Source organism: Alosa alosa, chromosome 6 (assembly GCF_017589495.1).
Source record: "Alosa alosa isolate M-15738 ecotype Scorff River chromosome 6, AALO_Geno_1.1, whole genome shotgun sequence".
Taxonomy (NCBI): Eukaryota; Metazoa; Chordata; class Actinopteri; order Clupeiformes; family Clupeidae; genus Alosa; species Alosa alosa.
In genome coordinates this window covers 31,440,496-31,512,584 of record NC_063194.1, presented here as the reverse complement: position 1 = coordinate 31,512,584, position 72,089 = coordinate 31,440,496, and the positions used below count along the sequence as shown (strand labels likewise).

General features: G+C 41.1%; 1 protein-coding gene and 1 pseudogene across 1 annotated transcript; one reads left to right on the top strand and one right to left on the bottom strand.

The window, feature by feature from the left end:
- Positions 1–21,152: 21,152 nt before the first annotated feature.
- LOC125296745 (GTPase IMAP family member 8-like) lies at positions 21,153–54,068 on the top strand. The gene is given in 8 exon segments (XM_048246820.1): positions 21,153–21,197; positions 21,523–21,582; positions 22,925–23,554; positions 23,646–23,687; positions 23,775–23,819; positions 49,952–50,269; positions 50,272–51,147; positions 51,249–54,068. Coding segments are annotated over 8 exon segments (3,582 nt in total). The 5' UTR covers positions 21,153–21,157; the 3' UTR covers positions 52,820–54,068.
- Positions 54,069–64,198: 10,130 nt separating this feature from the next.
- LOC125296701 lies at positions 64,199–70,457 on the bottom strand (annotated as a pseudogene).
- Positions 70,458–72,089: the final 1,632 nt, after the last annotated feature.

Below are 72,089 nucleotides of genomic sequence, written 5' to 3'. Positions count from 1 at the left end.
TAAGTCCTCTTTCTTGTCCTCTTCGAGATCATCAAAGACCCTCTTCCTTATTGGGATGCCGTCCAGCGGATTCCTGTGCCCCAGGACTTGTGTGCTCAGCTTGACAGACCTTCCATGGAGGATGCTGTTGCTGAACATGTGTCACGGTTCAGTCGAAAAGGGGTCTGAATCCAACGTACTGCCCTGAAGTAAATATTCATTGCATTTTGCAAAGAATAAATATAGAGGCCATGATGGTCATTCAGGTCAGCTCCTCAGGAACCTGGGTCATTCTTTTAATAACCTGTAAAAACAAACATAATTTCCCTGCTGTTATTTCGTAATTTTGAATGAGCAGGTAGCACAAAGTAGCAAATGGCAAATGTCTCCAGTTTTAGTGAGTTGTAAGATCACATATTAGGCTACATGGAAAGAAGGTAATACTGTAATCTCAATCATGACAGCAGGATAGTTACAAGATTACATTAGATCTACTGACTGTACCTACTGTATTTTAAACAGTGATGTTTATAGGATTTTTTATTATTGTACTCTACTCCATTGTACTATGTAAATAAAATTATAAATAAGTGTTTTTGAATTGACACAAATTGGCCTAGTAATATTTTCGTTGACCTCGTTTCACTTCAGCCATAGGCTACAAACTGCACAGAGCTCCTGCCCAGCTAACTGGACGTCCCGTTGTAAGATAATACATTACTACATGGAAAGAAGGTAAAAATCTTGATAATCAGATGACCTAATCAGCAAGATAGTAGTTACACGAGTACATTAGACCTACTGACACAAACATAATATTTTCATTGGCCTTTGAAAGCAGTAGGCTTCTCGTTTCACTTCAGCCATAAAGTTATAGCCTACTTAACTGCACAGAGCTCCTGCCCAGCTAACTGGACGTCCTGTTGTAAGATCATATATTACCACTACAATAATGTATGTGTGACAGTAGCCTACCTTGTATGTAAACAGTCACCAGGTTCTAATACCCTGTTACCCAGGAACCTACCGTTAAATTAACCTGAATTTCCTGTTTACCACTAGGGTCACACAAGTTGGTAGTCTGAATAATAGGCAGAGATTGAGATTACAATACAAAACTATTACAATTTATTTAAAACAGGACCAATGTACATGCACTTCAATACCAGAGCAACACCATGTAAGGCTAGATCGTCAGGATCAATGTTGAAACTAGATTGGGCTTACCGTAGAGGGCAGATGTCAAAAGCCTCTGAGGCTAAAATCTGTGATTCAAACCACACTGCAAATCAAAATGAAAAAGGTGACTTATCTAAACTAATTAACACAGCACACACAATAAGGGATGGACACCACCAGAGGAGAATACACCTCCAACATGCCCAATGTAGCCCCCAGCAGGAGAGACAAGCAACATACACAGGGAAAGCCCACTTGACAGTACATGCAGTAGAAAACAAACAAAACAAATGAGTACAAATAAGACAAAACAAAATACAGAGAAAAGCACAGAGCCTCAATAGAGCAGCAAGCAAACCAAACTCCGCAAGACATGCACACTGCGGCAACAAACACGACGTCCGCACTAAACAGGCCCAAGCAGATAGCCACCACAAGGTTAGCTAGCAATCATGCATCAAAGACGCAGCGATGGAAGGCCACAGAGAGAAGCGGAAGGCGCTCCACACAGCAAACCCCAAACAGGAACAAAACAGCAAGGCCGTCACCACATCAGGATACCATACAGATCCTATAAGGAGTACAGAGTCATTACTCCAACGTTATGCTTAATTTAGGTAAATCGAGGTAAATAAAGCTACAACCTACCATGCAACAGCTAACGCCAGATGTAGGGAGTCGACCACGCAACACCGCGATGTTGCTGTAATTAACAGATAACGTAAACGAGTGGCCTAGCTATGCGATAATGTTTGCACACAGGAAGGAGTACACCTACCTAAGCTGGAATTGATGAGCACACCGGGTACGAAAGCAGCCGCGGGAGAATATCCAGCCAGTATAGCAGCTTTCTGTTACTGGAATGTAAACAAGTTCTGAACTTTCCGCACATCAGTGCACAAGCGAATGTTCATCAGACAAAGACTCAAGCCTACCTGGAGCAAATGGTGGAACAAGCTACAGCCAAACGTCGGGGATAGGCGATAGGTCGGTCAGAGTCGATCCCTGGACAAAGCAGACGTCTGCCCTGGATAGTCAGCTTCTTTTTTTATGGAGCACAGCTGCCAATTACCCACTTACGAAGTAGGTGGGGCAGGAGTTTGAGACACAACAAAACCCATCACAATGCTCCAGGTAAGGACTCGTCCGGCTACATATGTAACTCCTAATCAGATGACCTATTCAGCAGAAGAATATACTTACTGACTAAAACGAAAGTACTTTTCCTTGCAAGCAGCACTCCTTTCACTACAGCATAGCCTGAACTGCCCACGACCACTGGCTAACGAACTTTTCAGCTCGCTTTAACTGGACATTTTGACAAAAATTGCACAAGAGTACAAGTTGTAAAACATTTGTTTGTGTGCAAATTAATAACTTCTGTTGCTTACAATGCTAAAAACGAACCTAATACAATGTTTAGCTTTAGTCTACGACACTAACGCAGAGTATTATTACAGCTAGCTAACTGGGCTACGTGGTGGCAAACTCAAGTAAATGACAAAACCTACCACTCTGAAGTAGTCATTTCCAATCTATGGGCGACTGGTTGCTCCTCTATTTCAGATTCTTCCTCTGATTCAGGCTCAAATATGCTGTTCAACACCTATGTCTCCATAGTATTTCCAAAGATTGTTAAGGCGGAGCCCACCTTGGCTATTTCAGTGAGTGCTGTCGGCCCTGTTTGCGTCTTTGCTCCGGAGCTTCGCTCGTTGTAAACAAACCAATCAGCACGCAGGTTATTTAAATATTCATGAGCATACCATAAAAGGAAGAAAAAAAAAGTATTTTAACCAGGCTTGCATTAGGGCGCATAGAACAGCACATATGCCATTTTCAGACCAAACAATGTTACACACCCTATTCAGAGACCTTAAGGACCAGCACAAAATACCCTATATCATCATTCTATCACCCCTTTAATTTTCATTTAGATGTCTTGAAAAAGTCTTTAAATTTGCACTTGGAAAATGTGCAAATACCGTTGGTTAGACCGTTGGTTAGCTAGCTCATTTAAAATATCCTAAACGTTTTTTGACCCTGCCTCTTAAAAAAATCGGAATCGAGAATCACCGAGGTGAAGTTAGTTTGATATTTGATATTAGGATATTCGACAGATATTCAAAAAAAAAGAATTGCGGCCGGTTTCACCCGTGTTTGCAGACAATGTACAAACAGATGACCTGTCTACTTGCTCCCAGCCAACCTTAGGGGACCGTCTAAAAAGTACTTTCTGAATTACCTTCATAGTCTTTTTTGTCAATAGCTTTGACATCAACGTGACCTAGTGACTCCAAACCAATTCAAAATAGTTATCCTATATGGGACTCATCAGAGACACCTCTTTTTTATAGTCACTATATGCACACAGTATTTTATATGAATATTTTAAAGAAAAATACCTTATTTCCCAAAAGGAATGGTCCCTCTTTTTCAATACCTCCCAAGTCATGTGACCTAGTGACTCCAAACCAATGCAGAATATTTATCCTATATGGGACTCATCAGACACACCTCTTTTTATGGTGACTGTGTGCATGCTGTATTTTATATGAATATTTTGTAAAAAAAAAAATACATTATATCCTATATGAATTGTCCTCTTTTTTCAATACCTCCCAAGTCATGTGACCTAGTGAATCCAAACCAATGCAGAATTGTTATCCTATATGGGACTCATCGGGCACACCTCTTTTTATGATCACTGTATGCACACTGTATTTTATATGAATATTTTAAAGAAAATACATCGTTTCCTATAAGGAATGGTCTCCTTTTTCTATCCCCCCCCCCCCCAAGGGAAGTGACGTAGGGACACCAAGCCAATGCAGAATATCCTTTATGGGACTAATTAGACACACCTCAAATTAATATAATTTTTGCACACACTATTTTATAGTACCCATTTGTTTTCTTATGGAAACTGTGTTTTCTCAATACCTTCCATATAATAGTAGATGCCAAATCATTTTTCATATTGAGGTGTGTCTGATAAGTACCCCATAGCAGAACAGTTCTGTATTGATCTGTTGTCTAGGACCCCTTATATGGCAGCTATTGAGCAAAAAGCTGTTTTCCATAGGAAATAAATGATTCTTTAAAAAAAAATTAAATATAATAGTTCATGCAAAATATTATTTCACATTGACATGTGTCTGATTAGTATCACATAGCAGAACAACAGTTCTATGTTGATCTGTGATGTCTAGCGAGAAAAAAGCTTGCAAGGTATTGAAAAAAGGAGACCATTCATGATGGCAAATAATGTATTATCTTCAAAATATTCATATAAAATACAGTGTGCATACAGTGACTATAAGAAGAGGTGTGTCTTATTAGTCCCACATAGGAGACTATTCTGCATTGGGTTGGAGTCCCTAGGTCATATGGCTTGGGAGGTATTGAAATAAAAGGAATCTGTTTCTTATATGAAATAATGTATTTTCTTTAAAAAAAATTCATATAAAATACAGCGTGCACACAGTGGCCATAAAAAGAGGTGTGCCCGATGAGTCCCATATAGGATAACTATTCTGCATTGGTTTGGAGTCACTAGGTCGCATGGCTTGGGAGATATTGAAAAAAAGGAGACCATTCCTTATGGGAAATAAGGTATTTTCTTTCAAATATTAATATAAAATACAGTGTGCATAGTGACTATAAAAAGAGGTGTGTCTGATGAGTCCCATATAGGATAACCATTTTGAATTGGTTTGGAGTCACTAGGTCACATGATGTCAAAGCTATTGACAAAAAAGACGATGAAGGTAATTCAGAAGGTACTTTTTAGACGGTCCCTAAGGTCGGCTGGGAGCAAGTAGACAGGTCATCTGTTTGTACATTGTCTGCAAACACAGGGTGAAACCGGCCGCATAATTCTTTTTTTTTGAATATCTGTCGAATATCCGAATATCAAATATCAAACTAACTTCACCTCGGTTCGAGAATCGTTAGGAACCAGAATCGAAATAAGTAATCGGAATTGGAATCGTTCAAATTCAAACAATCCCCAACCCTACTCGTTACCCATAACTCTTAGTGTTGCTGCTTGTACCTCCCGCTTTGTCGTTCAGTCCTGATGCCAGCATATAATCCTCGAATTCTTCCCTGAACACAGTTAGAAGCCACAGCTCCAGAAAGTTTCATCTTAGCAGGAGGCGGAATCGTGTTCACGTTAGCAGCCATGTTCTTGCTCCACAATAGACTTCAGCGACAGCTAAACAAACTTAAACTAACTAAACTGTACGACTAGCTAACCTATGTTGTTAAAGGAGAATTCCGGTGTGATATTGACCTAAAGTGTATTGAAACATACCGAGTGTGAACGTATGTCTCATAGCCCATCTCGGCTTGTCCCCTGCACTCCAAAAATCTGGCGCTTAGTTAGCCGATGCTACCAACAGCTTTTTCAATAGTGGTGCTTTCGCATCGGGCTAGCCATGCAAATAAATCACTGTTTTACACCCATTTACGAGGCTCAATGCATCTCCACACTTCATTGGTAGACTTCCAAGGGCCCTGACATTTAAAAACGCAGACATTGAGAACTTTGAAAAGCACTGGTAGTTTACTTACAAGACGATTTATACAGACAGCATCTTCAACGAAGTTTAGCATTTGCAGCCATCTTGAATTTAGAACGCGATAAGTCGAAAGCAATGAGTAAGAATGAACAGGTATGATAAGGGATCAGATTTCCAAAAATTATTCAGTGGAAATGCATGGATTCCAGTTGCTGCTACTGGAAGAAGCTGGAATCCATGCATTTCCACTGAATTATTTTTTGGAATCTGATCCCTTATCATACCTGTTCATTTTTACTCGTTGCTCGACTAATAATCAAATACACTTTAGGTCAATATCACACCGGAATTCTCCTTTAACAGCTCAGGCTCTCCAAGCTTCTGACACCATGTTTATGTTGCGACCGAACAAGGCCGGTTTGATTTTGGGGGTTCTCAGTCTGAACACAACCCAATTTTCTGTTCCCCTAACAGGGACTTCTTAGGACCTCCTGACCACAAGAAACATGGACACACAAGTGCAGATTATCAATATTTATTACAGATAACTTCCCCAGTCTCTTCCCACCACACGTTCTGCAGCAGTACACAATTACAACACCAGGAACAATACACAGCGTCCAAGTGAGCTACGAAGTATAACAGTTGCATAAATCACACCACAAGGTTAGGCTAAACTACAGTACAAGACAAGCCACTCAAGATAGAGAACACCACAAATCTAGCTACATCAGCACAGCAAATCCCCATACGGCTTACTGCAGCCCTCAGACCACCTCCTGCGGAGAGGCTAAATCTCACATAAAAAAAAAAATACAGACAGAACAGAAAATTAAATCTTCACATGTGAATCCATTGGCCCTGCCACAGCCAACCCATGGAATCCCCCAAAATGAAATAACAGTAAATACCAAACACAACCAACAACCCACCACCACAATTATACAGTCATGGCCATATTAAATGTCCATTGCACATCCCTGCACTTAGCTGGCGGCCAGTAGTCCCCCCTATGCGCCGAGTGAACCGCTCACTGGCAGACTCAGTCCGAACGTTACCACGTCCTCTTCTGCTCGCTGATAGGCCGGGGCGCACTCTCGCACGCACCAGGAGGCTCCTCCCACTCGCTGCAGCCTAGAGTAAGAGGAATACACAGGCTCGGCACCGGAGGCCAACAACAAAGATTGTTAAGGCGGAGCAAGATACTTCGTCGTAGTTCATGTCTATGGGCGCGAAATGGGGATCGAATCCTGTCTGCATAAAGAGGCGTGTCGATGACGTATTGACGAGCGTACGTTGCAACCGGCCAACAGCAGCTGCATAAATAACCGGCGCACACCTGATATAAGGTTGATTTTCTCCAGACTGGAATGCTCAAAAATGCTAAAAATGTACCTGAAATGTTCAGAAGGGTTTGAGGATCATGAAAACGTGCCCGAAATTCACATTCCTAACTCTATAGAACCAAGACCTTAGCATATGTGGTGAAATTCTGAGCTATGCCCATAGACTTCAATGGAGCAGTCGCTGCCTCTGCTCTGCATAAAGGGGGATTTTGACCCCCCCTCGTGCGATCCGGGTTCCCGGAAGTGGCTTCTGATGAAACATCTTGCTCCGCCTTAACAATCTTTGCCAACAATGCTGCTAAACCCACTCATACGGTCACTGCTAGGCATATTTACGTTCCTTTGGAATCAGATTGAGTACGTCGTATCCATTTTAAAGTGTGATCTCCTCCGACGCCGCTGATCTCCCTCAACGATCCACCGCCTGAGGGGGATGTAAACAGATCGCAAGGCCAATCGCCAGCTCAGTTGCCGGCCTCAGTCACTCACTCAAAACTCTTACGTCCCTCCACTATGGATCGTCTTGGCACATCAGCTCCTCAGCTCCAGCACAGTCCAGTCCCGTCGGCACCGGCAGCATAAAACAAAGAGGGACAGGGGAAACACAGGACCAAACACCACAGCAATGGGCTACGACTATACGCTAATAGTCCATAAACAAAACTTCTCCCGCAGTGGCGCGTCCCGCAGCCCTGCCCGACCCCCGCACTAGAGTCATACCTGGGATTTTATACCACAGTCAGCCAATGCACACATCCCTCGCCGATCAGCTGGTCGTTCAGTCCTGATTACTTGCGTCTGGCCGCCAGTTAACTCATCGGCAGTATTACGAAGCACAAAACATACACTGTTAGACATTTCAGTGCCATTTTACAGTAACTAACTGGCAGCACTTTTGCCAGTAAGTTACTGTAATTCAGATTTACAGTACCACTACTGTATCTCATTGTACAGTAACAGTACTGTAAACCTCCAGATAAACAGAACTGCATTGGAGTTACTGTAATTCAGGTTTACAGTACCACTACTGTATCTCAATTGTACAGTAACAGTACTGTAGACACTATTACTGCTTATTATGGTTATGGGATTTGGCATATTATAACATTTTATTTATTTACCTGTTTAACTGTATTATACAGAAGTAGCCTGCTGCTAATAAAATGTACACATCCAAACATTGAAAAATATAGACAAGTTTATTTAACTCAAAGTATACATTTCAATTCACATTTCATTTTGCCATTTGCACTCAAACAAGGAACCAGGCAAACAAAGGGGAAATTTGTTTTTGTATGTATTTTGTTGTGAGTACACATGGGCACAAAAGGATATGGGGACACGTTTGTGTGTCTGGATGTGTTTTTCTGTGTGGTTTGTGTGGTTTTTTGTGTGGTCTCACATGGAGGATGGAGGATGTTTTGGTGGTCTGCAAGTATTTTTGGTAAAATCTGATTTATCTTACATAACTATCTGACAGTCAAGTATTTAACAAAAATAACAACAGCAACAAAAAATCTAAAAAAGACAAAAAGTGCCACTTTTTAAATATTGGTGTATATAGTTCTGCAAGATGTTGCATTCAAATGGCATTGGTGAGTTGTCTTGGTCGTTCTTTTGGCTGTTTGCTTGAATAGCAGGAACCCCTTGAGCCCTGTGGCCATGGCGATAAGTGTGGGGTCAGCTACGTTCGGCCAATGGCCATGGCATTCAGCCGAGAGATTTAACCAGCCATAGACTCCACTAACCTCCACTGACCCGCTTCTTCATTTGGGCAGGACTAGCCTGAGTGCACTAACAACAAAAAAAAATCAGCTCCAAAACCTTGGGCCAAACCCTCCAGAAACTATAAAACAGTCTACCAGAAAAATATGTGTTACCCTAATGTGACATTCACACCTAGTTTGAGTGCTGCCACTCAAATTAGGTCACCCTAGACACAAATGACGCCACTCTGTTGTTGATTGGTAAGGCCTTTCTCTTCACCAACTGTCCTGTTTTTCGCTCACTCCTGTTTTGTTGTACACTTAGTTCCATCCCGGGATTAATTCTCACAAAGTATCTGGACAAGATGAGAGTAGATAAAAAACAAAAAAACATTAGATAATGTAATCAATATGATGAAGGTGAAGCTTTCACATCCCCTTTGGGACATGCTACAATATAATTTCAATTTTTCAATTTAATTTCACTTATAGAGCCAAAACATTACACATGTCTCATGGTGCTTTACAGAGTCTTTATGTCACCAAACAGGCAAAATTATGATAACTGGATCACAAATAAGCAGTTATAGTTAAGTTAAAAAACATGATACCTTTTGGGAAAAACGGATATTTGCAGTCTACCCCAGAGTTAGATATGAGGATACCATTTTCCACTCTAAGCTGGCAATGCCCTGTTTAACACTGTTAGCCCAGCTAAGCATAATCACTGGAAGTCTGTGGGACCGTTAGCATATAGCTCCCTCTGGTAGTCCTGGGAGCTTAATTCTAACAGTCCCATACACTTATAACTAAGCATCACACGCAAAAAGAACAGAATGGTATGCATTTCCTTAAATAACACTGGAGCACACTGCAAACAAGCTAATTTCCCCCTAAAAAGTGGCATGTTCTGTTAAAACGTAACTCTTGCCAAAATGCAACCTAGGGTCTTTTTGTGAATCAAACTAGTGGGGGCACTACTGTTTTGATCTTGGTCATACTATGATGCTATTTTGTAGTGTACTAAGATGGCCCGACACAACATGAAACTTTGCTCGAAGTATCACCAGAGTCTCAACACATGAACTTGAGCATTGAGAACATTGTGTTCAGAGTTTACTTAAAAGAAAGGTTTTGAACAACTCACTTCTTGACTGGCAAGATGGCGGCAGAAAAACCAACTGCTAAAGTGAGTTGTTCAAAACCTTTCTTTTTACAATCACTTCTTATAACACCTGTACTAATGATCTGTAGGTACACACAAATACATTATGTATGGACAACATAAGTACGCATTGATATTATGATATTACATATTGTTACACTGCATTTAGTGTGTAGATACACTAGATAGAACAAGGGCAGCAGCGTAAAATAAAGTGTCACCATATTTACTTACCGCTGTATCAATTCCAGGGTTGCACAGGCAGGTTCCTGGTACTCTATGTTAAAAACATAGAAGCTGGAAAAAGAATACTGACAGGGCATCAGTGAAACTTAAGTGCTCATCCAAGACAAAGGCCACCTTCCCCTCCATGCTCACCATCCATTTTGTGGAAGTCAGTAATGTGTTCCCTGAAAGATGAAAAATACACACTTTAAAGAAATATTCTTCAGTCCTTGTACAGTAAAAACTTCTCTCTAAGTTCTGAACCATCTCTTACCAAGCATGATCAGTCGAGGTGTGATAGGAAGGTCCATGTCATTCTCAATTGAAGTTGCCGTTGCAAATGTCTTAAAAAATAAAGCACAGGGTTACACTAAGAGTGACTTCTTTCATTTGCCAATAATTGGTCTACATTTTTAAAAGTTGATCTTCATTTAGCCATAATATATATTATATTAGGCTGCGAGCTAGAGGGCCTTACAATGAAAATCAAGTGGACAGCATATACATTTTGGCCTCTTTTATTAATAGAAAGCTAATTAAACCCTCAAACCATACATTTTCTAAAAAGTTTATGTTCTCTAGATGTGATGGCGTTTTTGCCATTTCTTATATGCAATCTCAAATGGCTACAAGGACTTAAAGTTGTTCGACACATAATCGCATCCCCGAACATTGCATCTGATAGTGTCACGGTGTTGAAGCGCTACGTTTTGTGGGGATTCGTTAGGAATGTGATTTCTATGTGTAGCACTGTTAGATTCAGTGCCACTAAGGCACCGCGCATGCGCGATTACTTCTCTCTTGCTTTTGCAGTCCGAGCACGGAACGTCACCTTCTTGAACTAAAGAAAATATTCGATATAACTACACATTTATAACTTCTAGAAATATCTATCGTGATATATTTTCTACTTCTTAACTTTATGTCTCTTATATTGCGCACCAAGAAGATATTTTATTTTGTTTCAACATGAGAAGAGCTTCGGTGAGTTTATCTTATCACGGTTGTGAATGATATGTGAATAGTCAATCTAATGGTGAATTGGAGACCATGAAAGCTCACAAAAACAGTCGAAGCATTTACACATGCACAGACACTTTTATTTGCTGAATTTGAGTGGTAGGAGATCCACATTTTCTTTGGTTGTTTTGATTTAAAGTTGAATGTAACTAGACGCGAATCTGGACAGCTAATCTGTTCATTGAACCCACATGGTGATATTAGCTTGCTAATATATTAGAAATGAATGTTAGGTTGACAGTTAGTCAACACTTTTGGGTGAAAAATGTAATTGTTGTACATTTTCCTTGATAATTACGGGTGTATAACCGAACCCTTCCATGTACAATACTGTCTGCTCAAGGTTGGTTAGCCATGCTGGCTTACCAGTAAATTGTGCTAGCGATCTGCTTGTTGCAGCTGAGATGTAGCGTCCGTTTATGGCAGTATTACGGCGATATGCGATTTTTTGATGCTATAGCAAAAGTTTAAATGAGATCTCATAGAACAGAAATGTTTGATGGTAACTGTTACACTGTTTCGTGTAGATTGGTTTTTTATACGGATAGAAGATTTCAGTGGATTCCAGACGAGCTAAGATGGCGAGCCTGTCCAAGATATTCAACGTGTCGACCGCCCAGCCTGCTGCAGTCTGATCAACTGCAGCAAGGTTTCTTCACCATCTGCGTGGAACTTCGGTGACACGGATTACAGATAAGCCGTTCCTTTCCACAAGGAAAAGGAAACCACTTTGAATTTTCTGTTTATACCATAAGGGACGCTTGCATTTATTTATAGTTCAACATTTTCTTTAATACCCAAAAGGACTTTTTTTTACTTTAACAAACTCACTGAACTGCACTAATTGAATTGCACTTGCTCTTGAAGGGTGATTGATTGATACTGGGAAAGTGTGTATTTGTCATTGTTACAATTATACTGCCTTACATACACCACATCCATACATCATACATTGCCACACTTTACTAATAACTACACACATTTATTTTCTTTCATTTACTAAACTAAGGGAAACTGTACAAAATAAAGTGCTTATAGTTGCCATATCTCAGGTTCAGCTTTTACTTATTACACGGCTCAAGAATCTAGTAATCTCAGATGTGTAGCTTTTAACTGGTCCACAACACAAGTGCTACATATGCATGTGCGATCTCAAGGCAGAACATGTTCTGAAATTACCAGGGCACTGTTCTATGCCACACCAAAATCTGAAGTTGGCCAAATTTCGATGGGTTTTTGCGTGGAAACAAAACGTTTTCAAGTTCACCGTTTGATGAGGACAAATCTTGCAATAATACATTTTGTAACCACACTACATTTGCAAATGACACGAAAGCTGATTAAAACTATTCGAATAACTTACAAGGTTAGCCCATGCACGCAAAACCATGCACGTCTAACGAGACTAATCTTCTGCACCGCGTAATATTCTGTGTTGGCGCTGGTCTACTTTCCGGCACAAGCCTAATGCCACACCCACTTCTCCAAACTCAGAAAGATGGATACATTTTGTGGGAAAATTCAGCTATACAGACATGTCCAACAATTTCCCGCCCGCCTAAAACCATGCAGCTAGCTAGCTACTCTGACCTAACACCTTTGCCCTATCAACTACATGGCACGTGTACGTGGGGTTGTCTGAACTAGTCACCGTAGAATCTATCATACATTGGCTATAACGGTAGATAGCTAAGCTGTATGAATGTTAGCAGGTGTGTTCGCTGAAAGTTTATGGTAGTGCTATATTATATCGGTTGCTATTTCAACAAAAACTAAAATGAAAAGACCTGGTGGAGAAGGTTTTCATGTGGCTGTTTTGTTAAGGTACATACCTTTTGTCCAGTGCTCAACCAGTCAAGTGTCCATGGTGCAGCGCTCTCAATCAAGTGGCTAAATAGCATCCTTTGAGATGAAGGGCACTTGCTTGGGGTCGAGGTGACGAGGGTTACCAAAAGATTTTTTTTTAAATGGTAACTTACAGTAATTTTAAAAAACCTGGTGACTTACCACACTTATTACGCTAAAATTCCCCCATACATACAGTAAGTTACTGAAATCATTTAAAGTATTTTACTGTGTGATATGAAGTAAAGTACTGTAGAAATTGCTGAAATGTCTAACAGTGTACAATCACAAACACAGGTGAGACAGATCAAAACAAACCCGTGTAACATTAACCCGTAGGGACGTGACATTTATATGTAGGTTATGAGACTTTGTGTCAGGTTCAGCCAAGTATGCTTTTATTAAGCAACAGGCGTGTAACAAAGTGAGTCACGAACTGGGGATCCTTCCAGGTCATACCTGCCAACACTCTCGTTTTTCCGGGGTTTCTCCCGTTTTTAGCCCTATCTCCGGACCTCCCCGGGTTTGTTATTTCTCCCGAAACTCCGCGAATTTGCATGGCCCAAACTCCTTTTTTATGAATCGGACCTATATGTTTGTCTAATGTTGACCAGTTGCCAGATATTGTATCAAATGCATTATATTCACACAACCCACACACACCATAAACAATGTCAACCCGCTTGTCACCTTAACCTGGCAACCTATAACCCAGTTGGCGCAGAAGGCGTTTAAGCTTGCCGCATAGACATGGCAGGTGAAGCGGTCTTGGTGTCCCCAATAAGAAACCGAAATACACTTGTAAATTTCAGCAATGTTAGACGCAACAATTTACGTGTATCTTACCCAGTCATATCGACAACCACCACGCTTTTTGTAAGGTGTGTCGTGTTGATTTTAATGTAGGCCACGGAGGGAAAATGACATAGTCAGCACGTTAAAACACAGCGGCACCATCGCACAGAAGAGGCCAGTAAGGGCACACAGGCGATCTCATCCTTCATCACGAAAGGACAGACAGAGGCAGAAAACGTGATGCAAGCCGAACTGAAGATGGCAATGTTGATAGCGCAGAAAAATGTTCCATTTGCTTTTTGTGATGACTTCACTGCGAGTGTGGCAGGCATGTTCACTGATTCTGCCATCGCTAGGAAATATTCCTCTGGAAGGACCAAAACAGCTCAACTCATCAAGGGTAAGTTTATCTGATTAGTTGGCGAATGCTAGATTTACAATGGGGTTGTGGTAACATAATGCTAGATTTACAATGTTGTAACATTAGCCTTCTGACAGGACAGATGTTGATATACAGGGCAACGTTTGGGCAATGTTGCTGTGCAACACTTTACCATTGAGATTGGGCAACATAATTTCTATCCATTATTACAAGTTATTATGTCCTAAACTGGACATTTGACCTCCTCACACAAAACGAGCATCTACTTTTATGTACTATTATTATTTAGGTGCCATTGCTCCAGAGCTTGATGATGAGGTCACAAACATCTGCCGGTCTCAGCCATTTGGACTACAGTGTGATGAGTCAAACAACATGAAAAAAGAAAAAGAACTTGTCATACTTGCAAGAGTGTATGATGAGAATAATCTTGAGGTTGTCACCAAATTTATTGACATGCCAGTCTGCAGCGTAATGAAAGGAAAGCACCATTCAGTCATCACAAAACTAAAAGCTAGTCAACCTTATGTCCAGGATGTGGGTTGCATATGCCACCTTGCCCAATTTGCCACAGGCTGTGGCATCAGGGCTATCAAGGCCCCAGTCGAGGATTTACTTGTTGGTGTATATGGCCACTTTGATAAAAGGTGAGTATAAAAGAGGAAAGGTTTGACTGTCCTGTCTTGGACATTTTAGTTAGAGTATGATGGATAAGTTTATCTTTTATTAGTGTTCTGAACAAATTGTACATTTCTCTTAATTCCTTTATCCCTATTTATTGTCATTGTTTGTGTTTCCTTGTACAGTGCAAAAAGATGTGAGTTGTATAAAGAGTTTGTTGAGTTTACAGACACAGACACACTGAAGCTCCTCAGATACTGCAGCACACGATGGCTCAGCCTCCACACCTGCATTGAAAGAGTGCTGAATCAATGGGCTGCTTTGCAGGCTTACTTCAACAGTCATGAGGACGAGAGGAGTGTTAAAATCAGGAGTCTGGCGTGCTACCTTGATGATCTGGAGATAAAATTCTATTTTCTCTTTCTGAGTGCCGCTCTTAAGCCATTGGTTGCATTCAACACTGCCTTCCAGGTAAGTAGGATGAAAGGTGAGGACATTACAAAAAATGTAAATGTCTATTTTTATGTATTTACATTTCATTTTTACCCATGTTTTAGGCAGAGGGAGTGATGATCCATAAGCTACACAGGGAGATGACAAGACTGGTCAAGAGATACTTGGGCTACATTGTTCCAGCTAGATTGATTGTGGATACTCCTATCACTGAGGTATCCTACAGACAAGAGCACCAGCTGACACATGAGGATCTCTTCATTGGAGTTGAGGCCAGAGCATTCCTCGAAAATGAAGAATTCATTTGACAAGGAATGTCAGTGACAAGGATATATCAGTAAGTTGTGGCTTGTGTAATAATCATAATAATCTCTGTAATAACCACTGTATACTGCCCACCTGTGGTGTAATTTTAGTGAGTCGAAAATGAAAAAACTTCATGTGGCTTATAATGATGCACTAAGAATTGTGCTTAAAATCCCTAGGTGGAGTAGTGCCAGTGAAATGGTTGTGTCTAACAATGTGCCCACTTTTAACGCTGTTTTAAGACATTTTATGTATAGATTCATGTGCAGACTGACAGGGTCTAAGAATATGATTATTGTGTCCATAGCTGATGTCTCTAAGAGTGACACCACATCTTGTTTTTGGAAACATTGGACCCGAAGCCTGTATATGTTTTGTAAATGATGCCTCATCTGCATCATTCTTAAATGTTTTGTATTGTTTTACATTTATATATCTGTACTGTGTTGTCTCTATGGACCTTTGTGTCTTGAATAAAGTTGAAAGAATCATACCTAGATGCTTCATTTGTCTACCTTCAAAGTTCCTGGTTAATATATTATGTGATTATGTGGCAATTGTGCTCATAGGACAGTGAGAGCTTTCTATGTGGAGGTCATTGGGAAGATGCTGAAGGCCTTTCCCTTACAATCTCAACTGCTTAAAGACCTGGAGGTACTGGACCCAGCATCTCGCCTGGATATCTCTCCTGAAACAGGAAAAAAGTATTCTATTGTAGGAATACTCATTCAGTACTTTCATGTGATCTAACTGAATATTTGTTGGAAATTTGTTCATACTACACATGGTTGCAAGGCTAGGGTGCATGTTCCCCAACTGAAGTTTGAGGATCCAGATAAATTGAGAGGAAAGTTCACAGACTACCAGGTCACAGACAGCAACAAGTTGCCCCAGGAGCAGAGAATTGACAGATTCTGGGGCCTTCTAGGGAGGAATGAGATTCCCCATAGCAATGCATTCCCCATAGCAATGCCTCCTCAGAGAGGAGTTTTAGCATGGTGAAAAGATGGTTACAGAAAATCGCATGAGGCATGAATAACAGCTCTTTGCTCTCTCTATCCTGCAAAGTAAACCACACCAGTTCGGTTTAAAAATACACTCCATCCAAGAGGGCACTGAGAGCAGCTAAATCTGCCACATACAATTACAACACTTAAAAAAAAAAAGTGAGCACATATTCATGTTTACAAAACTGTAGCCTACAACTGTACTTATGTTTACAAAAGAGAGGCACAGTTATTGATGCTCAAGGAATGAACTGTAAATAAATGTGTAAAATGTGTTTGTACCACAGTGTTATATGTGTACAGTGTTATATGTGTTTTAATATGTTTCTGTTGTAATAAAATTACAAATAAAAAATATAAAGAAATATCAATAAATAAAGTTATGTCTTCATTTATGGGTATTGCAATATTGACAAGGAGCACCACCCCCCCGTCGTGCCGAAGAGTCCCCGCACAAATCTCCCGGATTTTGAAAACCAAATGTTGGCAGGTATGTTCCAGGTTGATCCATACTAATATAAGCCACCAACAGGTGGCGCAGTTAGTCCAATAACAGCATGCATCTAGGCTATTTGAGTTTCTTAAAACTGAGCAATGCTTAAATTGTTCAATACATGATTTCATAACAGGCCAAATATAAAATAAATGTTAAATATAGCCTAGATATCTGTAAATATTAAATGGACAACTCGTGTAGCAAAAACTAGCCCCAGTTTCCCACCTCTGATTTCCACATGAAGTGACGTGAATGATGACATTTTTACTGGGAAAAATATTTTTCCGATGCCCATGAATGTAAGAGGTGATATGCCGCATCAGTAGCAGGTTCAGCTGTCACTTAGGTTAGTCAAGGAATCTTACTATGTCGTTACATAGTCATAACTATGGACATGATGACTGCATTGCTCGATCGTTTCTTTTTGCAAACAAATCAAAACACAAAGGAAAAAGTTTTTGTTTCTGTGGCTGAGACCGCGTCTGCTCTGTAATGGGCTAAGGGCTTTCTGGATATGCCAACGGGGTAATCTGAGGTGAGTGACTCCCCGCAAAAACACAGAGTTTATAATGTTTTGCCACACTATTTGAGTTAAACAAGCACAGTGGTGTCTCGTAAGGAACCAGCTCATGTTCCATAGGTGTTTAGAGGTCCAAAACACACTTTTAAAAGCTTGCTCCCATAGGTTAGCTTTATAGCTAATTTTAAAGCGCTGCAGCCACAGCAGATCTCCGGTTTGATAGAATCAAATTTTGTTGGGTTTTTTGCTTACCCCAACACACCCTAAGGAACACAATTTTGGAGTTAAAAATGGCCGGATTTCCTCTTTAAGACGGCTGCAGGCGGCAACATCAAGTTGAATCCCCCTAAACCTCAATAACTTCAGCCTTACCATCGACGACACCACAGTCACAGCCTCCACCCATGTCAAAAGCCTACTGTAGGTGTCCTCCTTGACTCCACCCTCTCATTTGAATCTCACATCAACAAAACCCGGCAATCATCATTCTCCCATCTCAAAAACATAGCACGGATTCATCCACTCCTCTCCCGCTCTGACACTGAGCGTGTAATACATGCCCTCATCTCCTCCTGCCTAGACTACTGCAATGCCCTCTTCAGTGGACTCCACTCTCACTCTCAACAGGCTTCAACATGTCCAAAATTCAGCTGCGCAGTTGTTTACATCTACCCATTCCAGGCATCGCATCACCCCTGTGTTGCAAGACCTCTTTTTCTTCTTATTACAGTGCATGAAAATGCACTGTACTGTTCTTCCAAGGCAACAACAACAACAACTTATTATTATTATTCCGCTTACCACTTTTTCCGTACGCAATTTCTCTTGAACAGTTTAACTTAGAAACTTCGTTCAAACTTTGTAACATAGGTCTTCAAACGGACCAAGCTGCTATGTCTTTTCAACTTTGAAACTTTTATACTTTTTAAACTATTAAAGAAAAACTTTTAAAAATCCCCCATAGACTTAACATTGCCGACAGACATCATAATATGGCCATTAAGCAATTAGAATCCTATGGCAGGTGTTCAGGCCACCTGCAGCCTCAGGCTTTAAGCATACAATCTGGGTCAATTAAGACTACACATCCTATTCAACTGTTTCCTCTGCCCAAAACTGTTTCAAAATAAAAGTCCTCACTACAATAATCCACTGTTAAACAATGTAACCCATTAAACTACTGAACTTTTTACATTCAACTTTTAAACGGTGTACTTTTAAACTATCATTAAACTATCTATCTATTAAACTAGCTGTCTATCAACAACTTTTAAACTATCTACATTCAACTTTTAAACTATAAACAGTCTACTTTTAAACTATTATTAAACTATCTATTAACAACTGTTAATCTCCATTCAACTTTTAAACTGTCTACTTCTAAACTATCAACTTTTATTAAGCTATGCTATGTCTGTCCTAGCTTCATTTTCATGCACTCGTAATTCCCTGGAATTACATTCTCTAGTTATTATTATTATTATTATTATTATTATTATTATTGACAAATGAGTAGAGGCCATGCCACAAGACACAGGAAGTAACAAAGGCAACAGGAAGTAAACAAGAGAACACATGTCAAACTACAAACTAAGAATCCCAAACTAAAACACAAACCCCAAACTGTGACATCTTCAGCTTCCACAGTTCACAATCTGGAACACAGTCCGGTGGGCGTTTCCACACCAGAGCGCCAAGTTATGACCGTGCACTGGCATGCGCAGAGCTGATGTTTTTTTGTTTTTTTTGTCTGTGCCTTTGTTGCAGATGTTTTTTCAGGAACTTGTCTCTTCAAATTAGGGGAAAATCCACATCACCTGGTGGCTCCACAATCTGCACAACGGTCATAGCTCTCATACTGCTTTTTTTATATAGATAAAAGCCTATTTTCAATCTGGTATTTTTAGTGTTACAAAATCCTTTTTTTTGGATGACTGGGGATCTTTTCTTTCTCTCTCTTTTCCCCTTTCAGGTAAGCAGATTTTACGTTCACTTTCAACTTTCAGTCTTGATTTAAACCTTAAACTAAAACAACAGCAAGACTGCATCGAGAAACAACTGACACTTAAAACAGTAAAGTGTATTTTGCATAGGAATGAAATTTGCATCTCCTTCCAGCAGATCAGGTCAGATTCCGTGGCATAAAATACTTGTACACTAGGCTGATAAACGTGGATATGTGAGATGTCAAGATGTCTGGAATATCAGATTTCACGAAATGAGATGTACTGCTGTTCCACATAACTTCAAAAGGTGTTCTGAACCCCTTAATCCTTTAAAAATGTGCTGCCTATTTTCATCAGACAAACTCATAAGTTGCAGAAATCTTTCTTAGTTTTAAATAGTTATTTGTTGCTGTTCTCTAAAAACATCTGTTAATCATGTTTGTAGTAGCAGCAATAGTTGATAATAAGCAACAGTGGTAGACTAGTCATAAAGGTGAGGTTGGGGGGGGGGGGGGTAGCTACTTTAGCTCCAGCCAATCTGTTTCACCCCCAACAATGGCTATATCTGTCAAACACAATTGCTAAATTGACAAGTGCAATGTGTTTAGCAATGAACAGAAACGAGATTGATACTCTATTTAGAAACACACAGCTGATCTCCCGCAACAGAGTTAATGTGAATGTGTTTATGTTGTTGGGATTTTCGGAAGAAACAATACTTTAGAGAAAGTGCGTGTATGAATTTTATAATATACTGCAGGTAACAAGTATGGAATGTTTTTTGTGACAAAATTAAATAAATAAATAAAATATGAAATAAATAAATAAATTATAAAAGTTTAAATACATAAATGAAAAGTGAAATAAATAAATAAAATGTGAAATAAATACATAAAAGATTATATATATTGACATTCCATACGGTATTGTAATGCACCATGAAATAGATAAATACGTCAGTCAAGGCGGGACCTGGGCAGGACCTAGCTTCTGATTTGTTGCTGCCTAAAAAACACGATAGCTCTGGAAGTGATCCAGCACGGACTGGTTAGAACCTGTGAACCACACTGGACTAAGAACACAGCTCAGACTTGTATCAATAGTCATAACACACAAAAAACAACAAGGATTTCATTCTAAATTCATACTTTTGGGAAGATATCAGGCATGGAAATGTCATGTCATTTGATAGGCCTGTTGGCTGTGATATCCCTTGCAAGGGTTGATAGACATGCTACATGTGCACGTCTAGCGCTAACAGTTAGTACAAGTGTTAACACTAGTGAATTGTTTTTGGAGTGTGTGTATGTGCCAAATTGAAAAGACTAGCCAAGTACAGTACACCTTCATTTCTGCCATAATAGGTAGTGTACCCATTTGGAGATGACAATGCCATGTCTACCCATAACCACTAGGGCAAAAAGAATGAATAGCACAAAGCACTCTGTGTTTGATAAGACTTGTCAAAACCTGTAACATACTTCCATCAATGTATGACTGTGTAATTCTTCCGTTGTGTTAACATCCAAATAAAATCATTAAAATGTCTGTGTTTGTGTGTGTGTGTGTATGAATGAGAGAGTTTTAGCGTAAGTGAACATAATACGTCTTTTTATTCTTCCCTCCAGGTGAAGTAGTCCTTAATGTTTGCAGCAGAGCTCAGTATGGCGACTGCAGAAACTGGTGAGTCCAGTCATTATTTATTAACCCAAAGAACACACTGTTCTCTTAGACATTCCTTCTGTGGATTAATCAGAAGCTTTATTGCACTATGCCAGTTATCATTGGAGTCATGGAGGTGGTATATCCTTCTACCTGCACTCACAGTGCAACATCATTGCTTTAGTCCACATGTCAAAGTCAAGACCCATGGAATGATTATATCCAGCCTGCAAGATGTTTTTGATTTTGTATTAATCCGACCCAGTTTAGTGGCGACCTGTTACCTCAACTTAAGAACACCACTGTATACATGTGCAGCTGATTAGTCTTTCCATTTTTTGTGCAGGAGATGAAGATGATCTAAACTCCCAGCGCAGCCACAGCCCTGATGGCAATCGCCCTAACTGTGAGTCTGAATAAGAACTTGTACAAGATTTTACATACAGCGCCCTGCACATTCATTGGCACCCCTGATGCTGATGAAAAATACAACTGTGAAAGGAAGCATAGTGGACCATGACAAAGGGTCCTATGTTCCCAGGGCCCTATGTTCCCAAAGTTCTACGTTCCCCAACTCTATAAAGTATACTGGTCAAAAAATGAAGGGGACGCTTCAATCATACACTGGATCGGTACTGGATCGGTACTCTGACACTGTTTGGCTCTGAGCTCAAGTAAAACTTTTGAGGCGAGTGTTTTATTTTGCAAGAACTGTCAGACATTCTGTGAATGTAGTTTGAGAATGGAGAAAAGGGTGGAAGGTTTCAAAAAATGTGTTTTAACAATTGTGGAAAACTGTAAGTGTTCCCTTAATTTTTTTGAGCAGTATATATAATAGGTACCTATTATAAAGCTTTAACCTATTATGGCAAGGAATTAGTGTAATTTATAGAGAAAGAGCAAAAATGATAGAATGAAGCTACTAAATGGTATCTGGGGGAAAGTGAGTGTACTGTATGTAATGGCATGTCTGTGTGGATGCAGTGGAAGCATCAGTAGGCTATGTTAGATATATGGGGGAGACAATAAGAGAGAAATAGTGAGGAAGAAGTAACGTTAAGTAGAGAGAGAGAGGGAGAAAGAAAGCAATGTGCCAGTACAAGGAGAACATAAAATGTGTGCCTACAAGGCAAGAAAAGTGCCTAAAGAGGAAGAGAGGAACCTTTTTTATAGCCACACTCCAAAAGTATATTCAATAATGTTTCAACCTAACCAGGCCCAACCCTGCCCATGCACTGACAGGAGAGGACTTGAAGGGGGCACAGGGGCTCTTAACAAACCCTATGCATACACGCATAACATAAAATGCACAACATGTTTGCATATAGTTACACATGATAGTTATGTGCTAGCAGGAGTCATAATGATATAACACAATATATAAAACACAAACCGACAGAAGACCATGTCAGCTGCCACACCCAAGCCACACTGCCTGTCTCTTACCCTTGAGGCGTGGGAGATACAACAGTGCATGTAAAAGGCACATTTCTTAAAAATATGTTGGTTAAGGATTTCTAGACACCGGAACTCCAGCCCACGTGACATGGCATGCAAGTATCCCCACAAGGCTGATAAGGAATATCACACATGCACATACAGTACTAACACACACACACACACACACACACACACACACACACACACACACACATACACACACAGGGATACTGACATTGTGCACAAGTTTGTAAAGTGTGTTGCCACTCAGTGATACTGATTGATAATATGAATAATTCTCATTTCAGTCTCTGAGCTGAGGATTGTTCTACTGGGGAACAGCTGGGCTGAAAGGAGTTCAGTGGGGAACTTTATTCTGGGAAAGACTGTGTACAAACCCGATGAGCAAGTACAGTGCTGTTTGCCAGCCAAAGAAAAGCTGAAGGAGAAAGAAATACTTTTCATCAACACCCCAGATCTTCTGCATCCAGACATCTCTGAAGACAAACTGAGACAGTTGAAAGACCACTGTGTGATGCTCTCTGATCCTGGACCTCATTTGTTCCTGCTGGTTCTACAGCCTGAAGAGTTCACTGAGCAACACAAACTGAGGCTTGAATTCTTCCTTAAATTATTCAGTGATCGATCATTTCATCATTCTTTGGTACTGATATCAACATTCAGAGAGAAGAGCTCAGGTCTCGTAGGAAAATACTTGCAACATCCACTGATAGGACAAATGATCAGAAAATGTAACAAATGGTTGTTGTGGCAGAAGAACGTCAGACATCTAGAGCTATTCACGATGATGGACCTAATTGTAAAGGAGAATGATGGAAATCATGTGAAACCTATGGATGCAACGTTTTATTCACAGAAGACTTATGAAAGCCTGAAACAAGGGGAAGTCGGCAATGCTGGCTGGTATCCAGTTCTTGGTAAGTTGAAGAACAATTTTTGTGAATTTATGAATAAACAAACGCTTGAACATAAAGTTGAAAGAAATCTGAGTTATAAATATTGTTACAGGGCTGAAATCAATCATGGATTCAGCAAAGGGCATTATGGGATGTAAGTAAACTTACAAATTATCATCTTAGGTAGTTACATGCATAGAACATGAAGTGAATGTCCTGTGATGGTTTTGTGTTTTAACAGGGGCCAAGCCCACATACACACCAGTGGGGAGTACAGTCAACCAGTGTAAGTAAATCTGGCAAGTTTATTGCACATGTTTCAATGAAGTTGTCAGGGGCTATTAACCAAAAACTATCAAGTGCAAGACTACTTGAAGTAGTCAAAGTAAATATAAACTGGGAGTAGTTTAGACGTCCTTGTATAATGACACAGAATCCTTATCAAGGCTCTCAGGGCCCAAGTTTGAGAATTGAATCTCCCTGCGATAATGTGGAGTGTATGCGGACTGTGGGTAGTGGGGCTATGTGGCTGACGGACGCAAAATGTGTCCAAATTCACACCCATTAGTCTCTGTTGAATTGCTCACGGAGTACTTATCACACATAAATCACACAGATATCACGTGAAAGAACAGAACGTGAGCTTTCCCTTGATATTAGCAGCTAGGTGTTGTGATAAACGGTTCGCGAGAAAATTAACGTTGGATATACATGCCATTTAATCATATTTCCATTGTGCACACAGCGCTTTGTCTATCTCCACACCCATTACTCTCGGTGGTATCTCATGAACACTTGGGTCAAAACATAGCATACCATATATCAAAATACACAGCAGACCTTACAGAACACGGGGATATGAAGCATCACTCTGTACAGTAAGCGGATCGCGAGTAATCCGGTTTTGAAATTGCAGCAAAATTCTACATGTTATCCAACTTTGGGCTGAAATTCTAATATATTCTAATAGCAGCCCAAAATAATAAACTTGCTTTCCAAATCAAAGAATCGAAAGTTGGTCATGTCATACACAGATCAACTGTGCTTTTGAATATATATTTCTACCAGCATGCTTCAGGTGGCATGGATACAGACACAAAGTCAGTGGCGGTTTTAGGTACGGGCGAACCGGGCGGTCGCCTGGGGCGGCATCTTGTAGGGGGCGGCACAAGCGCTTAAAAAAAAAAAAAAAATAATAATAATAATAAACGTCGCAAAACGATTTTCTATTATCCATCACTTGTGTGAGGAATTAGGGAATTGGCGCCCCTGTTGCTCAGAAGGTAGGTCTACTGCACTGTGCAGAGGAAGGGGCGAAGGGAGGGGTTTGCGGGGGGCAGTTCACCTCTGGGTCTTCTTAATGAAACGGGAAAGGGGGGATGAATGGGGATCCACTGTATAGTAGCCTACAACAGTCTATTAGTGGGCTAAAATCAGTCACACCTTGACTTTCTTCCAAACAACGCACATCTCATAATGTTATGAATGCAGACCTATGATTCCTGCACATTTAATTAACTGTGTGAAATGGCTAATAAAAATAGGTGACAAAACGATTAAGAGGTCACCCAGGTGAATTGGTTTGGTCTTGACTGTGGTCGCGAGTGGATCATGGGAATTTGTGGATTGTTGTCGACTGTCGAGTGCCAAACACGATGGACTGAAAGCGGTCAAAGCTATCAGGTGCCCAGTTCCGAAAAAAAAAAAAAGAAAAGTAGAAGAGGAGAGGGATCTCGCCCGGGGAGTAATTGAGTCTAGAACCGCCACTGCACAAAGTATTTTTCCCTAATATAAAGGCTGACCTAAGATATATGTAAGCATGATCACATCATACTTTCCCAGGTATGGGTTGGCTACACTGTCTTGAAAACGATATAGCCTAGCATATGAAGAGCTCTTTTCCAAAACGCTATAAATCCATTTTTGTAAACATTAATAATCCATGTTATTTAATTGTGTTTTTCAGGTAATATAAATAAAAGTGCAGTTGTGTTGTTTTGATTGAGTAAATAACAATTACCCAATTACAGATCCGAAAACAAAATAATCATTTCATTTAAAAAATGAATTGGGCAATTCCATGCAAAGGTTATCCTTACCATGGAAAAAAAAAAGTTGTGCATACGCAAATAGAACTGTTGTTAAAATTTTCATTTAGGTCTATATTTTATTGTTTGTAACTGATCTGATTGAATTTGATGGAGAATGACACTCTTTTTACAAAGTCAAAGTCAGCTTTATTGTCAATTTCTTCACATGTTCCAGACATACAAAGAGATCGAAATTACATTTCTCACTATCCCACGGTGAAGACAAGACATATTTTACCAATTTAAGTCCACAGACAAACATAACATTCAAGTAAACAAAAAAAGTAAGTAAATAAGTAAATAAGAGGGCACATATTGTGGCGATCAAACCTGACCCCTATAATAAAGTAATTTTAATGAAAACATGGCAGCTACATACGGAAGATGGTCAGCGTCTATAAATAACAGCCCAGGTAGCGCTGTCTCCGCCTCTCGTTTCCTTCTCACCGGTGTTTCGGCTGCTGTGTGTTTGGTTCGCTGGTGTTGCCCTGCGTAAGCTGAACGTGACGACAGGTAGAGTGTTTTGCCTTGTGAGAGCGGGCCTGGTTTGGTCCTTGTCTCGACGCTCCGTGAGTATTGCCTCAGCCTCAAAGAACTGTCTTTCCATTGTTCGGCAGGTTGATATCTCCACCGAGTAGTTCAGAGTTTTGTGCGTGTTTGGTCTAGTCCAAACCGAGCTCCGTGATCACTTTGCAATAACGAACTGTTTTATCATTGTTCAGCAAGCGATCACGGCAGCAAAGTTGTTGTTCCTGGCCTGTCGGCCTGTCTTGCCCCATTCGTTCCGTGATCTCCTTGCGCTGTAACTGTCTTATCATTGTTTGCAGGAGTCACGCAACGTGGGTAAGCTAGTAGTTTTGTGCGAGTTGTTTGGCCCTTTGGTGTGCACTCCATTCGCTCCGTGATCTCCTTGCATTAGAACTGTTTTACCATTGTTTGCAGGAGACACGCGACAGTAGCGAGGTTGTAGCAGCTGGCCCACTTCTCTGTGTTGTCCTGTGCTCTTTAAAAGCGCTCTTGTTGTTTAGTCGTGAGCGGCGCGAGTTTAAGTTGAATATAGATTACATAGGCTACTGGGGAGGGTTTCCTTGGGGGTTTTCCTGGGGATTATTATTTTGTCTTTTGGGGATATTTTTATTTCTACATTTTCCTTTCCTCCGGCGCCGGCCTGCCTTTATTGTAATCTAATCTAAACTGTAAACTGAAAGCAATCACGTTTGTGCTCTAGTTTTGGAGAGCTCTTCTTTTTGTTAAGTGATTTTGCTATTTAATGTCATTTTGTTTATTGGTTTATCCACACTGGGAGCTTTGAAGCAGTCGGCTATGTTATAGTAGCCAATTAGTTATAGCCTAACTAAAAGGTCTTGTTTGTGCTGCACTTGAGTAGCTTGTAAAAGCAGCATAATTTGTTGAACCTGTTTGAATTTATTGTGGCCTTAGGCCGAAGAGGTCTTTTTTGACCGAAGATACTTTTCGTTTTGGACCTTTTTTGCGTCTTGCCTTTTGCATTTTTTGTCGAGGCTACCGCCTACCGCCTCCTAGTGGCCTGACCTAAAAATAGGCTGAATGGACTGCTACTGCTGTTGTGGTGATTTGTTTGCTTGTGTGGTGTTCTTGTGTGTCCTGAACAATATATTCCACTTTTGAACACACCTGTTTGCATTTCTTGAAGTCTTTTAGTTAGAGTTAAAATCATTTAATGTTTTGTGGTGCTTTATAAAGCCATTTAGTTATTATTTCTTAACTTTAGTTTATCTTCACTCTGTCTGAGTGGTGGTGGATAAATCCACCTGGCGCCCAACCGTTAAGCTACCCCACTACCGCCACAATAAAAATAAAAAATAAGAGCAGCAAAATTTGGTTGCAAAATTTACATCATAAATATGGTGTGCAACCATACAGAAACAACTTTTTTTACATAGTAATATTATACATATTTCAAAAGTGGATAAATGGACCCAATGTTCAAACAAATTGTGTCATTTGACAAATTCCAGATTGACAAGGGAATGGTAGAGCAATGTCTATGCTCAGCTTGCCTTTAAGAGCACAACTCCTTACATTTGTAAGGCTTTTGTTTTTAAGTCAGCAAGTTCCATGGCCATGTCACATCCATAACGCTTTATAGGAAAAGTTTATGCTACACATACAGTGTTGATGCGACAATGTCCATAGTGTCTGTGCAAAGCTGATTTATATCAATGTAAAGTGTGATGACCAAATTGTGCCCCTTTCTTACTTTTAAAACCTTTAATGGTGTGCTATGGATGTGACGCTATGGATGTTACATAATGTGAATTTACAAGACTGGGGACTTTATTACACCTCAAAGCCGATAAAACGTCTGTTCTGGTGCCATGTCAGTTTCAACGATTTCAACTTAGTGTTTACAACTGACATTTCAAAGATTATTAGGTTGATCAAAACCACAGGGAGGCCTTGCCTAACCATTAGCAAAACAAACATAATATTAAAATACCTCCAGTGATTAGCCCAGCCATAGCCTATTTTCAAGTGGCCTAATAACTAAAAATCTGAGCGATTATCTTCCTGTAAACTGTCATACTAATGTTGTCCAGTAACTGGATTATCGGTTAGCTGGTGAAGATGGCTGACTTTGCAGCTGAGTTAACATAGCAACCTCCTTCTGTTGCAGATCTGTTCAGCCTGCTGTTCACGCCTGCTTAACACAGTTTAATTTTTAAATGTGACGATATGACAGCATTTGAAGTGTCAGGTCCTCTATAGCTAATACCTACAGAGTAACATGAGTAAGGGCAGCAATAAACTAGATAAAACGCGCATAGCGGTACAAAAAAATATGACCGCCTCTCAGTCCTGCATATTCTCTTCGCAAAAATAAATCACGCTTGTCAATTTGTCTCCATCTCCTACTCCTGCAACTCATGTGCATGTAAATGAGTGTGTGCATACGTGAGTTTGCTTTTTTGTTTATAAGAGGTGTGTGTGTGTGCATGTGCGTATCGTGCCTGTGTTTGTGTGTTTATGTGTGTGTGTGTGCGTGATGTGTTTGCATGCCCACACGCGATATGCGCGCCTGTGTGTTTATGTGTCTGCATTCATGTGAGTGGGTGTTTGTGCATGTGTGTGTGTCTGTGTGTGTGTGCTTGCCTGTCTGTATGTGTTTATGTGCGTGTGTGCTTGCCTTTCTGTATGTGTGTGTGTGTGTGTGTGTGTGTGCGTAATGCGTGGTGTGTGCATGTCGTGTGTGCGCAAGCGTGTGTGTGCAAGGCAGGTGATAACGCGTCGCAGGTGCATGTACTTTATGTGTGCAAATCACAAATGAGTGGGTATGGGTTAGGTTCATCTTGGGCTCTTGAGACTAACATACCATAAATATTTTGTCATCTTGGGTGCAACGGTTCAGGTAGGGCTAGCTATTTAGGGGAGTGGCCACCAAGTTTCATGTTCCCTTGTGTTTCAGTAACCTGGGAATCACTGACCAAAATTGATGACGGTAAAAGAAAAAAAATTTCTTTTTTTATATTTTTAAATGACGGTTGTCCTGATTCTTCCTGTGGATCTTAGTGGGCACTGAGGAAGCAATAATTTCATCGCTAGCTTTTCATGATTACCATTTCAATTGTTTCATATCAAAATTCACTACTTAATTATGTGTTTTATGTAGTTTGTTGAGGACTGGTTCAGACACGTCACATCCATAACGTGAAACAGTCACATCCATAACGACAGTTTTTCCTACATAATGCATTACAAAATGGATGATAGTTTCAAAACACACTTTTGTGTTCATTCAAGTCTCCTTCATGGTACATATATCATAGTTTCGCAGTTTCCTTTAAAATTCAGAGTTTGTAGAAAAACCTGTAATCTCTCACAAAAAGAGTGTCCATTTCATGTCACATCCATAACGCTTGATAAAATGCCTTGTATTCTTAGGATGAAATTGATTATATGAAATCTGAGGATTTCTCAGTATTCAGAGGACAGAGGTTACATTAAAAGTTATGCAAATTAATTCACTGATACTAATTTTGCCCCCACTCTAAGGCATTTTGTTTACAAATATGAGTCCAATTGTCACATCCATAACGCTGGAATTGCCCAATTATGAACATGCATTAAAATGGAGAATATAGCGTTTTGGAGCCAAACTCTTCTTATGTGGCCCTAATATATTATATGTGATATATTACTATTAATTATGACCGCCGCTAGCGAAGGGATTGTCAAAGTGTTTCCCCCCCCCCCCCCCCCGTCATCTACTTCCTGAAATTTTGGTCAACGATACCCGGGACACCGAACCACCGGGGCACATGAAATTTGGTGGGTATGTAGCCCCACTAGACTTTTACGGAAAAATTTTGTTTGGTCCCCGGGGACCACACATAATTACAAATTCAGTAGGATTAAAGGAAAACCAAATATTCATCATAATAATAATTTGGCTGCATTTCCAGTATTGGCGTCACGTAGTCGTTTGTCCACTAGATGGCGCATCGTTGCAGTGAGACGTAATTATGACCGCCGCGCAGCCCAAATTTCCGTCAATGATTCCCGGCACACTGAAAGACCGGGGTACACGAAACTTGGTGGACATGTAACCCCACATGGATAGCATGGAACCATCGTTTTTCGTTTTGATCTGTAGCCCCCGCTGAATTGGACCCCGAAAGGAGGGTAGGGGCAGACACAGTTTTCTGTGAATATCTCGAAAACCGTGAGAGTTTAGGAAGACCTTTTTTTTTGTATGTTGATCTCAAGGGGCCATGTCAACCCATTCCATAACCACTCATTTCATGTATAAGCCACCTAGTTAAACACAAAAAAGTAAAATGAGGTGGTGTAATTGAAGGTATCTGTGACCTAACATAGTCAAAACTGCACTTAAATTGGAAGTGTAGGATCATTATGACACCCCCTGTATGCATGCCAAGTTTTGTGGAATTCCGTTCATGGGGGCCACACAATAAATTAATTTATGTTACTATACACCAACTGGCCTGTAGGTGGCCGGAGACAGTTTTCTGTGAATATCTCGAGAACCGTGGGGGCCTAGGAGGTCCACCTTTTTTTGTATGTTGGTCTTAAGGGGCATGTCAACCCATCCCATTACCACTTATTTCATGTATAGCGCTAGTTAAAAAATTAAAAAAAGCAAAAAATTAGGTGTTTGCATCTCAATATCTCTGTCTGACAAGGTCAAAACTGCACGAAATTAAAAGTGTAGGATCATTATGACACCCCCCTGAATGCATGCCAAGTTTTGTGTACTTTCGTTCATGGGGGCCTTACAATAAAATAATTTATGTGTACATTTTAGTGGCGATACACCAACAAAGATTCGGGACACTGAAAGACCGGGGTACACAAAAACTTGGTGGGCATGTACCCCCACATGGATAGCATGGAACCGTCATTTTTCGTTTTGATCTGCAGCCCAGCTGGACTGGACCCCAAAGGAGGTGGGGGCGAACACAGTTGGTCTCAAGGGCCCACATCAACCTGGCTCATAATCACTCATTTGTGATTTGCCCCCGTAAAAAATGAAAATGCAATATTATTCTGCTTTTAAGCCCCTATCTTCAGTTAAGATGTTCAGAACTGCATCAAATTTTATGTGTATGATTGACCTGGCATTCTCTGGGGGGTCTGGGGGTATGCCAAGTTCGTAGAATTTCATCCATGGGGGGCTAAAAAATTAGGTTATGTGTACATTTAGTGACTGTACACTCATTGGCCTGTAAATGGCGGTGCACACATATAAACATGCACACACACAGGCACCCACATACTATCGGTATTAGAACGGCCGATACATAATTACAAATTCAGTAGGATCAAAAAGAAAGCCAAAATATTCATCATCATCATCATGGCTGCATTTTCAGTATTGGCGATAAGTAGTCGATTTGTCCACTAGATATAGCATTGTTTCAGTGAGATGTAATTTTGTTGGAAGTTAAAAGTGGGTTGGAAAAACAATGGACACTTCCTGCAAGGACTGTAATTTACCGCAGCGAACATCTAATAAGGACAGGATGATGTTCACATGAAGTGTAAGTGAGGATGAAGTGAGGGATGTTTATCGGACATGCTTGGTTTTTACTGCAGGATGCGTTAATCTTGTAATATCAATAAGGACCTAGGTAATGTTACCGTTAGCGTTGGTTGAGTGATGGAGGCCCATTTGATTGATTGCATTTGTAGAAAACTATAAATGCGGTTATACCAAGCAAATTGATAGCAGCGCTGTTTGTATCTTTCGACTGTCATTTATTGCACGCGTGCTACAAAATCATTCTGTGCAATGGAAGATTTACCAACGTTACACCCGGTCTAATACAGTTTAGCCTATACATGCATGGGAGACTGAGGCGCCTGTTTATTTTGTTTTAAGTGCGTGCAGGGTGTGAGAGGGGAATCGATGTGCTCTGATTCCAGTTTGGTAGTTGTAGTCTGTGAAAGTATCCAAACAATGACACCTTCATTTCATTATGGCTGCTTTAGCAACACACCTTAAGCTACTGTGTAGTGGGTCCCATTTAGAAGTGGCTACTTCATTCGCGCTTTCCTTGACTCATGGAGCTGCGTGAATGTTATTACAACTTTTCACACGATATGGCAGTTTAAGTCCGCTTGATACTGTAAGTCATTAAGCCATTGATTTCAAAGGAGATTTTATTTAGTGTCAGCATAGCCTATTGACAATTTATGTTGTAAATAGGCCTACCTTATAATCCTACCTGTAGCTTAGGGAAGCTAACAGCTTTCTATTAGGATCTAGTTTGTTAGTTACAGTTTTGTCATAACTCCCTAATGCATTTTTGCATTTAGAATAGCCAGAGCGTGTATATCTCAATCTGAAAATTAAACAATATCGGGTGCCTATGGACTAGGCTGGGTGAACCCAGCCTGATCTGCCCGCTATTTATTTTTTGATTTCTTAAAAGATTGAGCTTGGTCTGATGAAAGCCAGACTAGCCATGGACCTCAGTTACACAATGCAAGGGAACATGAATCGGCCTATATTTGCACTAACAATAACGGACAAAAGCTCTTCAACTTTGGCCCGTTAAAATGTGTATGAACAGTCTAGCAACGATTTCATCAAGGCCCATTTGGACGTGTCAGTTATTTGCACCACTGGTTAGATGTAAAACAGCATTTCGCTTCAGACTACTGTTACTTAATTTGTGCATTAACAATAACGCTTCAGACTACTGTTACTTAATTTGTGCATTGACAATAAAGTATTACATGAACTAAAGATGACTAAAATCTTATGTAGAAGAAGAAACATTCACAAAATCCATCCATCCAAAAATGACCTTTGTTTTTGATAGCTGCTGAAAAACGCATGGAACTGACAGAGATGTTTTTTGTTTATAAACACAAAAAAATAAATAAATAACATTATGCTGAGACCTTTGCTTTTCCCAAATACAATGTAGCCTACAGGTGTAAGTGACCTTTCATCAATCCAGTTGCAATGGATTAACTGTGATGACCTGCCCTACTTGTGATTGTTTAGAGATTTTAAAGGTTTTATAACAATGCTACATCTTCTTTGGCTATTCTACAATCTATTCACCTTTTAGCACCAGTAGGTTACTTTTCTGTGCAGCCACTTTTACACACACTCAGGCATGCCAAACAAGCATACACAAAAGTTTCAAGAGTGGGGGATGGAGTAAAGATGGAGACAAATTGAAGTGTGATTTATTTTCGCGGAATGGATGTACAGGACTGAGCGGCGGTCATATTTTGTACCGCTATGCGGTACATCTAGTTTTGTTGGAAGTTAATCTAAAGTGGGTTGGAAAGACTACGCTTCCTACAAGGACAAGACTGTACAGTAGTTTACCGCAGAGAACGTCTAATAAGGGTAGGATGATTTCTGCATGACATGTAATTCCCATTTCCTCTTGAAGCCAAAATAAATCTGAGAATGTTTATCGGACATGCTTTTTTACTGCAGGTAGGCTACGGTAACCCTATCAATAGCAGGTAAAATAATGTTAATGTTACCATTAGCATGGTTGAGTGATGGAGGCCGATTTGATTATTGATGTATTTATAGAAAGTCATAAATGCGTTTATAGGCTACCAAGCAAATTGATAACAGCACTAATTGTATCTTTCGACTGTCATCTCATTTGCTTATGACCATAACCTAGGCTACTAACAGGAGCTAAGTGAGTTAGCTGCTACGTGATGGTTTTCTAATGGAAAATATACAGGCTACCTGAAAGATAACCTGTCTATGATCATCCTAAACACATGGCACATTTCTGCTCAAAGTCTCAAAAAGCATCTGAGTCAACGTTCATTCCCAAACACCCATATAGGCTACTTCAATCCTCTATTTTCAAAGGTGATTCAAGTAAGGAAGAGCATGGCTCAAAGTAGGGTTGCCAACTTCCTCAACCCCAAATGAGGGACACTTCACTTCCAATGCGGACCCCCATTTTTTTTTTTTTTTTAAATAATAGCAATAATAATTATTATTATTATTTTATATATATACACACACAATTCAAATGGTAATAATGAAAAAGTCATTTTGTTTTGTTTTTATTTTATACACTTCTTAAGAAATACTACCGATTTGATGCTGATGGTGCACTGTCACTTTAAGAGCATTGTCTACACGGTATAATATTTTGCCAGCTCCATTCAAATATAGCCTATGGCTAGTCGTCCACAAACTCTAACATTGTTTGTGCCACATTTATTAACAATGATAAGTATATTAAGTTGGTATAAACAACCTTCATTCCTGTGGAAATAAAAGCTAATGTAATGATGCTAGCTTGATATTTTCTGTTTGCAATTAAAAGTGAATTATGAACCGTTAGCCACCTAGCTATCTCAGTGGAAAGTGTTTCAATTGGCATAGCCTATTCATGTAAATGCTTAGTTTAAGGGAAACAGATTATTGAAGACTCACCAATTCAATTCCATTACACAAAGGCAAAGACCACTCTTCATATTCTCACAGTCCAAACCACAGTGCCTGCAGCCTATGTCAAAGTGCCCTCACATTTTATAAATTGTGGTGCCCCTCTGTCCCTTGGTCTCGTGCGCACAGTGCGAAATGCGCGTGGTTGCGGCAGCACTGGACACTTTGTGCGTTTACAGTAGCCTAGTTACAGTAACAAGGCCGATGAGCTGTGACTGAAAATCGGGACTGGGGCTGTCCCTGACGGGACAAATCAAAATCACCCAAAACACGGGATGTCCCGCACAATTCGGGACGGTTGGCAACCCTAGCTCAAAGTAAAGTGAACTGAAACTACATAAATTCGTCAAAGTGAATAATTTGTGTCAACTCGCTGCAGTGTAGATTTATTAATGCACCCGTGACCTACATCTCCAAAATGCGTCAGCCTAATGTAATGCACATTTAAACCAGATGTTTTAGAGCGCACGTTGAGATGTATTCCGGGCAGGGCTGTACCTACACATATTTGTTGCACGTGCTACAAAAATCATTCTTTGCGATGGATGATTTACTACGAACTTTACACCTATGTCTATGGCTATACCGTGAGACTGAGGCGCTTTTTGTTTGTTCGAAGTGCGTGTTTAGGGTGTGAGAGGGGAGTCGATGTGCTTTGATTCCAACTTGGTAGTTGTAGTCTATGCGATTAAAAATATCTAAACAATGATAACGCTTTAATTATGGCTGCTTTAGCCACAGACCTTGAGCTACTGTACAGTGGGTTGGGTTCCATTTAGAAGTGTCCACTTCATTCACCCTTTCCGTGATTCACACAGCTATGTGAATGTATTGGCCTACTACTGATATGCACTACTGAACTATTAACTTTTCGCCAAGAGGTGGCAGCTTAAGTCCGCTTGATACTGTAAGCCATTGGTTCCCAAAGGAGATTTTCTTTGGGTCGCCAGCATAGCCTAGTGACAATTTGTGTTGTGTAATAGGCCTAGCATAGGGCCTACCTTATATAGCTTATAGTTTGTTAACAGCCACGGTTTTGTCCCTCTATGCATTTTTGCATTTAGAATAGCTCTGAAACCGGGGCGAACGTCGTCCAGAGGGGCCAGTCGTGGATATCTCGATCATAAAATTAAACAATATTTCTATGGGAGCCTACCATGGACTAGGCTGGGTGAAAATCAAAAGATTGCGTCAAAAGATTGAGCTTGGTCTGGCGAAAACCAGACCAACCATGGACCTCATAGTTGCAAAATGCAAGGCAACATAAATCAGCATATTATTTGCACAAAACAATAACGGACAGTAGCTCTTCAACTTGGCCCGTTAAAATGTGTATGAACAGACTCTTAGCGCGCATTTCATGAAGGCCCTTTTGGACATGTCAGTTATTTGCACCACTGGGTAAAACGGCATTTTGTTTTAGACTACTAGTATTTAATTTGTGCATTGACAATAAAGCGAATATCATATGAACTAGATGACTAAACTTATGAATATGTAGAAGAAGAAACATTCACAAAAATCCATTAAATGACCTCTCTTCTTGATAGCTATTGAAAACTGCATGGAACTGACAGGGATTGTTTTGTTTAATAATAAATAAATAAATACATTATGCTGCTACAGTACCTTCTGCTTTTCCCAAATACAATGTAGCCTACAGGTGTACCTTTCATCAGTCCAGTTGCAATGGATGGACTGTGATGAACTGCCCTACTTGTGATTGTTTAGAGATTTTAAAGGTTTTATAACAATGCTACAAATTTTTTGGCAAGTGCTACAAATCTATTCACCTTTGCAGCGCCAGTAGGCAACTTTGTGTGCAGAATGTGTGCAAACACACATTCCAAACAAGCATACACAAAAGTTTCAAGAGTGGGGGATGGAGTAGAAGATGGAGACAAATTCATTAATATGATTTATTTTCTCGGAATGGATGTACAGGACTGAGCGGCGGTCATATTTTGTACCGCTATGCGGTACATCTAGTTTAAATTTAATTTACAGAAACATTAAGCATTAATTAATCATTACTACATATGTTTAAGTTATCAGTAATAACTACACACAATTCATCATTTATTAAGCCTTTGTTACTCATTAGTTAATGGTTTGTTCATCATTAGTAATACATAATTTATCATCAGCAGTGTTGGGAGTAATGCGTTACAAAGTAAAGCGTTACTGTAATTCCACTACTTTTAGTGGTAACGAGCATGTAACGAAGTATTTTTGTAAATCAAGTAACGCAATTACAATTACTGAAATTTCAAAGAGTTCGTTATTTGCGTTACTCTGTTAATCTTGAATGAACGACTGCAGACAAGATGACAGATGCACATTTGCTGCTTCTGATCTAGCGTCTCCGACATTAGCTGTGTTTCCAGCGATTGTGTACATGTTTAGATTGCAGATGCATTCTTTACATTTAATAGGAGCCTCCTCACATTCCTCCTTATTTCGTATTTATGCTAAAACACACACGGGTGCATTAGGCTACAATGTAAATGGGCATCTTAAAAGCCTTTTCCTTTTCGTTTCCATCTCGTAAGGTCCACTACAGTAAAAAGCGCATTGTTGTTTATTTTATCTCTGCTCTTTTTAAGCCTATTGCGCAAAAGCTTCTTTATATCAATTTCTCATTAACGTATGCGCCAACAACACCAATAGGCCTACATACAGTAGCCTATATATAGCCTTGGCACAAGCAAGCACACGTTTAACTTCGAGAGGAAAATGCAGATTTCACTTACCAGATAAAGAAACCTCCAAATAGCCTACCGTTACATACTACAGCGACTTGAGTTATTTGCACAGTATGTTTACATCGGAATTGGCGTCCGTGGTGTTATGGATTCATTTGTCTGCGACAGAACATGCAACTTCTCTCTGGAACACCTTATCAGCCGAAGAGTAACCTTCTGCATAGTCGCGACAACCCCAAACCCTCGGATCGCATTAGAACTTATTTTGGTAGGTCAGCACTTGTGAAGCGCAGGCTTTTCCAAACTGGTGGTGCTTAAAATGCTATATAATACAACTGTGTTCAAAGCAGGATGAGGATAACCCTAAGGTTGTATGTGTGTGTGAGCAGACAATAACTGCTTTGAAAATAAGCCATTTAACATTGTTTCGCATTACATCCCATTGAACTCATTCCATGTAGCCTACAGAAGGATTGCAATAATAATGATAACTAGATGTACCGCAGAGCGGTAAAAAATATGACCGCCGCCCAGTCCAGCACATTTTTTCCACAAAAATAAATCACGCTGAAAGGACTATATGATTTTAACTGTCTCACTAAATTGCATTATCCACACTCAAGTACCAAAACATGATTAGTTCATAGATTTCACATGTAAAATTCATTTTATACAACCCCACCTCCATCTTGCCTGTTCGTAATTCTGAGAAATTCTTGAATTGTGTGCATGTGTGCATGTACATGTTTATGTTATGTGTGTGTGTGTGTGTGTGCGTGCTTGTGTGTGTGCCTGCGTATGTGCCTGTGCATGCAAGCGTACATATGTCTACTGTGTGAGTAAGTGTCATACGTATGATTACTGTGAATGTATGTGTGTGTGTGTGTGTGTGTGTGTATCTGTTTGTGCACATGTGTGCACATGAAATGGGTTAACATAACCCCTGGAGGCAAACATACGGAAAAAAATGGTCATCCTAGTCCCTACAGTTCTCAAGATATTCACAGAGAACTGTGTCTGCCCCACCCTCCTTTCGGGGGTCCAGTCCAGCGGGGGGCAACAGATCAAAACGAAAAACGACAGTTCCATGCTATCCATGTGGGGTTACATGCCCACCAAGTTTCATGTACCCCGGTCTTTCAGTGTCCCGGGAATCCTTGTTGGTGTACGTCACTAAATGTACACATACATTATTTTATTGTAAGGCCCCCCATGAACGAAAGTACACAAAACTTGGCATGCATTCGGAGGGTGTCATAATGATCCTACACTTTTAATTTCGTGCAGTTTTGACCTTGTCAGCCAGAGATATTGTGATGAAAACACCTAATTTTTGCTTTTTAATTTTTTAACTAGGTGGCGCTATACATGAAATAAGTGGTAATGGGATGGGTTGACATGCCCCTTAAGACCAACATACATAAAAAGGTGGACCTCCTAGGCCCTACGGTTATCGAGATATTCACAGAAAACTGTCTCCGGCCACCTACAGGCCAGTTGGTGTATAGTAACATAAATTAATTTATTGTGTGGCCCCCATGAACGGAATTCCACGAAAACTTGGCGTGCATACAGAGGGTGTCATAATGATCCTACACTTCCAATTTCGTGCAGTTTTGACTATGTTAGGTCACAGATACCTGCGATTACAACACCTCATTTTTACTTTTTGTGTTTAACTAGGTGGCGCTATACATGAAATGAATGGTCCTCCTAAACCCTACGGTTCTCGAGATATTCACAGAAAACTGTGTCTGCCCTACCCTCCTTTCGGGGTGTCCAGTCCAGCGGGGGGGCTACAGATCAAAAGCGATGGTTCCATGCTATCCATGTGGGGTTACATGCCCACCAATTTTCGTGTACCCCGGTCTTTCAGTGTCCGGGGAATCATTGACGGAAATTTGGGCATGCGAAAAAGAAAAAAAAAGAAAAATCTGACTAAACCTATATGACCGCCGCTTCGCTGCGCAGCGGTCATAATAATAACTTACTATATTGCAGAATTCAGTGTCAGTGCACCACCATGCATACTAGTAGTAGTAGTAGTAGCAGTAGTAGAAGGCAAGCAGTAGGCAGTATACTGTACATATCTATCAAACCACCTAGATGGTGAGGGTGGCACAAAACAAGGTCAGGGAAGCCTTCATGCATTGTAGAATGTTTTGTGGTCGGAAAAAGTTTGAGAACTCATGCACAAGGCTATTGATTTGAAGGCCCGTTGAAAATACAATAAATAGGTCTAAAAATTAGGTTTATTGTGTGACAGTACTGTTCATATTGACATTTTAAGCAGACTTAAAAGTAACTCAAAGTTACTTTTCTCTAGTAACTAATTACTTTTGATATACAGTAATTGGTAAGGTAATTCAATTACTTTTGAAAGAAGTAACTAGTAACTGTAACTAATTACTAATTTTCAGTAACTTTCCCAACACTGGTTATTACACAGCTCTTCACAAGGCAAGTAGAACGCTCCATTGGCTTGAATGGGATTTCCCAAAGTTGTACGGTAAAATATTTTCATGTAATTACCGCTGAAAACATATAATTACCGCTGTCAATGGCAAGGGGTTTTGTGCTGCTGATTTAAGTTTTTCATATCACTCTGCAAGTAGTCCGGTCACTTCTTGCATTGGAACTTCATTAAAAAGCCACGACAAATACGGTAACAAATAAGTTTAAAAAGACATATCGTGGAGTTTACTTTTTCGTTTTGGCAAGTAGCTGTATAATAAGCATTATTGGGAAAATAAGTCCCTTCAGGGTGACAAGACCCTCGGCTGGCTGGGTCGATGCACGCCTGTCGGGACTTATTTTCCCAATAATGACCGGTGTTCTATACATTATCCCTTACATAACAGGATACCTCGAAGGCCGTTATCCCGCTTATCACCTGGTTGCCACTATAGGCAATAGTCATGCCTTTATTCACCCCTTGCAGACACGTGACTTAGTCACGTGACGGCTCCATGCTGGACGGCAAAAAGATAGGAGATGGACGGCAAATTACATTATGTCATAATGATTATGATGAACTGAACACCATTACTATAACATCTTTGTAGTTCAATGTATTGCTGTTCGGGGTCTGATAGTCAAAGAAAGATGCCAGTGGTGTTGTTAGATGAAATGGGTCATGATCGCAAATGTAAATAGTTATTAAAACTGGTGGTAACAGCAAGGGGAGATAACGTTAGGTCGTAACGTTAGGCTACTGTATTTAACATTATGGTAAATGAACACCCATAAGTATTTCTGGACTAAAATATTGCAAAGCGATTTGGTTACTTTATTTGTCATGCTTTTATCAGTTGTAACATAGTCAAAACGTTAAGAATGTCATATCAGAACATGTAATAACTAGAAAAGCATTTCCTGAATGAAATACAGTGCATGAAAATGCAAAAAATATTATGTAAAATATCAGAGTGAAAACAAATAATACAGATTTAGTTGCAATAGTGTTGCTAGGGTACATATGTTGGTTGTTATGCCAAATTAAGTGGTTGCTATGCTGGTTGCTTGGGTAATCCTGTTGGTTGCTATGGTGGTTGCTAGGTTGACATTGTGGTGGTTACTAGGCTGTTGCTAGGGTATTTGACATGGTTGCTAGGCTGTTGCTATGGTACTTGAGGTGGTTTCTAGGCTGTTGCTAGGTTAGTTGTGGTGGTTGCTATGCTGGTTGCTAGGTTAAACTCATTGGTTGCTATATTGGTTGCTAGGTTGTAACTGTGGAAGACGTTGCTAGGCTGTTGCTAGCGTACTTGAGGTGGTTCCTAGGCTGTTGCTAGGGTAGTAATGCTGGTTGCTATGCTGTTGCTAGGGTACATGAGGTGGTTGCTATGCTGGTTGCTAGGTTAAACTCATTGGTTACTATATTGGTTGCTAGGTTGTAACTGTGGAAGTGGTTGCTAGGCTGTTGCTAGGGTATTTGACATGGTTGCTAGGCTGTTGCTAGGGTACTTGAGGAGGTTGCTAGGCTGTTGCTAGGTTAGTTGAGGTGGTTGCTATGCTGGTTGTTAGGTTAAACTCATTGGTTGCTATGTTGGATAGAGCCCCATTGTGGACCCGGAAATGTTGAGTACACCAAAGTTTTATGATAGAAATATATAGTATGGGTTCCCAGCATGCAGAAACTGTCGGATGCTAATTTGCATATGTTGTGCAATTTGTGTAATTTAACTAATTAGCATAAATTAGCATAATAGCTTATATTGATCATATTATAAGAGCTGCTTGGCCAAAATGGACAATGTTAGTATGTTTGTAGGGGTTACTGGAGATGCTGAGTCCATATCTGACATTTTCAAGATTCAAAATCACTATTTAAACTTGGTTTGGTCACATTTTACTCTCATTAAGCTGATTTAGCTTTTTTTGGTACAATTTAGACAGATTTTTGGAGGATAAGGCTGTAGCGTAATACACCAACCTAACAATTCGATTCGTATCATGATTTTTGACCCACAGTTTGATCACGAACCTCGATTTTTTTTTTGGGGGCTAGACATTTCAATAGCCTACCTTAGAATACCAGAGGATTACAATGTAATATATCTGTATTATTTTATATCCTGATATAAAAAGAGAGAATACTGAATGTCTGATATTTATGACAGCACACTTTATGCAGATTAGCCTATAGCTTAGGCCTACTATTTCTATTACAACTCTACCACATTCAGCTGTCTGGTTGAAGCCTGGAAATATTGTAAACAAAGTAGCATAGTTGGCTAGCTTATCCTAGTCTACTGATTGGGCTGTTCAGTTTCCTCATGTGTGTTTAAGGTAATACTGTTCTCCTTGGGACAAGCCTTTTGGGAAACATTGGTATTGAGATGATCATTCAGTTCTCCCAGAATCCCCAGCGCGAAACATCGTGGGAATCTCAAGCACAGTCCAGCACGCTGGCGTTGCACAGCTCCCCCAACAAGCCATTGCCATCCTTGGCGCGGGCGTTCCCACATTCAGTCTAGCAATTAGTCTCTGGCACTGCCACACAGCAGGTGGGGTGCACACACCGCAAGAGCCCTACTCACCCTGGGGAACCACAACCACCAGCAGCCCAATGCGGGGCGTGCTAGCAGTCACCTGGTCTGTCGCCTCGTCCCCAGCTCCCTTCAGAGAAGGCCCTCAGGTCGCACTTCTTCGCAGTGTGCACCACGCAATGTTCCTCCAACACCTGGCGGGGCCTAGCCTTCACTGCCACAGACTCCCGGGGCTGAGCACCAGAACTGGCACTGCACCTCCAATGCTCCCCTCCGTGCCGCCTCGCCAGTCGGGTAGCAGACTCAGTTCCATCGCCAGCCCGGACCACGCTGCGCCACAGCTACAGCTACCGGGCGTTGGCGTCCCTCCTCTGCTGCCTTGTCGCCAGAGCTGTCCTCCGCTGTTCCGCCACTCCCACACCGCCACGATGGCGCCAAGGCCTAGACCTTCTCTCTGGCTCGTGCCATCGGATTTCACACAACAAACTTTTTTCCCCCCTTATTTTTCTAAAGAGCACCGGTGAACAGGCCGACTTGAACAGGCTCCGACAACCGTCCACCCTCAAGGCACCACCTCCTTGCCGCTCTGCTCCGCAGCCAGGGCCACCGGCAACTCCAGCCTAAAGCTGTCCGGGCGGGGCAGGGCTCAAGGTCTTCTCTGTGAAGTCAGCCCAGGCCAGCGTCACTACCTTATTTTCCAAGGCCGCTTCCTCAGACCGCTTTCCCAGTCGCATGAAGTCCTTCTCCGCCATGGCCACTGCATCAAAACCCTCTTTAGGCAAGCATTTCTCCCGTAGCTAGGCCCAGGCGACGGCTGGTCTCCTCCTGTGGCTTCTACTGAAGGCCTCTGTAAGCTTTTTAGTACCCCTTACAAGGGTTCTCTTCGGATCCTTTTGCTTGGGCCTCCACCTAGCGGTGAGCATGGACGGATTATGAACTTTCGGGCTCCTGGAAGGGGGGTTTGGAGGTCCTTCCTCAGAAATGTTTTAATTTGTTTGATGTGATTTCCTGTATTCTGTTGCATTTTGGGATGGCCAAAACTAAATTCAATCAGATTCATAGCCTACATCCTGATGTGTTGATATTGAGACAATGATTTCATGCAAATGCTTGGGCTTCAGGGCCCCCTGACCCCTTGGGCCGGGCCCGGTAGGCCCGTGCAGTAATTCATCCCTGGCGGTGAGGTCTCCCACTCCCGGCTCCTCCAGCACTGAAGACACTGTCTCCTACAGAACTTGCTCCTCCATGGAAAACGTGCCCATCTACAGGTGCTGCTTTGGAAAGCAGCAGACTGTCCTGATCCACCGGCTGTGGATATAACCGCATTTGGAGGGAGTTAGAAGACAGGTATGAAGAAAGGAGAGGAACTTGTCCACCCTCGATTCAAGTCCTGTTGCTCCTCCTGATTTGTTAGATGTTATCAGCTGTAACTGCAAAGCTGGGTTTAAACTGTGTATACATGTATCTGGAAAGTGCAGCTGTGCAGCTGCAGGCCTGGTCTGTACTAATTATTGTTTCTGCAAAGGCAGTGATGTTACATGTGGCAATATATTTACACAGCAAAAACAGCAGAAGGACAGGGATGAAGAGTCTGGAAAAGATGGCGACAGGACAATGGATGAGGACAGTGAGGAATAGTAGAGGCTAGTTCTTCCCTTTGTTACTCAATTGTGAGTCACAGCAGAGGGCCAGTGAATAGCTATTTCCAAAATGATTGTGGAATTCAGAAATAACTTGAGGATCCAAATTATTCGCCCCCAAAAACTCAGCAAAATCAGCTTGAGAGTAAAAACGTGACCAAACCAAGTTTAAATAGTGATTTTGAATCTTGAAAATGTCAGATATGGACTCAGCATCTCCATTAACCCCTAAAAACATACTAACATGGTCCATTTTGGCCAAGCAGCTCTTATAATATGATCAATATAGGTGATTATGCTAATTTATGTTAATTAGTTCAATTACACAAATTGCCCAACATATGCAAATTAGCATCCGGCAGTTTCTGCATGCTGGGAACCCATACTATATATTTCCATCATAAAACTTTGGTGTACTCAACTTTTCCGGGTTCACCTTTCTGTCCACTGGACTACAAGTAAGACCTACGTACACACAAACAAAGTTTGAATGAAGTTTCTACATTAAGCGGTTGAAGCTGCATTAACTGCGTTAGAATAAGAAGAATAAGCATAAGAATAAGAATACTTTGGAAGTACAGTACAGTGCATTTTCATGCACTGTAATAATAACAATAAATATAGCTGCAAGCAGCAATGAGGGGGCCAAGCAGTTGAGCAGGAGTAGGAATTGGATTGGATTGGACTGGACTTGACTGTGTTGTGTTAGATTGGAATGGATTGGACTTGATTGGATTGGACTGAATTTATTGTGTGTCCTGAAGATGTACTCCTAAGACCACACACCAAGTTTGGTTTATATTGGTGAAAGTGATAATTATAGCACCCCTAGTGGTGAAAGGTCACCAAATAAATTGTGGGTCCTTAGGATGTGTTCACGAATCAACGTACCAAGTTTGGTGTCGATACGAAAAAGACTTCGTAATTATAGCGCCCCTAGTGGTCAAAGTACACCAAATGTGTTGTGCGTCAGGATCGGGTGCCGAGTCCATATACCAAGTTTGGTTTCGATATGTAAAGGCGTTGCTGAGATATGAGCAAATTTCCTGTATCTCTAGCGCCCCCCTAGTGGACGAAGGTCATCAAATGTATTGTGTGTCCTCAGGATGGGGTCCTAAGTCCATATACCAAGTTTGGTTTCTATATGTGAAAGCATTGCTGAGATATGACTCTACTTCCTGTGATTATAGCGCCCCCCTAGTGGTCAAAAGAATTTTACGGAATTTTACAAGGAGCGGAAACGGAAACGAAAACAAAATGGTCTTCAACTGTTCCGGAACAGAAACGTTATTCTGAAATCCACAAAACGGTTAATAAAAGTTTTTTTCGTTCTCTATACAACAGCCTAATAATTTGATTTCTGCAGTTTGAAAAAAAAAAAAAAAAGAATAAATGGACCTTTTGGTCCAAATGTGTATATTTTGTTTTGTTGTTGTAATGTAACCTATCCGTCTGCCACTTAGGATCTTAGGCCAGCTCAGAAAGTAGGCTACTGAAACTGATTTGAAATTGTTTGTAGCCTATGCTGCATAGCCTATTTTGCCTGTCCATGCCTTGTCGCTTTAAAGTCGGGATTTGAAATGTTTGCTAATTATAGCCTATTCTATGTAGAAGAGTTAAACGGGAAATTTGAGATAGGCCTTGTCAGCAACAGACAGGTTTGTTTATAAACAGGGTTGGAATTATAGCGCCAAGCCTTTGAAGATCTCCATATGGATAAAACTTAGGCTACAACCAGGTAAGGAGTTTAGCATTATCCAGAAATATTTTTGATAAATTATTTATAGGCATAGGTTAGGCCTACAGTAAGTCTGTAGGCTATGGGATGGATAGCCCATCTGAATGTTTTTGGATGCCACCTGTGATTTATTATTTTTGGGCATAGCTACGGTATAGGCTAAATCAAGGGGAAATAATCTAAGGTAAAGTCCACAAAAATAGACTTGATAGGCCGCCAAACACTGCCGAATTTTAAGAACTAACGATATTTTGTCCGAACCGGTTCAGGACCGATATGTTGGTGGCGGAAAGCATGCAAGAACGAAAACGTTAAACATAGGCCTACCTGAACCGTTCGGAACGGAACGTTTGAAAAATAATTTCGTTTTTAAGCCCTGATTATAGCACCACACTGTGGTAAAAATGTACCAAATTTCTTGAGCCTCCTCCTGGGGTCCTGAGCACATGTAGTAAGTTTAGTCTTGACACGAGAAAACCTTGCTGAGATATCACTTCACTTCCGGTTTGGCAGCTTTGCCGACAATTTTAATTGGCTGTTACGGGAGAACGGTTTTAGATTTGAAGACAAAAAGGGATGACTTTTTTGAGGCTTGGTCTGAAGATCATCTGTACCAAGTGTAGTGGCTAAAACTTTGTTTGTTTGTCCCTATGACACTTCTAATTGTTCGTCTCACCACTTCTAGGGAATACCGGTGATTGTCCGACCAACGTCGCCCATGAACTGATGGTATTTATTTGTTGTACAAATGAAAAAGAACTTAAAAAATAAAGTATAGTCTCTATTGTCTGGCTGAGCTGAGCTGAGTTGAGTTCATTCTGCGCATTCGCGTTGCTCCTGTCACACTCACGTTGAGTTGATGTTGATGCAGTTGACGGTCAATGATAGTTGGCTCAAGCACCGGAACCCCTCCTGTGGCCTTGGCTTGACACCTCTTTTATCGTTGCACCCCCATTACCACTAGAGGGAAGGCATACTCAAAACCATTAAAACGTTCTAAATCAAATGTTGAAGGGAAATGAAATGAATAATTACATTAACTAAAACTGAAAATATGAATATGGCTCCTACACCAAGTTTCGTGAAAATCGGACAAACTTTGTGACCTGTGAAAACTTTTAGGTGTTTTTGATGAAATCCAAAATGGCGGAAAATCAATCATGGCGGAAATTGACATCATAGGGTGCGTTGAACTCGGCTTGGTCCAAGGATTCTAACAATACCTCATTTTTGACAATCGGGTCAATGGGTCAAAAGTTATGTGCGTTAACGCACATCCATTCCAAACAATAAGCCAACAGTCGTGGAAGGGCATTACTATGGTTAAATCTCACTATAATCTCCTAGCTGTGCTATATGAGCCATTACAACCCATTGATCTGATTCGTCTTCTTGGCGTCCACTAGGCTATTTTGCTGTGGCGCGAACAAAACGTGACGTCACATGCAACGGGTGAATAGCACGCAAAGGAAACATAAAAAAGAAGCCGACTTGTTGTACAACAACAGTGATAGCATTGACAGTTAGCTTGTTGACAGTTGATTTAATTGTTGCAAAGTCTGCTTCCAGGCTCAACCGTCATCCTACTATGGTTGTTATAGTTACCATTCATAAGCATTGATATGGAACGGTGATTAAACTTTTTTTTACCAGATCTACTTCATAGGTGTCCTATTATTCAGAATTAATAGCCACCCCACCAGCCAATCAGAAAAGAGTATTTCTTCTCTCCGGGTGATAAAAAGTGTTACCCAGTACTTTATTCACGCCTAACAACAGCCTATTTGGTCAACTTTATACATCCCTAAAAAGGCTCAAGTTCTGTAATCGATGCCTGTGTGAACTGTCATTCTCTCTCCTGCGCAAACGAAATGTGTGCGTTCCAAGTAGCCTTGTGCGTAATTCTTCTCCATAAAGTTGAACAAATGCATTTGGTTATTTTAGAGAAAAATATTAACAGCCTGTTGTGTAATGGCTTACCTATAATTCTAGTAATATGCAATACACTTCAATAGTATGCTGAGCTCTTGGAGTGACGACCGACCACGCTAGGTATTATTCCACACTGTTTTTTTTATTAACTGATGCATACAGCAATACAATCATAGGTAGCATAGCGTCCCCTACTGGTGTGTTGTGATAAACCATAGTAGGCTATTACCAATACATCACACCTGTCATGCAGTTTATGGGCTACAGTGCAGAGTTGGGAAGTGATGGTAGGCCAACATGGAGTGAATATACAAATAGGGGAAACTATTTAATTATTATCTACTCATAGCTGAGCACAGTACGTACGGCCGGCCGTAGGCATATACAGGCGCCACTGACTTGTGCTCTCATGACAACCACGCCGTCACGCAAGTAAGCAAGCAATGCAAGCAAGCGTCTGCAAGCAAGCACAACGATGCTTTGAAAACATCTATTTCGCTGGAAGGGCAAGGGGGTAGCAACAGGACAACAGCACAGAAACTGACAGGTCCGATGATAGAGCTGATGATAATGTTATGAGATTGTTAAAATACGGGATATTGCCTCTCCCCAGTCCCCAGGACCTCCAGGACCCCGCTGTCCATGTGTGGCGCAAAGCTATGGTGCCCTGTTACATACTGCCGTTTCCTCAGCCAATTCCGCGATTTCTTCAAGAAGGAACTGGTATCTGAAATTCACAGAAAAAAAATACTCTCTGTGTGCCCATAGGCATCCGTTATCCTCAACTGTTCCTTTCCTTTCTCGGAGATATGAAGGGAAAACACTCGGCAAATGTTAAGGCATGGGCAAATGCGTGAAGCCGACCCCATTTATCACAGGTTTTGTGGAAAGCTCTTCAGAATCTGAAATGTTTGATAACCAGTCATCAACAATCGCGTAACCAAATATCAGAGCTGCGTAGGCTATGTTTCACATTCCCTTTTAATTCTTATCCTCTAATAAGTCTACAGTTGTCATCATAGATAGGTTGTTGCATAACTTAGGCCTAGTAGAATTTGCGCATGTTGCATGTCCAAATTTAGAAACATAGGCCTATTTTCGAAGTGTTATCATTTTTAATAACCCACGTTTCCCAATATACTGTGCAAATAAAGGCCTAGACTCGCGATCATATAATGTTGTTGCGCTTGCATTGCCTCTATGTCGCTAACTGGATAACACACATTAGAAATGTGCGTATCGCCAGACATGAAGTTTGCGTGGAGGACCGCATTCTCACGCTCAAGCCAGTCTCGTGGAGCGTGCGAGAAATGGCGTCAGTAGCATTTTTGTGCACGCAAGCTTTGTACATGAGGCCCCAGATCTTAAAAAATTCCCCTTCTTTGTCTGTATGCTACTGAGTGCATGTTGTGTGTGATGTCTGTATGCTACTGAGACCCTTGAATTTCCCCTTGGGGATCAATAAAGCATCTATCTATCTATCTATCTATCTATCTATCTATCTTCTGCCATATCAGTTTCAAAACTACCTTCCTCCATCATTGTTTTGTTACTTCTCAGCTTTCTCTGCTGAGCAAGAGCCTAGCATGTTAGCATAGCTTTAAAGAAAGATGGCGAAAAAATCCTCAGATGACGCAAAATCACGATTTTTGCATCATTGGAGGATTTATTTCAGGCAAGTAATACAGATATGTAGCCTGGCGAGCCAGACCCACATTAAAATGTAGGGTCTGGGCACTCACCGTTCGCAGTGCTCAGTCCGAGGGGCGGGATAATCAGTTGTCTTTCAAATTCCCTCTGCACGCAATAGGACGCAATAGGATATTTGTTTTCAAGTAGCGGGGAATTCAAGCCAAACCGTTGCAACTCTGCCATCAATCATTATGTTAAGCCTACCAAACGACTCTATACACGATTTCAATGCCTGATTAAGTTTCGATTTCTGGAGCTCACAAGCCAACGGAGAGTTGCTAGACTAGCCCTGGCAGCAAATGTAATTGGCTGCTGCTAGGGGCACATCTAGATTTCTAGGCTAACAGATATGAAAATATTACCGGGTTTCTTATAATACAAAGCTTAATGCAAATCGGTGAAGGGTCCCTTTAATTGGACATTTTTTGTTGGCCACACCATTGTACTGGAGGAGCCAGACTTTTTTAAAAAATAAATAAAAAAATAAATACCTACTTGAGTTTTAGTTTTTTAAACAGAGCCCCAACCACTAATTAAAATTCAGGTATTTGTTTGCTTCTTCTTGAGTACACATGCACTACAGGAGTATTTACTCCATCTGTTTTTATAGCAATGTCATTCTCATTAGTGGCCAGATTTTGGTCCATGCACATGTTCATCAACTATTTTACTTTGTTCTATTACAGTGCCACTCAGGATTGTGCTGCTGGGGAAAAGTGAAAACAAAAAATCAAGACTTAGTCATTTCATCACTGGAGATGGAGGTTTACATGGTCAGAAATTAATCAAGCGATGCATCGCCTCTTGCGGAGAGTGGAGAGGAAGATCTGTAACAGTAGTAAGAACACCAGACATCTTCAGTTGGCCTGAGCAAACAGTGAGAGCAGAGATGAAGAGGTGTACAAATCTGTGTTTCCCTGGACCAAATGTTCTGCTGCTGTTGGTGAAACCCTCTGAGTTCAATACATCGAACAAAACAAAACTGAAGTTCATCTTGAGTTTATTTGGTCCAGGAGGTTGAAATACACAATGGTCATTATGACACACAATGAGGATGTGAAAAGTTTGTCTGTGAAAGAACTGCTTGAAGATTGTGGAGGAAGACATTACAACATGTTTGAGAATAATCAAGAACTGTTAATGGAGAAGATTGAGAAGCTTGTGGGTGCACACAATGGAACTTACCTCACCTTCACTGAAGAGACCAAAACACCAAAGCCTGAAAACATCAAACCAGTTTTAAACCTGGTTCTGTGTGGTAGGAGAGGAACAGGGAAGACCTCAGCAGTCAAAGCCATTTTAGGCCAAACAGAGATTCATTCAGTCTCCAGCTCGCCATTGTGTGAAGAGGTGTGTGGGCGTTGGGTTTCCCTGGTGGACCTGCCTGCCTTGTATGGAAAACCCCAGGCAGCAGTGATGGATGAATCACTCAGGTGTAACTCCCTCTGTGATCCTGAGGGCATCCATGCCTTCATCCTGGTTATACCTCTGGGTCCCCTCACTGATGAAGACAAGGGAGAATTACAGACCATCCAGGACACATTCGGCGCTCAAGTCAATGGCTTCACCATGATTCTGTTCACGTTGGAGTCAGATCCTAAAGCTGAAGCTGTTGTTAACTTTGTGGAAAAAAACAAGGACATGCAAAAACTATGTCAAAGCTGTGGAGGAAGAAATGTTGTTCTCAACATCAAGGACCCACAGCAAATCCCTGAGCTGTTTGATTTTGTTGATAAAATTAGATCCTTCAAGGACAAACCAAGTAGCTATACAAGTAACACATTTGCACGTGTCCAAATAGAGAAGAGGATACAGCTAGAGAATGTTATCACCAAGCGACAGGCTGAAATTGAGAACCTGACCAAAAAAAGTGTGGTCACTGGTAAGTATTTCACTCTTCTATTGGTACAATTGTTATCATTAGCTGATTTCCTAAACCCAAAGTTAATACGTTAAATAACTTCTGCTGTTTTGATTAACCAGGTGATGGTATGGAACAAACCACAGAGTGTCTCAGGATTGTGCTGATTGGGAAGACTGGAAGTGGAAAGAGCTCATCAGGAAACACCATTCTAGGAAGAAATGAGTTTGCAGCTGAATCAAGTCAAACATCCGTCACAAAATGGTGTCAGAAAGCACAGTGTGAAGTGGACGGTCGTTCAGTTGTTGTAGTCGATACTCCTGGACTGTTTGACAATACCTTATCTCGGGATGAAGTCATTGAGGAGTTGGTAAAGTGTATCGGTCTTTTGTCTCCAGGACCACACGTTTTCCTCTTGGTGTTACAGATTGGCCGATTCACACCAGAAGAGAAGGAGACATTACAACTAATCAAGGAAATATTTGGAAAGAATTCTGAAAAATTCACCATCATTCTTTTCACAAGAGGAGATACACTTCAGCACGAGAAGCGGACCATTGAAGAATACATTGAAAAAAAAGGTGACGATTCCTGCAAAAAGCTTATTGCTGACTGTGGACGACGATGCCATGTGTTTAATAACTATGATAAAGAGAACCATAAGCAAGTCAGCGAGCTGATAACCCAGATTGAGACAATGGTGAAGAACAATGGAGGCAGCTGCTACAGCAATGAGATGTTCCAGGAGGCTGAGGCTGCAATACAGAAGAAAATGGAGATGATCTTACAAGAGAAGGAAGAAGAGATGCAGCGAGAGAGAGAAGAACTTGAAAGAAAACATCAGGAGAATGCAATGAAAATAAGACTCGAGGAACAGACTGCAAAAACTGAACAGGAGAGAAAATTGAAAGACAGACAACTTCAGGAAAAGGAAGAAAGCATTGAAAAGGAGAAAATGGAAAGAAAGAAAGAAAAAGAAAAGAGAGAAGAAGAGGACAGGAAGAGAAAACACCAGGAAGATACCCAGCGTCAGGAGTGGGAACAAAAACTGGCTGCTCTGGAGAAAAAAATAAAACTTGAAACAGAGGAAAAAGACACCATTGACAGGGAACTGGAACAGAGCAGAGAAGAGATGAGAAAGCAGCGAGAGGCCTGGGAGGAGAAACAAAAAGAATGGTGGGACAAACGAAGTCAAGAAGACGAACAGAGACGACAGGAGGTGAAAGAAAAACTTAAAAAGCTTCAAGAAGATTATGAGCAAGAAAGAGACAGACATGAAGAGAAAAGAAAAGAGGAAGATCGAATTAGAAGGGAACAAGAGGAGAAAGAGAGGAAAGAGTTGGAGGTAAAGTATGAGACAAAACTTAAAGAAATGAAAGAGAAAATGAAGAAATGTGAGGAAGAGGCCAGAAAACAAGCTGAAGAACTTAATGACTTCAGAGAGAAATACACCAAAGACTTTGCAACTCTGATAGATAAACACATGGAGGAAATTAAATACATGAAGCTTAAGCATGTGAGAGAAATGGAAGAGACTGAAGAGTTAAATAGAAAACAGTACAATCTGTTGGGTGAACTCTCAAGCCAAAATGAAAAACATCTGAAAGAACAAATTGAAGGCTTGAAGAGAAAGCAGGAGCAAGAAATTGAAGACCTGAAAAAACAGTACCAGAGCAAATGTATCATCCTCTGATTATGATTGTCTGCCTGAACTGTTCTCCTTACCTAGTGCTTAGTGCTTCATCCGTGTACACTGAACTACAAGAATCATCAACATCCAGTTAATGCACTAATTAAATTGCCTCTTGATTTCTGTTGCATGATGAGCAGATGTACACACATGATGTACACACAGAGGCACCTACACACCTTACATACACAAACACAAACAGCCACCTGCCTTAGAATTTGATCCGTTTTCTGCAAGGATGTAATTGCCCTCAACATGCAGCAGGGGGCAATCCATACATGGTTGGCAGCACATCCTTCAGCTTTTTCTGCTGAACCAGAGTGACTTCTGCATCCTGTAACTATGACAAATACATGGGATGAGGACGCCTCTACAGGTATGAGAAGCTCTAGCCTCATGGAAACTTTCTGATTTTTACCTGAGGCTTCATGGACAAAACAACCATCTCACTTTGTGCCTCTTCTAACCTTCTTTAATAATATTGAATATGTTACAATTGTTGTGCTTCTTAAAGCATAATTAAAACAGGGCATCTTTATAAAAGCTACAGAATACATCCATGCACAAACATAGGATTTTGGAAACAGGGGTATCATGTAGTACAGGCTTTACATAATTGGTGATGCTAGTAGTCAATGGTTGTGTTACACTGAACATACCTGTTGGAGAAATATAAAAATATATATCTGCTTGCTTATGTTGACAATTAAGAAAAGTATCACTGCCTTAAAGAAACCTATAAGTGTGTCTAAGGGCCTTAGAACATGTAAGTATTTTGTTAATTAATCCAGTTTAGTTCACATTCATCCTTATGATGCTGTTTTAGTTCACATGCATCCTTATGATGCTGTTTTGGTTCACATATATGAATCTTCTGTTCTTTCATTTTGACTCTTATGTTTAGTTATAAATCTTATGCTCTGTATATTATTGTGTCTTAGTCTATGAACATGAACCTTGTGTTCTGTTTATACAGTAGTTCTACTTTTGCATAATATCCAGACATGCTGAGTTGCCCAAGTGAAAGTTTAAAATCAACCACAGAGGAACGGAGAGAAGCTCATGTCACAATTTCGGAATGCACTGTCTGACCTGAGGGTCAAGCTATGTCATGTTTTAGGCCATATGTTAACTGTCACACCTGTATGATATAAAAGAAGCTTGCCTGCAGAACATGTCAGTTTGGTGGTACAAACTATTGTTTTGTCTCATTCTCTTTGCAAACATAATACAATTGTATTGTTCTTTTGGATCACTGGCTCCTGTCTTTTTTGCATCAATACCCAATTTAACCTTTAGGGGGAGCTTCTTACTATCACTAATGTTTCATTGAGGATGTTAATGTTAATCAGGTTTCTAGGCCAAGTATACTTACGTGTACAAGGAATTTGGTCTCTGCATTTATCCCATCCGTGAATTAGTGAACACTTATAACACAGAGCACACAGTGAGGTGAAGCACACACTAACCCTGAGCAGTGAGCTGCCTTGCTACAGCGGCACTCGGGGAGCAGTGAGGAGTTAGGTGCCTTGCTCAAGGGCACTTCAGCCGTTCCTACTGGTTCCTAAGACCCAAATTAGGCGATCCTTAAAGAAAGAAAAAAGAGGTATTTTAGAGGTCTCAATGTCCCTGGAAGTTTGCTGACTTACAGGCTGAATCCGTTTAATTTTTCTTTCTTGTTACTGCTGATTTTTCTCAACTGCAGTGTAGCCTACTTTGTAACATATGATGCGAATAAAGGTGCCATTGGTCTGTACTGCTTTTCAAGGTATTTCCCTGCATAACTTCATGACATCCATGGTATATGTAATGTAAAGGACCTATACCCATGTCCCCAATAGACATTCAAGCTATTCACAATGTTGTTTTGTGTTTCAGAAATTAAGCTTATGAATATGTTTCCCTTTTTTTTATTTTATTAAGTTTTTCCAAAGGTGCTATATAAATATTAACAAGACCCCATAAACCTTACAAAACCAAACTAAGTGTAACAGACATGAAACATACAGTATACAAAGACTATTTGAGATTATTGAAATTATAGACAGAGCATGTGAACACAAACAACATGAAACAAATAAAGACAGTATTTGACAAAACAATACGCTACAGGGGACCGATTACAATGGGGGTGAAGGAGGAGCGTGAGTGTGTGTGTGTGTGTGTGTGTGAATAGACATGTCCGTGCGTGTAGGTGTGTGTGTGATGAATGTTTTTGTGTTGAAATGTTAAAATCAGCAGGATTGGCATAGTATGAAATGTTGTAGGTCGTAGTACGGTATCCTATTTATCAGAGGAAGTGGGTATGAGGTTTTGAGTATATTGAGTTCTTGCTGCTCCAGCTCTTGGAACTCTTGCTGCTCCAGCCCTCACCACGGCCGAAGAGCAAGCTGACCCTGGGGGGTCCAGAGGCACCGGGGCCTAATTTATAAAGCTTTCTTACGCACAGATTTGATCTTAGACCGTGCGTACGCTCAAATCCATGCCAACTCTCAGATTTATACAAACCGTCTTTGACATGGAAAAGTGCTTATCTCCACGTCAGGTTCAAACTTGACGTACGACCATTTCCTTGTGGTAATGCCGGGGTACTGCAAGTAATCTGAGGTTTAAGTGCGATGCATTTTCAAAATTCCAAGACCAACGATCTCATGTCTTTCTTGCCCTATGCATGATCAATATCAGAAGATTTTTAAAGACGTTTTTGGACGCAGCTTAATGTTTCATGGTTTGGCACAAAACTGCTAATGAGAACTTAAGAACGTGAAAAAATGTATAGCTTACTTATTTCATAATATCTATACAAAAAAACACCAAGACCTACGATAGAATGATTGAAACATTCTTACAGGTGATCTAGTATATTTAGTGTTCTCACCAATCTAATATTGACCATAAAATGTCCAATAGTCCATAGGCCTATTCCCAGCTTCGTAACAGAAAGGTAATATTTGAATGTAAGCTATACAATGTAGGCTATAGATATTTTATATCATAGCCTACACAACAAAGAAACAGAAGTTATCCTCTAAAAGCAGGGCATCTTCATATTTAGTGTTGCGTCGGAATTGCGTAAAGAGGTGCAGAGCACGCACCTGTTTGCTTTTTTTGACTGGCAGTGCCCAAGATCAAATGACAATACACGAGTTGAATAATGTAGGCTAAAATATAAAGGTAAGCCTAAAGCAACAATAAAGGACAATGTTTAAGCCATTGGACATTATTGAAAACCATCCTGTTGCGCACAAGTTGACGTTCATTTGTGTTTTATAATGGACACATCTGGAACGGTGGCGTACGCACGTTTTTACGCACGTTTTCTCTGAATCACACGTACGATCATTTCAGAAATGATCTAAGATCAAATGAAGAATGATTTCTACGCAACACTTTTATAAATGAGGCCCCAGATGCTAGAACCACCCCACTCCCGCCCTCACCTGCCCCTGATACCAGTTGTTATCCTACTGACGGGCCAGCTTATCTACACACCCCACTATCCCTGTGGTATGTGTGCCTTCTAATGTCTAAGTGCAGTAAAAGAGGTGCGGAGCAGGGGGGAGAACTTATTCAGGTCTCCCCTCAAGCACCACCCTCGCCCTACCAATGAATTGATTGTGTGCCTCCTCTAATCTGAGATACATTAAAAAGAGGCTGGCCCTATTCCTAGATGATTTAGTTATAATTTTCTTGAATGGGGGGTGTGAATGTTGGACATCTAGCATGAGGGGCATTAAAAGGTGAGGTGTACAGAGTGGAGCTGGCCCTGGCAGTCACAGGGGAAGAGGAGGGCTGTGGAGGTGTGGTGGCAGGGAGGCCCCTCTGGGTGCATATCCTCCCTCAGAGTAGACACCCCCCTCCAGCTCATCCACCCAACTGTCCCACAAGGGAGCCAGTCTTGGGCCTCTGGAGGCCAGAGCAGCACAGAGGAAAACTGCAGGTTGACGGTAAACCATTCAGGAGGAAGAAGAAGAGGGAGGAAGGGGAGGAAAACAGAGGGAACAAAAGGGGCAGGAGAGAAGCCATTACTTGAACGTTCACTTTCAAAAAAACACTCCTTTTCCACTTCATGTCTGTATGTGTTTTCATGATTTGTCTCAATTGCTGTATTTATCTATTGGTGTGAGTGGTGAGTGATCCGAGTGTAGAAGGAGTATGACGGACAATGGTGAGGCAGGTTTGCTACGGATGATAAGTGATTGGTAAGTGGAATCGTGAAAACTGAGTCTCAGGCAGAGGGGGCCAGCGGAGCATTAGGAATTTGGAGAGTGATGGCCAAATGGAGAGGGGTTATTACCAGAAGGGCTATTTGATATTTCTAGTGAGATGGGATCCAAAAAATAGGTTTTTCCAGATAGAAATATGGATTTTGTTTTTTGTTTTCCAGTTCATGAGGATGGTTTTCTTGGCGACAGCTAGTGCGACCAGCAGAGTTTTACTGTTAAGGTGGTTCAGGTTGATTTTGGTGGTTTCTCCAAGCAGACAGAGAGATGGGGACGTTGGGATGCAGCAGCCAAAGAAGGTCAAGAGGATCCCCTTAACCTTTTCCCAGAATTGTTTTATAGGGGTACAGTGCCAGAGTGCATGAATATATGTGTCCGGCCAGTTCTGAGTGCAGTGGGGACAGAAATGGAGCCCATATTAAATAATTTCCATCCAGTGAGGTCAGTCCTGTGGATAATCTTGTATTGTATTAGCTGCAGGTTAGTGTTTTTGGTCATGAGAAAGGTGTTTTTGCAGACTTGGGTCCAGAAATTGGCATCAGTTGGAATAGGTAGATCCAATTCCCATTTGGCAGTGGGAAGACTTATGGTGATATCTGTTTGCATCACTATTCTGTAGATTTTGGATAGTAGTTTTTTTTGAGAATGGAATATTGATAAGCTGTGAGATATGTGTGGCGAGTTCTAAGTTGACCAGGGCCGGAGTGGGGCCACTTTTTAGCCCGGGAGTTTCAGGCCCAAGACCGGCCCACGTTTTCCATAGTGGTGGAAATTGGATAAATGAAGCAACATTTCAGCTCTTACTATCCTGTAGTTTTTATTAGTACCATGGTTCAACAAATGTGTAAAGGTTATATAATAATTCACTTCAACTGAGAAGTTAACAAAAAATATTCCACAAGTTAACAAAAACAGAAAGAAAGAAAGACAGAAAGAAAGAAAGCCTTTGAAATGTAGCCTATCCCACACTTCCACAGAGGCATATTGAACTAATGTTTAGGCTACATGTTTTTTGCATGGGTAGGCTATATTGTTGTCCTTTACTACACCCTCTTCTGAGCAAACAAGGCATATAGGTTCATCATGTAGCATAATTGCTCTTTCTTACATTAAATAACTTTAATTTATCCTCTCTACTTGTCCCTGTAGTCATGGCCTCCTCATCACTAATTTCGGGCTCATCATTTTCAGTGGTCGACTGGTTGATATGCTGCTCAGAGGCTACAATTTTTACTGCATAGGCCTACACAGATCAAAACTTCAGTTTTGTTATATTTGCATACTGCAAAGTCTATGAATCGGATACAAAAGGCTAATAGTTTAAGTAATTACAGTGCATGAAAATGCACTGTACTGTTCTTCCTAGGCAACTTCAACAACTTCTTCTTATTATTATTATTCCGCTTACCACTTTTTTCCGTACGCAATTTGTCTTGAACAGTTTAACTTAGAAACTTCATTCAAACTTTGTAACGTAGGTCTTCAAACAGATCGGGTTGGTATGACTTTTCAACTTTGAAACTTTTATACTTTTTAAACTATTAAAGAAAAACTTTTTAAAAATCCCCATAGACTTAACATTGCCGATTGTGACATCATAATACGGCCGTTAAGCAATTAGAATCCTATGGCAGGTGTTCAGGCCACCTGGATCAACTGCCAGTCTCAGGCTTTAAGCATACAAACTGGCCCTATTAAGACTACACATCCTGTTCAACTGCTTCCTCTGCCAAAAACTGTTTCAAAATAAAAGTCCTCACTACAATATTTCACTATTAAACAATTTAACCCTTTAAACTACTGAACTTTTTAACTGTTCAGCCATTGTAACTGTTACTTGTCATCGACTATGACTCCTACCCACTGTAGCTAGTTAGCATAGTTAGCATTGTTAGCATGCTAATTAGCATTTTTAGCAAAACTGCTAAAAATGATTAGCTAAGTTAGCTAAGTAACATGGTTAGCATAGTTAGCATGTTAGCATACTAATTAGCTGCTAAACTATAACTGCTAAAAATGATTAGCTAGGTTAGCTAAGTCACATAGTTAACATGTTAGTTAGCATAGTTAGCATAACTACTAAAAATGATTAGTTAGGTTAGCTAAGTCACATAATTAGCATAGTTAGGATGTTAACATTGTAACATTGTTAGCATGATATGGCAATGCTATGGCATGCTAACATGCATAGGGCCTATGGCAGGGCATTCAGGCCCTCACGGTTACAAGCCCGCCACAGAGCTGTGAGAGCAACATCCCTCTGCTCAACAACCTGAAGTTCTTTGCTCGCTTTGAAGCACAAAACAGCACCTGCCCACAGAAGACCCATCCCCTCTACATGAGCAGCCCCTGTGCCTCTCTGCCGACAGTGAAGAGGACACTTGCTGCTATCAACACCGTGAAGGCAACAGGTCCAGACAACATCCCAGGTCGCGGCGCTGAAGGACTGCGCCCAGGGGGAGCTTAAGGATGTCTTCACAGACATCTTTAACACTTCCCTGAAGCAAGCCATCGCCCCCATCATGTTTCAAAGCTGCCACCATCATACCTGTGCCAAGAAAACTGCTCCATCCTGCTTCAATGACTACCGCCCTGTGGCACTGGACACCCATCATCATGAAGTGCTTTGAGCGCTTGTCATGTCACATATCAAAGCCATTCTCCCCACCCTGACCCCTTCCAGTTTGCATACCCCGAGCCAAGCGTCTACAGAGGATGCAATCTGCTCTGCCCTCCACCCAGCCCCTCACCCACCTGGAAAAAGAGACTCATATGTGAGATTGCTGTTTATAGACTTCAGTTCTGCATTCAACACCATAATACCACAACAACTCATCTGCAAACTCGACAAACTGGGACTCAGTACCTACCTCTGCAACTGGCTACTGGACTTCCTCTGTCAGAGGCCCCAAGTAGTGCGTGTTGGCAACAATACCTCAAGCAGCATCACACTGAGCACAGGGGGCCCCAAAGCCAAGTGTGCTCAGTCCGCTGTTCTTCACCCTGCTGACGATGACTGCACTGCAACCTACAGCAACAATCACATAGTGAAATTTGCTGACGACACAACTCTGGTGGGTCTCATCACCAAGGGCTTAATGAGACTCAATACAGGTTGGAGGTCGACCATCTGACCCGCGTGGTGCAGGGACAACAACCTCCTGCTGAACGCCAGCAAGACCAAAGAGATTGTTGTTGACTTCCCGGAGAGGTCACACCCAACACCTGCCACTGACCATCGACGGTGCTGTGGTGGAGAGAGCGAGCAGCACCAAATTCCTGGGGTGCACATCAGTGAAGACCTCTCCTGGACCACCAACACTGCATCACTGGCTTAAGAGCTCAGCGCCGCATCTGTACTTCCTAAGGAAACTCAGGCGCAGCAAGTGCTCCACCAGCCATCATGACCACATTCTACCGAGGCACCATTGAGAGCATCCTCTCCAGCTGTATCGCTGTGTGGAAGCTGCACTGAATACAACAGGAAAGCCCTGCAGCATAGTGAACACAGCTGGAAAGGATCATTGGTGCTTCACTCCCCTCCCTGAAGGACATTTACACCACCCACCTCACCCGCAAGGCGACCAAAATTGTGAGTGATGCAAGTCACCCCCGCTCACAATCTGTTTGATCTACTGCCCTCTGGGAAGAGGTACAGAAGCCTGCGCTCCAAGACTACCAGACTCACCAACAGCTTCATACACCAAGCTGTAAGGATGCTGAACTCTCTCCCTCCCTCCCCCCCCTCCACCCTCAGCTACATAACATCCTGGACATTGGACCCACAATGGGCCCTGCACTACTCCACTTGCACACTTGAACACTTGCACACTTGTACACTTTACAACTTGGTGTTGTTGTCCTGAAAACACAACACTTCTGCTGCTCTTACATAACTTGCAACCACTATGCCACTTTCTTTATTACTCAGGTCAAACAGAACTACCCAAGCCTCTTATTGGCCTTTGACTTTGCACTAGTTTTTTATTGACTGTCTATGCACAATTTCAACAAAATTTTGCTGCTCTTATTTTTCATTATTATATGTGCCCTCTTATTTACTTATTTACTTTACTTTTTGTTTACTTGAATGTTATGTTTGTCTGTGGACTTAAAATTGGTAAAATATGTCTTGTCTTCACCGTGGATAGTGAGAAACGTAATTTCGATCTCTTTGTATGTCTGGAACATGTGAAGAAATTGACAATAAAGCTGACTTTGACTTTGACTTTGACTTTGATGCTAGTTAGCATAGTTAACATAACTACTAAAATGATTAGCTAGGTTAGCTAAGTCACATAATTAGCATAGTTAGCATTGTTAGCATGGTAGTTAGCATAGTTAGCATAACTACTAAAAATGATAAGCTAGGTTAGCTAAGTCACATGGTTAACATAGTTAGCATGTTATCATTGCTAACATAGTTAGCATGTTTAGAAAACTGCTAGAAAACATTAGTTAAGTTAGCTAAGTAAAGATTGCAAGATAGTTAGCATGTTTAGCAAAACTGCTAGAAAACATTAGTTAAGTTAGCTAAGTAGCATTGCTAGCATAGTTAGCATGTTTAGCAAAACTGCTAGAAAACGTTATTTATTAAGCTAACATGGTTAAGATGTTAGCATTGCTAACACTGCTATAAAACATTAGCTAAGTAACATGGTTAAGATAGTTAAAAATCTTAGCATAACTGCTAGCAAACATTAGAGCCATTCCAACTTTCAGTTATCACAAATATCTACCTATACACAGCCATTAAACTATTTGAATATCTACATTCATTAAACTGCTAGAAAACATTGGCTAAGTTAGCTAAGTAAAGATGGTTAAGCATGTTAGCATTGATAGCACTACTATAAAACATTAGCTAAGTAGCATGGTTAGCATAGTTAAAAATCTTAGCATAACTGCTAGCAAACATTAGGGCCATTCCAACTTTCAGTTATCGACAAATATCTACCTATACACAGCCATTAACCCTCTATACCCCAGTGGAATTCTACAACAATGCTTCAGATTCCTGGGAATTCTAAGAGAAAAGGGCAATTTGAGAAACATTTTAAATAACCAAGAATAACTAAAAATCTAATGAAAAGTGTCAATTGTAAGTTTCTTTCAGTTTAAAGATTAGAAATTGCTCTTTCAAATGATATATGATCCATTAAAAATTATATATTCATGTTTCCCATAGACAGCCATAGGCCTACTCACTTACAGTCTCAAAGTTTTTCACTAACAAAAGTTATAAATATGGTTCACATATTTCTGTATTAGAAGCTGGGAAACACGATACTATATGAGTACTGATTTCATTGAAATAGACTGGCATATCTTGCACTTATTTGGGATTTAGCTGGACAGTGAGCCTTACAGCTAAAATAAAAATGATGAGGATATGAACTAACGAGGGCCATGAAGCATAGCGTATGAAATCGCGGACTCATTTGATAAGCATGTCACCAACAACAGGGACTGTTAATCCTGACATGGATTTACGTTTTGTTTTATATGCACATCATGTTATATAATTTATCTAAACTTGATCAGTTGATGATAATGAACCTGTTGCACTCGTTCACTAACCTTCAACCTATCCTGTGCTAACATTACGAAGTCTCAGACTAACGTTAACGCTACATCAGTGAAGGTAGCAAATTAGCAGGCTTTTTTTGTAATCAATTAAGATGACGCAGACATTGGCCTACTTGTATACAAATACATTTTCCTGACATCCATAAGCAGAAAACACAACGGTGGTTCCCGCTTTGGTTATTAGTCAACAAAACTCATTTAGAGAGACATACATAAGTAGTAGTTTGCAATAACTATCTGTGGGGGGATAACGATAATGTTAGCTTTACTGTACATGCCAGAAAGGGTAATGTTAATGTGATATAACTGCAAATAAACCTGGCATGGGTTTATCATAAACTTTATTGTTAATTAGGCCATGACCCATCATTGAATTATGCCTATATTTTGCTGGTGCTAGCTAAACTCAAACTGACTTTCACAGTGACAGCCATACAATTTTTTTTATGCCAGAGAGGCAGCTAAGTCAGTCATGACAAACGGGAGGATGCTAACGTTAAATTTATTACACTTTCATGTTTTATTTTGTCAATTTCTTACATCAATATGATCGTCACTTACATCAAAACATGGTGGATGCACATCAATACCATCTCATCTAATGAGAAAAGACGCTGACGCTTGTTAGAAGCCATAACTCCAGAGGCACCGTGAAGTCCTCAGCCGGTCAGTCAACAGGCTAAACTCAAAAAATACCGGAGAAAAAGTCAATAGCGACCTAGCCATTTATGTGTGTCAAAATAAAAGTCTGGTGTTTATTTATCCACTAACGCTGTATTATTTCATGTATGAAGGTTATACTGTAGCAGATGTCTCTAAGAATTATGCCGGCACGTCGTTACAGGAGAATACAGAACGGCCGTCGACGGCCGCTACGGGGTATAGAGGGTTAAACTATTTGAATATCAACATTCATTAAACTTCCAGTCTGTCAACAACTTTTAAACTATTTACCTTCAACAGTCTACTTTTAAACTATCTATTAAACTATCTATTAAACTAGCTGCCTATCAACAACTTTTAAACTATCTACTGTCTATCAACAACTTTTAAACTATCTACATTCAGCTTTTAAACAGTCTACTTTTAAACTATCAACTTTTATTAAGCTATGCAACCACCATGTCTATCCTAGCATCACCGTAGTAACCATCTCTGTATTATCTGTTTTAACTATACATGATATTTTACATCACAACTTTAGCATTTTCATGCACTGGTAATTCCTTGGAATTGCATTTCTAGTTTAATATGTTGCTTGCAAATAGCTTGACAACACTACAAAAGTCCAATATTAGCCCAATTACTGCTAATAATCATTGCCTATATCTCTCTTTACCAGTTGCCACTTTTGTCTGTAGGCCTAATCTAGAAGCTTTGCACATTTAGCAGCATCTACCTGGCCGTTTCAGTCCCTCCTGGCCTCTTTCTACCATCCATCCTTCCTGACGCTTATGGTATAGGGCCAGCCCGGCTATCCGTATCCGTATTGTATTGTTGATTTTCAGTTTTTCTTTAGTCAACTCAACATATAAAGATGCACACAGAGAATGATAATGTTAGTGGGCTCTTGTTTTATTGGTAGTTTTTCTGACTTGACATTACAGATAACCTGAGACAAACTGCAGGGTAAAACCTGCCTTGTGCTCAGGTGAATCAACAGGTAATTTGTGGATCAGTAGTTTCCACCTCTTTATGCAATGATGGAGGAGGAGGAGGATGAGGACACCACCTTTCCATCAACCACCTCTTCCACCACTGTCACCACTCTGGTACGTGTGGTGGATACGGACACCGCTGCTGCTGCCTCTGCTGCTGCAATTGCCTCTGCTGCTGCTGCCGCCTCTGCCGCTGCGATTGCCTCTGCTGCTGCTGCCGCCTCTGCCGCTGCGATTGCCTCTGCTGCTGCTGCTTTCTCTGCTGCTGCCACTGCGGCTGCTGCTGCCTCTGCTGCTGCTGCTGCCGCTGCTGCTGCGGATGCCTCTGTCGCTGCCGATGCCGAATATGATGCCGATAATGATGTTGATGATGATGAAGACGATATGGTTCTAGCAGAAAGAAGAGAGACAGTGGTCACCAAGAGTGTTTTGGTATTGAGTTTAATCAATTGTGCTTTAATTCAAATGTGGTTGTCTACTTACGAGTACGAAGAGGCCACGTATGCGTCTCCGTTGAGCAGTCTTCTGTACTCGGCGATCTCCAGCTCCAGTCTGGTCTTGATGTCCAGCAGGGTCGAGTATTCGTAGCCCTGGCGCTCAAGGTTTCCGCGGAGGGCACCAAGCTGTTCCTCCAGGCTGCTCACCTGTACCTGGAAGCCGCCCAGCATGCTAGTGTAGCGCGTCTGTGTCTCTGCCAGGGTGACTTCCATGGACGCTTTCTAAGACAAAAAATAAGAAGAAAACACCTCAGTAAGTCATTTAGGCTAAAAGAGTTGTTACATCCCACTTTATCAATACCATTGCTATTACTAATCTTAATATTGCAATTCCATTGGGGGTAGCCTATAGGCCCACTGCCTAAAACAAATAGTTCTTGAACTTATAAAGCAATAATTAGCTATATACTAGGCACTAGGCCTACAAATGAGTAAGACACCGTTTAAAGGGTCACCAGGCAACGTTTTCGTGTTAATTAATCATCTTCGTAAGTCGGTATATAGTTAAATGACTCATTATGGGGCGAATGAAGGCTCTCTCGCCCGCCCCTACTGCCTGTAGGAAGAATATCCCACTTGCAAGTTCGGTGTATCCTACCCGCCGACCGAAGCAGGATCAGTTTACATCACAGAGGCAGGCTAACGAAACGCTAGCGATTGTTGCAAACATGTGTATAATGGCAGAGCCGGCTAAGAAGCAGCGAAAACCCTTGACGGAAGATGCAAAGAAAAGGAAAAGAGCTTCAGACCGAGCGAGGGAGAGTTTGTGGTGACTTTTTGTAAGTTTCGTGATAGGATATTCTGTAGTTGTACTAAAAGATGTTCTGTACATTAGGATACTGTTTGAAATCCATGTGGTAAAACAAATAGCAGGGGTAAATATAGTTAAGGTATGCACAAGCTTGGGGCCCAGAGGTTTACCTATCAGGATATGAATGCATAGAAGAGACTGGACATCCCTAGCAGTTGTTTAGCCAGGGTCAAAGGTCCTTTGTAGAAATAGAATAAATACCTAGGCACATATGTATTACCAAAAGAGGTAAGGAGGACATAGGAGCTCTGTTCTATTCTGAGTTCACACAAACAAGTGACGACATGAGAAGGTATAAGAACCATGTACAGAAAGTCAGAAGCAGCTGTCTTCATGAACCTATGCTCTGTATTGGATTAAAGCTACACCTTCTGCAGTATTCTGTTGCTTTGTCACAATTCTTCTGAGTTTGAATCAGTTCATTATAATTTGACACCACAAGTTTCGTAGAGAAAAAACATCAGGCTTGCCCGGTGTCCCTTTAAGTGTCCACTCACCATGCTGATGAGGCCTTGCAGCTCGATCTGAAGTGCCTGCACTGTGCTCTTGATGGACGTGACTTCTGACGAGGACGTCTGGAGGACAGCTGTGCTTGTGAGGACTTCTTTGCTGAGCGCTTCCGTCTGGACGTGGGAAAGAAAACGCAACAATGTGACTGGGAGTTGCCTTTGTTGTTTTTGAAGTCCCATATAATATATAATATTCAAATTTGTATGAAAACGGTTAGGCTAATTGACTTGGATAACTGTTTTTATTCGCCTACTAACTCTGATTTGTTCTGATCACATTTTGATCCATGTTGAGCAGGTGTAGCCCTAGGCCTACTCACCTTCGCCTGGAACCAGCCCTCCAGTTCCTTCCTGTTCTTGACGGCCACAGCCTCGTAGTGTTCACGGACGCCGGCCAGCACTGCCATGAGGTCCTCCTGAGGAGCAGCCTCCACCTCTACGTTTACTGTGCTGCCGACGTGTGCGCGAAGAGCCAGGAGATCCTGAGGAAGACATCAGGTGGATGGTTAAGATGATGATAACGACTAAGAGGATTATATTGAAACTTTATACAAGTGGCACGTTCCAAGCAAGTGAATAGAAAAAAGCTGTAGTCTGGACCACAAGGACATATATACAAGGAAATGTTTGTAAAGCAACAGACCTCCTGGTGGTTCTTCTTCAGGAAGGCGAGCTCCTCCTGAATGGCCATGATCTGCATGGTGAGGTCGGATTTGGAGAGGGTGAGGTCATCCAGGACCCTCTTGAGTCCAGCGATATCAGCCTCCACAGACAGACGAGTGGCCTGCTCTGCCTCAAATCTGAAATGTAAAAAGCATTTAGTCTAAATGAAGAGGTCAAGATAAACAGGACAGGACACTATGCTGGGGGTGAGTGAATGTGTTTGCACTGGCTGCATGTGTTTCTGCATCTGGCCACATATGCATACGCTCCTGTAGAGGGCGTTGTGACCTTAAATCAGACAGTTTTTCTGTCATGGTGGCACAGTGCTGTCGCAACCATAGATATTACAAACCTAGATACCGCAATGTCCGTCGAGTTCTATTAGGTGGCAATGCCAACGCGGTCGCCTTATTGTTGGTGGCAACACCATACTGTCTATGGGCAACACTTGCTGGCAATCAGAGACACCTGTCTGATTTCCAATAAGAGACACCTGTTTCTCCATTGGCCTCCAGTGATTTACTGCTTGATTGTTGCCTCCAGCAAGATGGTGACGCTATTGAAGTACGTTCATGTATTATCTAGGTTTTTAACCTCTATGGTTGCAACAGCTCCCCAAACAACCTTTTTGCTGATAATGGAAAACAATTTGATAAACCATTTAGTAGTATTTAGAGCTAAAACTCACTTGACTCTGAAGTCATCGGCAGCCAGTTTGGCGTTTTCAATACCCAGCACAGCTCCCCCCTTAAAACCGATGATGGCCATAATCTTAAAGCAAAAAAGAAAATAAATATAGCTGCAAGCAGCAATGAGGGGGCCAAGCAGGTAGGCCGGAGTAACCATGGCAAGCTGTCAAAGCAAGTTTCACGTCTAGCACGTCAAAAGTTACAAGGCAAAATGAATTTTTGCTAATTGCAGTGACCCTAGAGGTCAAAGGTCACACAATTTCTTCGGCATTCACCTGATGGGGCCATGAGTCCATGTACCAAGTTTGGTTTTGATACATGCAACGATTGCTGAGATATGAGCTCACTTCCTGTTTGGCGGCTTCGCCACAAATTTCGATTGGATGTGACGGGCGAACGCTTCTATCAATTGTTACAGAAATAAATGAAGTGACAAGGCATGGTCTGAAGATGGTCTGTGCCAATTTTGGTGAAGATCAGATGAAATTTGTGACCTGTGCGAAATTGTTGGTGTTTTTGATCAAATCAAATATGGCGGCCGAATAAATTATATTGATGTGACAAGTTGCCCTCAGTTGACCTAAGGACCTTTCACAGTATTACCAGACACCACTAGTACAATTTAATTCTAAGCACAGCAGCAGCTACAGGCCAAAAGGCATGTTTGTGAATTACAGCGCCCCCTAGAGGTCAAAGGTCACCAATTTCTTGAGGGTCCTCCTGATGGGGTCATGAGTCAATGTACCAAGTTTGGTTTTGATACATGCAAGGGTTGCTAAGATATGAGCTCACTTCCTGTTTGGCGGCTTCGCCGCAAATTTTGATTGGCTTTTACGGGCGAACGGTAATACTTCCGAAGTGAGGCTTGGTCTGAAGATGATCTGTGTCAAATTTGGTGGGAATCAGAGAAAGTATGTGACCCCTGATACATTTTAAGTGTTTTTGATGAAATCCAAAATGGCGGAAAATCCATCATGGCGGAAAATGACGTCATAGGATGCGTTGAACTCAGCTTGGTCCAAGGATTCCAACAATACCTGACTTTTGAAAGTCGGACCAACAGGTCAAAAGTTACGTGCATGAACGTACGTCCAACTTTGGCCTGTTGGTGGCGCTAGAGGGTTCGAGTTGCCGACATGAAACTTGGTGACATGAATCATGGGACCGTCCCCAGTCAGTGTGCCAAATTTCCCAACTTTTTATCATACGGTTCTATGGGCTGCCATAGACTCCCATTGCATATAATAATAATAATAATAATAATAGGAAAACGTAGAAACACAATGAGGTCCTCGCAGCTTCGCTGCTTGGCCCCCAATAAAGAAAACTAGAAATGTAATGCCTGAGGAATTACAGTAGCGGATGGAAAGCTGATGGCTTAATGTTGGTGGGAGATTCCTGAAAAAAAAAAACATTGAATCACTTAATCTTTGGGTTCATACAAACCCTCGTACCAAAAAACCTTGTGTGTCAAGGCCTTCAGATATTTTGTTGTGTTTTTGAACTTGACCTTTGACCTCCAACATCACTTCATCTTTGAGTCCATACAAACACTTGTACGAAATTTGAAGCATATGCGTCAAGCCGTTCTGAAGATATAATGTGCAAAGCATGAGATATGGCTGTGACTATTATTTTGACACACGGGAAACCCTTAAACAGGATATGTAGTTCAGGGAGAGCTGAGACAGTAGGCGTGTTCGATTTGAGGCAGATCTGTGCAGATCTGACTTGATGTGATGCATGCTGGGTTGAACACAATGCATACTGGGATGGACGCAATGCTTGCTGGTTAGAAATTCTGTCCGACTTCTGTCAGCCGGGTAGGGACTTACCACCGTGACACCATGTCACATGACCTTAAAATATCGCGGGAGTCTTAGCCTGCAGACAGATCTTGCAGTTGCCTTCCACGAGCTGCACGAGCTAAAACACGCCCTCATGATGTCAGTTCAAAGACGTGATAGGGCCATTTGGAAGGAATGTCCTCATGACGATTATGACGGGAGTCTCATGCTGCTTCCTTATGTTGGAATTGTGACTTCGGTTCTCCATTTACATTTAAATAGAAATTTACAGGTGATTAGCCGGGAACTACTCTGGGAGCTTAACGGACGCAGCTGGCTTTAGGTCATTATGACATCACAGCCTCCATTCAAGTCTATGGGGGGAAAATTAGCATTTTAACATTTTTACTCCCTTATTTCTCAAAAAGTATAAACTTTTTAAAAAATCTGAATAATAATAACTCTCTTGTCCAACTCCAGACCTACACAACGGTTATTTCAACATGTCTGTACGTTAAGCGGGTAGAGTCACATTCATTCTTGAAAAAGTAAAAAGAAAAGATTATAAGAAGAAGCCAGGAGATTTTAGATTAGATCCTGCAACAGGTAATGAAACTACGTACATGTTACATGAACTGTACACGTTCATCAAATCCATGCATCATAGCCTACAGTACGCATGTAAAAATAAAAATAACTGTAGCCTAAACTGTGAGTTTCTGCACTGAGACATCCCAACACCCACCTTGGCCTGGAGGTCATTGATGGTAACCATGAAGCCAGAGAAGTCATGCGCAGCAGGGGCGATCTTAGCCTCCAGGAACATTCTGATCTTCAGCTCCAGCTCGGCGTTGGCCTTCTCCAGGGTGCGCACCTTGGCCAGGTAGGAGGCCAGACGGTCGTTCAGGTTCTGCATGGTGAATTTCCCGTTGGCAACAACGGCCTCGAAAGCTCCACCACCAGTGGCCATGCTGAAGCCGCCGCCACCGCCAGCAGCGAACCCGAACCCTGCGCCACCGCCGAATCCAGCGCCACCACCAAACCCGGCGCCGGCACTGGAGATGCGAACTCCAGATCCTCCTGCTCCACCGTAGACACTGCCGGCCCGCATGACGCTCATACGAGCTCCACCTCCGGACAGGGAGAGCCCAGACATCCCCCTGCGATGGATGATCCGGAGGACATGGAGACACGGCTGGAGAAGGTGGCTGCCATTGTGAGTGGAGGCTAACAGTACTGATGCTTCTCAGAGCAGGTCAGGAGTGATGAGAGAACAGACAAACAGCCCTTTTATACATGTTCATTCTGGCTTTGACATCTGATCTTTTTCCGCTTCAAGGATTTTCCAATATTGCCAAGAGCAGTTTTTAAAGTTCACTTGGTATTAGTGACAGTGTTAATTAATGTAGGGTCTACATATCTTGCATGAAAAAGAACGCCCTGTTCTGTGAAAGGACACATATTACCACAAGGACATTCCAAAAGGCCTATACGGTTATTGTGATGAACATATCTGTACATGTTGTCCATACATTGTTCATACTGCATATCCATGTCTATTCTGCTCTTATAAGGTTACTGCTAATACACTGAACATATTTAGTGCCCGAGCACCGAAGGGCGCAAGGCCCTATTGTTTTTGGAAGGATTATTATTATTATTATTATTCCGATCTTAGTTTTGTCTCAAAGCGTTTTCCTTTTTTTAAGGTGGTTAACATGGTCAAAAAAGTTTTGAAATGTTGTGCACACATCAGGTGTCACACAAAGCATAGGTACTTGAGCTCTCTAGTTCTATCTCTCAATTCTGCCGGATTATCCTCATCTTCATCATTAGTTCCTACATAATGACAAACAACCTGAACCAAGTCATGTGACCTAGAGACTGATAAGAGACAGGACTTTTGATAAATCATAACTTGATTTGGAATTTGTTTTTAGAAATGCCCCCCACAGGATGCTAAAAAGTATGTATCTCCTGGTGCACGTTGCCTGTTTAAGGGTTAATTGAGAATAGTTCATAGACAATGTATCAACTGTTGAAGGAAAGAGATTGTATTGTTTTTTGGAAAATATATGTTCATTATGAATTGGATGCCATTATCCTTATATGGTTTCATTATTTGCCCACACGGGGATGAATACTTCCACATCATTACTTTTGAGAGACTCTGCCTCTCTGGACTGCTCTTTTTATACTCCATCATGGTGTAAGCTAACCTATTCATTGTGAAATGTTCCTACTTTTTCCCTCTTTATCATCACTTAACTTTTTCAGTCTTTTTGTTGTCCCCGACCGTTCCAACGTTTTTGAGATGTGTTGCTGGCTGACTGGCTCTAGTTGACCTGCAAATTGAATGAGCTGAGACCAGAGGAGGGTTATTTTGCAGCTGAGAGTTCAATTTAAAAATTCAGAATCCTCTGAAAAAGCAGAGACAAGGAAACACAGGTAAACAAGGCAAGGCTCTAACTGCACAACATTAAAGAATGCTGTTTCATGAAAGCAATTAGTGAACACTGTCACTAATCCTATAAGTGAACTTTAAAAAATGCCTGCAGCAATACTGGAACACCTGATTTATGATGGATGGGATGTTTCAAGTCATGCAGTGCACTCCTAGCCTAGAAATCTAGACGCACCCTAGCACCCAAATGTAATTTGCTGCCCGGGCTAGTCTAGCAACTCTCCGTTGGCTTGCGAGCTGGAAAAATTCAACTTCGGTAGGGCCAATCACATTGTCTATAGAGACGTTAGGCGGGCTTAAAATAATGATTGATGGCAGAGTTGCAGCAGTATGGTATTAATTCCCTGCTACTTGCAAACAAAGAAGATGGATGTTGCTGTTGG